Source organism: Hippocampus comes, unplaced genomic scaffold (assembly GCF_001891065.2).
Source record: "Hippocampus comes isolate QL1 unplaced genomic scaffold, H_comes_QL1_v1.1 scaffold261, whole genome shotgun sequence".
NCBI lineage: Eukaryota > Metazoa > Chordata > Actinopteri > Syngnathiformes > Syngnathidae > Hippocampus > Hippocampus comes.
This window is the reverse complement of record NW_017805824.1, coordinates 5,529,837-5,595,155: the sequence shown is the minus strand read 5'-3', so window position 1 is coordinate 5,595,155 and position 65,319 is coordinate 5,529,837. Positions and strand designations below refer to the sequence as shown.

The 65,319-nt window shown below is 41.0% G+C and overlaps 5 protein-coding genes across 5 annotated transcripts; 1 reads left to right on the top strand and 4 right to left on the bottom strand.

Annotated features, from left to right (window-relative positions):
- Window positions 1-16,499: 16,499 nt before the first annotated feature.
- Window positions 16,500-33,502, bottom strand: LOC109525735 (zinc finger protein 236-like). Its single transcript, XM_019886476.1, has 9 exons — window positions 33,008-33,502; window positions 32,037-32,240; window positions 30,335-31,243; window positions 28,549-28,683; window positions 25,477-26,479; window positions 23,525-23,730; window positions 21,411-22,474; window positions 19,524-19,767; window positions 16,500-18,266 (listed from the first exon to the last, which is right to left on the bottom strand). Exons 1-9 carry the CDS (start codon window positions 33,090-33,092, stop codon window positions 16,939-16,941), a joined length of 5,178 nt encoding a protein of 1,725 aa, XP_019742035.1. The 5' UTR covers window positions 33,093-33,502; the 3' UTR covers window positions 16,500-16,938.
- A 5,203-nt stretch (window positions 33,503-38,705) lies between these two features.
- Window positions 38,706-42,336, top strand: LOC109525807 (zinc finger protein 37 homolog). Its single transcript, XM_019886589.1, has 2 exons — window positions 38,706-39,162; window positions 41,139-42,336. The coding sequence occupies exons 1-2, from the start codon at window positions 38,970-38,972 to the stop codon at window positions 42,041-42,043; spliced, it is 1,098 nt and encodes a 365-aa protein (XP_019742148.1). The 5' UTR covers window positions 38,706-38,969; the 3' UTR covers window positions 42,044-42,336.
- A 2,660-nt stretch (window positions 42,337-44,996) lies between these two features.
- LOC109525810 (gastrula zinc finger protein XlCGF8.2DB-like) lies at window positions 44,997-47,115 on the bottom strand. Its single transcript, XM_019886592.1, has 2 exons — window positions 46,884-47,115; window positions 44,997-46,046 (listed from the first exon to the last, which is right to left on the bottom strand). The coding sequence occupies exons 1-2, from the start codon at window positions 46,999-47,001 to the stop codon at window positions 45,160-45,162; spliced, it is 1,005 nt and encodes a 334-aa protein (XP_019742151.1). The 5' UTR covers window positions 47,002-47,115; the 3' UTR covers window positions 44,997-45,159.
- Window positions 47,116-48,498: 1,383 nt separating this feature from the next.
- LOC109525809 (gastrula zinc finger protein XlCGF8.2DB-like) lies at window positions 48,499-50,851 on the bottom strand. Its single transcript, XM_019886591.1, has 2 exons — window positions 50,298-50,851; window positions 48,499-49,993 (listed from the first exon to the last, which is right to left on the bottom strand). Exons 1-2 carry the CDS (start codon window positions 50,401-50,403, stop codon window positions 49,074-49,076), a joined length of 1,026 nt encoding a protein of 341 aa, XP_019742150.1. The 5' UTR covers window positions 50,404-50,851; the 3' UTR covers window positions 48,499-49,073.
- Window positions 50,852-51,731: 880 nt separating this feature from the next.
- LOC109525734 (zinc finger protein Xfin-like) lies at window positions 51,732-64,304 on the bottom strand. Its single transcript, XM_019886475.1, has 9 exons — window positions 63,126-64,304; window positions 61,445-62,313; window positions 60,291-60,564; window positions 57,909-58,643; window positions 57,331-57,392; window positions 56,267-56,576; window positions 55,011-55,825; window positions 53,287-53,521; window positions 51,732-52,845 (listed from the first exon to the last, which is right to left on the bottom strand). The coding sequence occupies exons 1-9, from the start codon at window positions 63,250-63,252 to the stop codon at window positions 51,899-51,901; spliced, it is 4,374 nt and encodes a 1,457-aa protein (XP_019742034.1). The 5' UTR covers window positions 63,253-64,304; the 3' UTR covers window positions 51,732-51,898.
- Window positions 64,305-65,319: the final 1,015 nt, after the last annotated feature.

The following is a 65,319-nucleotide window of genomic DNA, read 5'->3' as shown; positions in this document are numbered from 1 at the left end:
AGTTTTTGTCGTCGGGTGGTGAACAGTTCTCAGTATGCCGCTTGATGGTGTTGAACTCGAGCCTGTTGTGTTGGAGTACTGGTGCGAGGGTGGACGATAAGTTTGTCATGTCTTAAGTAGGCAGTTTCCCCTCTGTCACGTGCAGCTTTTAATTTTGGGAGGAGCTCTTTTCTTTTTTGTCGTACGGTATCTGTAAAGTCTTCGTTGATGTAGATGTTGGAGCCTTTTAAGTATTTTGCTTTTTGTAGGATCCTTGTTCTGTCCTTGTATTTTTGAAATTTCACCAGAACTGGCCTTGGTCGAGGTCTTCCAGGTTCATGTCTTCCTGTGCGGTGAGCTCTCTCCACCTCAATTTGTCCCTGTAACAGCAGCTTTTCCTTGAGGATTTTTTGAACTTTTTCCTCTGTTTCAGTCCACGTTTCTCCCGGTGTTTCCTCAATTCCATCAATTACCAAGTTGTTTCTTCTTGACTGTCCTTCCAAGTAGTCCATCTTGTCTGTTAATGCTAGCATGCCGTCGCATATTTTGTAGATTTCTGCTTGCATGTCTTTGGAATGGCCAGTTTTGCCGATTAGATTTTTTTTCATGTCGTCTACCTCTTTTTGGGTAAAGTTGATGCTGGTTTTTATTTCTTGGACTTCCCTGGTAAAAGTGTCAAGTCGTGAGTTTGTTGAGTCGATTATCATCTTGACAAATCCTTTGAAATTTTCCTGTTGTTGTTGCAAGAGCGCAGTAAAAAGCTCTTTTTGTTGCTGGAGTAATTCGTTTACTTGAGTGAGGGTCAGGAAGTCCTCATCCTGCTTTGTGTCTTGCTTCTGTTTGGGTGGCATTTTGTCGGGTCTCGTTGCTAGCCGGTTGTATGCTAGTTGGTGACGTGTCCAGTGGTCTTGCTGCTGGGTGTTGCTGACGTGGCAAGTGGGTTTGCCGGCTCCCTCACGCTCGCTGGCGTTCGGCTGATTGGTCTCTGGTGGTGGGTTTCAGCTGCGTAGCGTCTGTTCGCAGTTAGCTTCCGTGCTAACGTCCGCAGTTAGCTTCCGTGCTTAGTTGTGCATTTAGTTTATTAGTTATGCAGCTTGAATAATAAAAATGTAAATGCAATGTTTAGGCAGGGAGGTGTTATCAGCAAATTTTGTGCCGCACAGGCTGAGTTTGATTCTCAGAAATTTAGTATTGTTATACCCGCTCTGTCAACAGCTCAGCCGGCTGGAGTACCAGAGATTCTGAAGAAATCACTGCACAGTTGCTCAGTGAGGGGCGGAGAAGATGCTAATGATGGTATTTTCATGAAAAGAATAGTGTCTGTTTGTTTTTTTGTTTTGTCTTTTTCTTGCTTGTACCACCTACGCCTGTGACCAAGTGTTCAGACACCGAGACATACATGTGTTTCTTGGTGGCAGCTCAACAATTTCTAATATCAAGACATCCGTCCATCCATTTTTTTACACCACTTATTCTCATTGTTGTCACAGGTGAAATCCAACCTATTCCAGCAGCTTTGGCGAGAGACTGGGTACACCCTGGACTGGTCGCCAGCCAATCACAGAGCACATACAGACAAACAACAAGTCCGTAATGTACCTGATTTGCATGTTTCTGGGGTTTGGGAAGAAGACGCAGTTCCTGGTGAAAACCCACACAAGCACAGGGCGCCATGCCATCTGCACACCAGAAGGAGTGTGGGGTTGACGTTACAAGTTTGAACTCCCAACCATGGAACAGTGAGAACCACTTGGTCCCTGTGCCACCAATACAAAGAAATTCATTCATTCATCTTCCGAACCGCTTTATCCTCACTAATGTCGCGGGGGGTGCTGGAGTCTATCCCAGCTGTCTTCGGGCAGTAGGCGGGGGACACCCCGAATTGGTTGCCAGCCACTCGCAGGGCATCCAAAGAAATTATGAAGGAAAAAAAAATCTTGCTTCCTGATTTTAAAGAACGTGAAGTAACATTTGAAAAGTGAATTTAATATCTTCGTGTCGACACTGCCTTTTGTTAGGCAAACCCTAAAACATCAAATTTCTAATATCAAGACATCCATCCATTATCTGAGCCGCTTTTCTTCACGAGGGTCGAGGGGCGTGCTGGAGCCTATCCCAGCTGTCTTTGGGCAGTAGGCGGGGGACAGCCTGAACTGGTTGCCAGCCAATCGCAACAACCACACCGAGGGACAATTAAGAGTGTTCCATTAATCTGCCATACATATTTTTGGAATATGGGAGGAAACTGGAGTACCCGGAGAAAACCCACGCAGCCACGGGAAGAACTCCACACAGGAAGGCTGGAGCCGGAATGGAACCCTGCACTGTGAAGTGGACGTGCTTACCAGTCCATCACCCTAAAACATGCACAGGTTGCTACAATATTTAATTTTTGGCCAACTCACTATGGTGGCGATTAACTGATATATTGCAATTGTGTGGAACCAGCTACCGGTAACAAAAAAAAAAAAATCGTACCTAAAGTCGCAGTTTCCTTTTTAATGTATGATTGTTTTATAACTGTATTTGAGTGTAAAGTGTATAAGGATGTATGAATTACCCCATGGTAACACAGATGCCAAACTTAAGGCCCTGGGGCCAGATCCGGCCCGCCACATCAACTTTTGTGGCCCGTGAAAGGAAATCAAATGTGTGACAACTTGCTAAAATCTTCAGCAAAATTTCAAATTGTCATGTCTCATAAACAGTCACAAATGATTTTTTTGCAAGATCTTTTTGTTTTACAGTAACTTAAAAAAGATATCTGATTTCCTAACTACTAATCCATCAATTTGTTGTTTATATGTAATAATACAATGGTTTCATGGACCTCTGGGGGAAGCCATAATAACTACAAAGTGGCCGCGTCAAAAATAAGTCAGAGTGTTCTATCACATAAAAAATGAAAAACAAACAGGATTTTTTTATAGCTATACTTTTCTCCCGTGTATTGATTTTCTTCAATTCCACGCTTTCTATGATCCTCATGATTGTTCATTTTTGTTCATTTTTCTGATCACTCCTCCTCTTGTGTCTCTTTGTTCACCAAGCCTTTTCGAATGAGGGGGTGGGAACCCTCATGGCATGAATCATTAAAAGATGTGAAGAGGAAAATAGATCACTGCAGATGCACCTGCAAAAATAACAGTGAGCAGGGGAAGGAGAAAGAGTGGGATAGTGGAGAGGGGGAGGGACGAGAAAGCATGGCTTTTCTTCCTCTCACAAGAGAAAGAAGGGCTCTGACTTGCTTTTAACAGTAGGGATTTTTTTTTTGTCATATACCGCAGAGAAGGAATGGCCTACCATACTGTTGTTTTATTTGACTCCTGATTGGATTTTTTTTCAACAATAGGTTGCCATGCATAATCATGGGCAGATTCCATTGTCATTCACACTGACAAGTCTTATCTCTATACAACACATGAAAGCTACCACTATGTGTGAGTATATAATGGGATTGTTGCAGGAGTAAATGCGATTTTCTTTTTTTGCACAAATCGTAACCTTGAAGAGCAGTGCTTTGCATCTCTCTCTGCCTATCCTCTCTGCTGCACATGAAACAATCAGGCCCGCTATGTGGGTATTGTCAAGTGTGCTTCGGAAAACAAAGCGCACTGCTAACTCGGGCACATATCTCAGATGCATATTCCAAAATAACCTGTTGAATGATCTAAATTCCATTTTCTGAAGTTTTACAGTTGCATATTTGCAGTCTACAATGAGAAAGCTTCAATGGAATAGTGCGGCTCAATCTTTTTATGGGAATACGTGATAAATAGCTTTCCAAGTAAACCTTTTGGGAACAGATGTTATATTAGCTGTCATTAGGCCACCTTTGCCTCCAAGTCTAATGAGGAGAAATTTGTGTTCAGTAATTATTTTCCCCCCACCTCAGTGGTGCATCAGATAATTGTTTTATACTTTATATGAATTCTGTATTAGATTTAGCTGTCATTAACGGCCGGCTGTAGTGACACCATTTCATGTTGAAGAATTTCAACATTGGGCATTAGTGCAATGACCTTATATTTACTGCGATAATTAAAAAAAAAAAAAAAACCTCTGGCAAAACATTGGGCAGTTTACACCATCAGTGCGGAAGATGTTCATCATGTGAAGACGTGGACTCCAAATTCGTCTGCTGAAACTGTATTTCACTTTTGAATGTAAAAATGGTCATTACTTCACTATTACAGATAGTTCAGTGCAGTCCAGGTACTATTATTATGTAGTCTCCTATACAATATATGAACATTCATGAAAGTGCTTGAATTGAAGCAGCTGTAGTATTCTTGAAACCTTCAGATCAATCAGAGTGATCAGTTGTCACAGACAGTCAACGTCATTTTGCGCACCGCGATCAATGCCCCATTCATTCAAATCATGTCTAAAAAGCACAATGACTCGTGACACATTTCTAAATGTTGCTTTTTACTGAGGTGTCTTTTTTGTTTGTATTATGAGTATGTTTGCAAGACTGGTACATGTGTGCATTTTAGTTCTTGAACAAACAGAAAGAGATCGGAATCATAACAGCCTTGGAGCCCCCTGGAAGAGTTGGAAGAAATAGCTGGGGAGAGGGAAGTCTGGGCTACTCGGCAAAAGCTGCTGACCCCATGACCGAACCTCGATAAGTGGTAGAAAATGGATGGATGAAAGGATGGATAGATGGATCAGAGGAAGCCGGACTACCTGGAGCAAAGCCCATGTAAACACCCGGTAAAGAAACTCCCTTCAGGAGGACCCTTAACTGAGATTTAAACCCAGGGGGCTCTTCACTGTGAGGCAAATATGCTAACCACTATTACACCATTTTGTTTCTTGAACTTCTTCTGAGTAGTAAGAAAACCTTTTAAGAAAAGGTATGCACACTCAGCAAAAGTTCCCAAGTAACAAAAAAAGTCTAATGTGCGATAACCCAATGAGAAGCAAGCCGTAGAAAGTGCCTTATCAGATGATGTCACCAGTTCGGAAAAGTATTTTAAGTCATGAATATACAGTGCATTGGCCCTGTGCTTTGTCTCTATAGGGTGGTGACAAGGTTACAGTTCGGATCAAGACTGATAAAATTTCAGTGGGCTACGTCCTGCATACGCTCCACTTTTTGCTGACTGCTTCATCAGATAAAGCCTTTTAAGTATGAGGCATACAGTGCATGTCAGCATCTTTTCGATCTTTTGCTTGTTTCCTTTGAATGAGGCCGAACACTTTCTATAGTAAGAATCAAAACAAAGGGGTGGCTGATTAAATGCAATGTTACTGCATTTGCATCCCTTTTACTTCTTTTAGACAACTTTTTTGCTCCTACGCATCACCTATGAATGCATCGGCCAGTGTTGTGTTTGCTGCTTTGTTTTCTTCCCCGTAATCACTTCCGTCCATGTCGATGGCAGCCATGGTGCTGGGTGTTTTATATTTTCTTTTATGACAGCTCCGTGTCACCTGGGGCAAACTAATTCTTATGCAGAAGACTTGTTGCCACCTTAATTAACCATTTTCTTTTGTACCGGTTTAGTCCGTGTCACGCTTACTCCAGTCTTATCACGGGAAAATGTGTCTGAGGTCTTTTAGCTGGATCTCGTCTCCCTCTTGGTAGTTATGATCTTGTCACAAGAGAGCTGTACACATATCGATTGTAGTAAAAGTGGCCTCTTGTCTCAAACATGCCGCTGAACCAGCAGCACATATCACTGCTCTCTATTGATCGCATTTCCTGCTCCACACAACCTTTCAATGCTTGTTTATTCAGAGTCTCTAGTGTGTTGACAGAGGACAGCAGTAACTGTTCGGACACACTTGATGAGCATGTAAAACCGAATTGCGAGAGCCCACAAGTCCCTCAGGTGAATCAATGCTATTCATTCATTAAGGAATTATCAGGGAGGGATTATAAACATGATTCAAACATTTTTGTGCGAATACTATTTAATGGAAAAAGCAATGTGTTGGTGCATCACAGTATATTTATTGATTGATTGATTGACTGTCTGACTGATTGCGGTTGGCCCGGTGGTAGAGTGGTTAGTGCGTCGACCTCACAGTGCAGAGGTACCAGGTTCAATCCCAGCTCCGGCCTTCCTGTGTGGAGTTTGCATGTTCGCCCCGTGGCTGTGTGGGTTTGCATCTCAGTGAACCAGTGACATTTGGATGTATTTAAATGACATATCGCCCTCAATTATGTACCCACTCCCCTCAATACCAATGTCAGACCGGTCCGATATGCGGTTGACATGTTGTCCGAGTTTTTCTCGGACAAAGTTAACGAAATGACTCGGCACACAGGGAAAATTGTCTTCAAGATCGGCGGGAGGGATCTCTGAGAGCGAACGACGGTAGTTGCCCCGATGATCACACACTCCCGCTCCCTTCCCGCCAATTCAGACTTTTATTGTAACATACAAGGAAAACACTGCCCCCGATATTTGCATACCGCACCCCGGTCCGGCCCCTCAGTAGTGATTGGTTACCTGGGTTTAAGCTTTGAACCACCGGTACATTGGCGCCTTTCTGTCTGGTCTACACTGTATCAACATGTTGCAGACTTTGCGGACGACAAATGTCGCCTGGGCGCGACGGGTGTTCTCAAATCGTCTTTTGTTGTTCAACCGCTGTTCCCGAATTATTCATTCCCCCTTTGTGATCGAGTCTAGCCTTCTCTCCTCTGATCGCCCACCTGCATTGACGTGCTAATTGTGGACTTCAACGGCCCTCCGCCCAGGTGGCCAGCACCTTTGTGCACAGGCATTTGGGGGTGCCGGATACGCAGCCAAACATTTAGATGTGCCCAAATTAAATGAAACTTTAAACATGATACAATTTTGCTCATAGATTCCTCTAACACATGTTGTCCAATTTTCCGTCCGAACTGCACCTCTCCTCTGCTCCCCATGGGGATATGAAAAAGGGTCATTATGGGAAGCCCCGAGATGAAAGCTTGCATGGGGCCACAATTTCATCAAGTGTGGCTAGGATGCCAGGTATGCCTGCGAGTGAATATTTAGAAGGACAAACCGTTTTATTTCTATCATCCCTGGAGTTCTGATGAAGAGGAGGAATGGGCTAAAACACTTGATATAAAAAAAAACACAATGTTGATTAAGGTCAGAAAACTGTCACTAATCATTGTGAAAATCCATGTGCACATCTTAATGTATGCCCACATCGATCTCTGAAAATATTGAAATGATCGCAGCAATAAGTAACGTCTTACTGGCATCACTGGAGCATGGTAACACGTACCGTCTGGTCCGCTGACCTGAAGCACAGAGCAGAAGCAAAGGGGTGAAGGAGCTCAGAGAGGTAAGGTAGGGCAAGACCGTTTAAAGATTTGAAAACAAAGACAAAGAGTCATCTTTCAAACAGCTGTGGGATCATATTGACTGTTGACTCTTCATCTTGAAACTATTTATTCTACTGGTTTGTCGGTGAAAGAAATGTATCGATACCTGATACAGACAGACAACCCTCCTTCAAATGTGAACGGTACACTGAATATAAGTTCATGTCACCATCATTGACTATGGCTGATTTGCCATCACTCATTTTGTAACATATCTGTTCTTTTGCAAACATGCATATCTAATCACAAAAACAAGAAATCTGAGCTCATTAAGAGCATTGCAAGGCGAGGAGAGAGAATTGTAGTGGAAATAATGAGAGTAATAAAATAATTTTACTCATAGACACTTGACATATGATGGAAATCTTGTTTTCTGTTGTCAGTTTTCATTCTTTTTCATTTTTGTGTGATGTATAAGAAGTAGTTCAAGAACACCAGTAATTAAAGATTTTACTTTTTTTGCACAAAAATAAACACAATTTGATGCTATATTTGATTTTATTTTTTCTTTCACTACATCCCTCCCTCGTCCAATCGGTTATTCTGAATACTTCATTTACTAGACAGTAGTCGCAGACAAAACACACAAATCTGCTGAGCATTTGGCAATGATGCCGCTGTAGTAGTACTGAAATAAATAGGTAGGGCAGAGATGTCCTATTATTTATTTATGAGTGAATTACAAGAGGTGTCCGTTTTCTCACTTCAGCCCTCGCCCTCCAAAATGTCTGCGCACATCACGTGCACCTCGCTACACACAGATGCTCAAAGGCTTTTTATTCAGACCCTGAAATGAAAAAAACCCTACAGTTGAAATTTGTCATAGGACATTGCAGATGGAAAGAAGGACCCAGTTGCAAGTATTTGCTATTACCTGTAGTTTTAGGGATTTGGGAGGAAAAGGTATTGCTATTCCAAAGCAAGTGGCGAGATAAAGGACAGAGGAGTAAGAATGACCTCATAGCAGCGTCTGGGAAAATCGGTGGTCCCTTGGGAGACCAGCTGAACTCAATTACCAGGCGAATACTGTTGCAAAGGGAAACTGAAAGGATACAGCATCAATCTGTCACACACTGACGGTGGGGAAGGAATCACAGTTGAGAAGGTGCGGAAAGCAATAGAATGATCCAAGTCAATTTGTCTCATTTGTAAAATGGCATGTAGTTGTAAACTACTAATATGGAAAGAAATAATATTTGTAAAGAGGATTATCTGTACAGCAAAGAGGTGCGTGCATCTCTGTTGTGGATACTCAGTCAATATCAACAATAACATATACTATGGATACTCTTCAGAAAATCACCTCCCATGACGCATAAATAGTACGACATCATTAGCACTAATAGTGAGTACACAAAGTTATACTTTTGACGCCACCTGAACAGTATTCCTTCATCACATGTCATAAAAGCAGGAGTAGTTTTGTATGTTGTGTTTATATATATATATATATATATAGAGAGAGAGAGAGAGAGAGAGAGAGAGAGAGAGAGAGAGAGAGAGAGAGAGAGAGAGAGAGAGAGAGAGAGAGAGAGAGAGAGAGATAGATAGATAGATAGATAGATATACTGTATATAAAATGAGAGACAGATGGATGTACTGTATTTTATGAATCCTGTCAGTTGTTACTCAGGTCAAATTCTCTTTAGATTTTGTGACAATTAAGAATGGCAGTTAGAAATTGCATGATGAGTGAATAATCATTTGATGATGAACGATTTGACTTTGTAATGGATATTTCACCGTCCTTTGTCCTCAGCCAAAACGGTACAAGATCAAATCGAAGGGTTACCAATGTCCTTATATGGATTTTGTTCGACTTTGGAGGTGCAACTGTAAACAGGCTCTGCCTGCAGCATCGAATAACAGCAATAATATACAAAGTAATTGATGCAGGGTTTCGAAAGAAATTAAATCCTTCAGACATGAATCAGAAAGTCAAGAATTAGCTTTAGGCCCCAAAGCAAGAAAGGCTGAAAATATTTTGCACCTAAAGAGATCAGTACAGACCTATTGAACACTTGTGACTTGCATCTCATACATCTGCAATGCTCTTAATGAGCTCAGATTTCTTGTTTTTGTGATTAGATATGCATGCATTGCAAAAGAACAGATTTTGTTACAAAATAAGTGACGGCCATAAGCGTCGACTCAGGCTCCTTTTCAAAATGCAATTAATTACTAGATTAGATCTGCAGCGTTCATTTTTGATATGGCAGCACCTACTGTGTCAGCAGGATTACAATTTAGTGTTTATGAGAAGGAGACGGCCGCAGGTGATTGGACATGACTTCCCAGCTGCATCATAAATTCTAACGTTAATGAATTTCCTGAAACTAAAACAGGTGAAAACAGTTGATTGAATTAATGCACATATTCTGTTCAATGGACATTAATTCATAGATATATATATGAGAGAGAGAGAGAGAGAGAGAGAGAGAGAGAGAGAGAGAGAGAGAGAGAGAGAGAGAGAGAGAGAGAAAGAGAGAGGGTGGCGACCCATGCTTGGGATTAAAACAAAAACACAAAAAAAAAAAAAAAACCCATGCAAATAACTGTGACATTAGCTTTGTGCAAGATTTGTGGATGCATTACCATGAAGGGACCTTGCACACCACTACCACACAAAAGTAGGTTACAATTGCTTTCAGGGCTATTATCCAATAATGCTTTGGAATATTTTGCTGCTACCCTGTGTAACAATAGTCAATATCCATTAGGCGCCCTCTCTTCATCCAAAGAGAAAATATTGACATGGCCTGCCCTGCAGTACGAGTTTAGGCCACCCTCTCTCTGAACCCTCTTGTTTTCATTTACATAAACATTTCTGTATCATCTTGAGAACATTAAAGTAATTATCTATTTCTTTCATGCAGCCATTTCATGAATTTGAGAAAATAGTACAGGGACAAGGAATCAAGGATTATTTCAAAATGCACTAAAAACATGAACGTCACTAGCAATCAAGAATGGTTGTTAACGTTTTTCAGAGCACAGGTGAGTGTGGAAGGTACATTAGATCTTCATAAAGTTTGTAATGATTCGTAGGGAGAGCTCAGGATGGAACAGAGAGTAGAGAATGTTTTTGTGAACACAGAGACAATATTAACCTGTTCAGAAAAAAAAACGAACGTTTTTTTGGAAAACCATCAAAACCGATCGGCTCAACGATTTCAGTTGGATGCAAGTTTTTTTTTTTTTGTTTTGTTTTTACCAGTATGTGGTTCAAAATAAATATAATGCAATATAGAAACAAGTGAAAACACACACAGTTATATAGAAATAAATCACTTTTAAAAAACAACTATTTATCGCTCTGGAAGAAGACTACAGCTCCTAATTTAAACGTCTTCCATAATAACATGGAGAAAATCTGACTCAAGTGTTTCTTATTATATCTGTTTTTTTTTTCTCATTCATTAGTTTATTTTAGCCTACCAGTTAAGGGAAACTTGTCTTTTTGAGTTAAAAAAAAATTCTGTCGTGGCTGTCGCTCTCTCTAGCCCCAGTGTATGCCGTGCACGAGGTGACATATTATTGTTGTGTAAAAGAACAGTCTGAATACAGTAAATATATTGACTTGACAGGTATAGTGTGTTGAAATCAAACTAATAAAACTTTTATTTTAAATCTGACTTTGTAGTCCTGGTTGCTAGAAATGTGCGTATCTTCTTGTTGGTGTTAAGAATTTACCATCTTAGGGTCCCAATGAGCTCTATCTTTAATCACCAGTCTTTCAAGTCAAATCATTAGTAGGGATCTGCTCATGTCAGCACTCATGCCTCCCATACCGAGGATATTGCTCTAATGAAGTCCATTCCATGTCTAAATTATTCAAAAGTAATTGCAACTGAATGAGCTTAAGCTCATTTAGGATGCTTTCACACTAGCACCACTGACTTTATCTTACTTGAACTGTAGTTTGCTTTGTCTTTTTAGGGGCACAGTTTCATTTACTAACTACATATACCAAACCTTATGGGTTTTTGATATGCTTGGCTTGTTGAACAGGAACCAACCAGGCATGGACATTCTTTATTCCATCCATCCATGCATTATGTGAACCGCTTTATCCTACTCGGCACGCGGGCGTGCCGGAGGCAGGGTACTCTCTGAACTGGTTGCCAGCCAATCACAGCGGTCACACAGACAAACAACCATTCTTGCTCGCAATCACACCTCGGGATAATTTAGAGCAGTCAATCAACCTACGATGCGTGTTTCTGGAATGTGGGACGAAACCTGAGTTCCTGGAGGAAACCGTTGCAGGAACAGGAAGGCCTCGGCCAGATTGGAACTCACGACCTCTACAATGTGAGGCGGACGTGCTAACCATTCTCTACCGTGCCCCCGGACAGTCTTTATATGTTGATTAAATGATTTTAACCACAGAAGTTAAATCAAAGGTGATATGGATTGGACCCAATGTTGGTAATTTCGTAACTGAGCACAAGCAGATCTACAAGAGGGAGGGCTCCGCTGCAATGGCAGTTGAATTGGGGAATTGTCACACTACAATCTCAATATGGCGGAAGCACATCTACGTTGTGAAATGGGCACTTGGAGACCACCAGTCCGCCATCCCCACCCAGCTCATTGCATTCATGTGCCCTTGCCATAGCTGTGACGGACAGTGGAATGATTTAAAAATATATCATAATTAGAGGTGGAGGTGTCAAATCCACATCCAGAAAGTTAAAAACCCTAGTAGAGTTTCGCTTGAGCCAAAGGTGATTCAACTTAACCAGCAGGTATGGGAGCACATTTATCTGCTGGTTGAGAAGCCCCACCTGTGGCTAAAGCCAATCTGGGGCAGCGGTTTTACTTTCTGGACCTAGACATCTTTTGACACCTCTGATAATAATGATGATATTAATAATCATCATCAGAATAATGTGTTCAATTAATTGATTCTACAATCTACAATGATTCGGAGGGTTTGATGCCCGCTGTTCACATGCCCAATGAAATTCACCAAAATCATGTTAAACCAGTATTTGCACGTGGTCTGAGTGGGCTTCATTTTATACCAACTTTCTGCCACCAAATTGATGCCACCTCATTGCGCCAATATGCCCAACTAGGCAGAGACTGGTCTGCCAATTTGGCAAAGTGGCAGGAAGCCTTGTGCTGATATTTGGGGAAAAAAAAAAAAGGATACGCCAGCATCTTTACCAAGACACGGGTGCACTGCCTACAAAAATAGGGTCCTATATCAAGGCTTTTTGTTTAAGGAGCATTGTTGCGAATCAATGACTTCATTTGAGGAGCAATTTACTCATTTTGTGGAGCAAGGTTGTGCAGTTTAATCCCAAAGACAATCAAAAAAATCCGGGGGCCGGGGGGTTGAATGCAGGGCCTCAGCTGTCTAATATTTCAGCATTCAAGTATTGCACAGAATAATTGTGGATGCAGGAATAGCTGTTACGATTTCATGACTGTCCATGTTTTATGTTACGTGTATTGTTACATTATTTTTGTCATTTCATGTTAACTGTTCTGTAAAGCGCTATGTTCCAGCTACAACTGTTGTGAACGCGTCTACGTCAGAAAAGGCACGCTGCTATGCGCTTTTGGGGCTGCACAAATTCTCCCATTGACTTAGGAGTATCAGTTACGCATCTTCATGAAATGTAATAACTCTGGTTGGAGTGGCATTTAAATGAAGACACCCCCTGTCAAATCTGGCGGCTTTGAAGCGCCTTTCCTTTTGCGGGCTCAGGAGTCTGTACAGTACTACGTTCTAGCGCCACTTGATGGCGAAACAACATATTGCATGTTTTGATTCAATGAACCGCTTCAGTGGTCCGCTGTGTGACAGCTGCGTGACCGAGCGGCTTCTGACTCATGCTGTGGTGGCTTGGAGTTTGTCTGGAGGCCCAGCTCACAACAACTGCACAGCCACCTGATGTGAAATCCGGTTATCTTGTACTGCTTTTTGTATTAGCACTCTACTGCAAGTCATGTTTGCAGTGGGTGAAAATGTCTCAACATCATCTGCACCCATCTTTTGGCTATTTCCCTTCACCACATAACATGCTTTGTATTTGTCACATCCTCCTTCTATGTCTTAGCGACTGCATCTCATCATCCATCGCATCGGATCATTGCCTTGCGTTGGACGAGGTTATGGCATCACTGCACGTTAAGGGCATGTTAGACATGAAACTATAAAAAATCATTACAGACTTATTCAGGGATATATGCTGGTTTCTTTCTCTTAGGGGAAGGATACCGTGAACACCAAATAGCAAAGCTATTTTTGACATAACCAATAAGTAGTCCCTCCTCACACTTGGGAGTCTAGTTTCTTTTTGCCCCGTTTATAAGGAAAACACTTTGAAACAAACTTCTGCATCTGAGAGAGATAAGGCAATTTCCCTGTTAGTATTTGGGAGTTAGTCTGTTTGGTTCATTGTTCTCACAACAGGTGCTGCCTGGACTGCAGAGGTCCATAACGTCTTTGGTAAACCAGGCTCAATTAGCATGCTTCTCACCATGTCAAATAGCACGTCGGTTGCTTTCAGCATTTTGATTTGGCTAATATGGTGCTGATGTCTCATGTTTGATGTTATTTTTAGTTCACAAACAGTGGTAGTTTTTACGCAGAAACTTTGCTCCGTTTTCAGATCTGTTACCAGAATAATCATCGATAAATGACATTGTAAAGTGATGTCCGCCAGTTGACAAGGGCTCAATTGGTCCCACTACGTCTGCATGGGCCATGTCCGGTGCAGTTTTGTCCCTCGCATCAGGTTCCCTACTTTGTGAAGAAATGTCCACTGAGTGTCCAGGTCACACCGTAATGTCCCTTCATCCCTTTTACCCTTGATCAGCATGCCATCTTCAACTCTTGCAATCTTTGAATAGCATCATAATTGCAGTGACCCATGATCACATGGTACGTTTTTGCATACAGCGTCACATTGTGCCGTGTCTGTTGTTGCCCATAAGGCACACCTCCTCGTCCCCCTTTGTTCTACTACTCTGTTGCATCTTGTGCCGTCAGCCGATCCCACGCAGGGTGTCTCGTCCTGGAAACTGTCGTCAAACGCTTTGAACTTCCTCACATCAGTTATGATGTCGACCATCAGACCTGTTTCTTTGATGATGCGCCCCATATTGTTGTCAACCTTGTGTAATCCTTGTCATCTGAACCTTTGCTTGCGTTTTCCGACTAAGTTGTATGCCGCTTTTGCACAAACTGCATCACTGCTTATGTTGACACTCTCTCACATTGTGTCCTTGTCATCCACATCTAAAGGACACCACGTCCGCACTTTCTGTTTGCTTACTTGGACTTGCGCCTTCATGACATTGTCCTCAGAGGCTATCTTTTCTGTGTCTTTCTGGCACCATAGTTTTGTCTTGAAGTCAGTAACGCTAATTGCCACATCACTCAGTTAGACAGTGAATGGTTGGAAAGATTCAGGCAATCCCTTTAACACCTTTGACACAAGCAATCCGTCGCTCAATGTCTCAGCGGCTTTTCGGAGTGCCATGATTGCCGTCTAAAATAATGGGTGACAATTCTCATTGTTAGACTCCTGGAGCTATGTCAGCGCCGTGTAGAGGATGACAATGAGTGGCTTGCCTGTGCCCTCATAGTAGTTCCTCAATATTTGCAGTGTCTTTCATCTCACATCAGCCACCTCTCGCATCACCAACAAACCATTGTCATCCAAAATTGTACCACCTCCGCATATGGTTCCACATTTTTTGCTTCGATGCCGGCTGTTTCATCATGCTCGTCATCTACTTCATTTTCAGCAAGGTTGTACAAAATAATGTCTTTGAGCCCTTGTCATCTGACCCCAAAACTTGGTCTTCCACAGTTCACATTTTTTTCTCATCCCCGTCAAAAAGGACTCTACTCCAGCGGCTCCTCGTCTCAGTCGGCCGCTAACTCATTGCACTCGCCATTGGCTTCCTCGCAGTTATACTCGCCAGAATCACAGTGCGTTGCGGCTTCTTTCTGATGGGGAGCCAAACCCTCAAATTTGTTTCATGTGCTTTTGCAGCACCGCCGTGAGGCGTGTCCCTTATTTCCAGATCTGAAAGGTGGCAACCCTATCTCTGACAGTGTTTAAGACATAAGAACTTTGATGTAACAAACATACAGTGTGTGCGATACAAGGGCAACACATAATTTGAGAGCACATAGCTTAACACCGTGCTATTGGAAAATACGGAATAGCCAACTAGTGGAGGATTTATTTCAAATAAAGCCTCAGAGTTTTTTCCATCCCTTGTTACCGCTTTAAATGTGGTCAAATGCACAAGCATTCTTTTGGAACCATGATGTGATCTTTTGTCACCATCAAGTGGACAGTCACAAGGGATTCTGAAATTTACAACAGCCGAATAATAAGAAGAAACTGACATTATTGCTCAACTTATTTTTTAAATACTATTTACATAATGTTGCCATACATGATGGAGTTCAGCGTCAACTGCCTCCAATGCTCCAATTGTCCTGGTCGGTCGATGCCGACTTTCAGCAACAGCCTCGCTTGGCTCATTGCCACCTCGTCTCCCCTTCAGGCGGGAGAGTGAGGGCCTGTATGCCTGCTTGTTTCTCACTCTCAAGCCCGTCATCCTTTCCTGCCGTGTCCTCTTTCTGAAAACAAGTGCCGTTCTTTCTGTGCAGCTCTCAACTTGCTTTTCTTCAGCTCTCTGAACACTGTCACCTGGTTGCCTCATTGTTATTCATCTTAATGGTGGAGAAATAGGAAATGCCTTTTTTTCCCTTCATTTTGAACGATAGCTAAAAAGCCAGAGAGAGACAGATAATATTTCAGCAACACAATCTACAAAAAAACGGGTATTTTTTTATAGGCTATTGTTGCCGGCTTGCTTGGTTGTGTTGTGCTCAGGTGAATTGACTTCAAATAGAGTGGCCACCATGGATCACAGTGAGGATTGATCTCCAAATGATGATAATATGGCACATTGGCGACATTACCAAAAACTGGACATCCCTCTAAAAAGGATGAAAAGATGAGAAAATTGTTGACTGACTGACAGCAACATTGAAGGAGCTGCGGGGATTGTCTGGCAAAGTACTGGGTGTTTAGTACATGTGACAATTATCTCCCATCTTGATATGCCTGGGCTATTTGATAGGGTGGCAAGGAACCCTCATCTAACAAAAAGGGTGGACACTTGAAAGCTCCCAAAATGCTTGTCGGGAATAATACTTTATTGATCCAGGAGGTAATTTTGGTGTCCACTAGAAGCAATCATAAACATACAGAGTAGTATTAAAGCAAGCAAACATACAGTTATGACGCACATTAATTGGCCATAGGCAAGTGTTAAAAAAATAATTTGTAATTTTTAGAATGCAATATCAAGCAAGTACAATTTAAATGTAGTTGTAAAAGTAACAACAAAAAGATCTGCATCATGTATTTGCTTAATGTGCAATAAGGTTATTGGACCGCAAGGTGCAATGACAATTATTGTTCTGACTTGAGTAAAATTGTAATTGATTTGAGGCTTTGTAATGACCTGATGTGACACATTAAATTTGATTGTATTGTATTGATAGTGATTTCTCAGTTTACTGCAACCCTTAAAACTTCCTGAACTTGTCAGAAGGTTTCCTTGCAGTTCATTTAAAGTCCTGCAGCATCATTGATTTCTGTTTTATTTGCCAAAGTGCACTTGTGTTTCTTAATCTCATACTTATCATAAAATCTTTTATCGCACACACTGCAACTGAATGGTTTCTCACCCGTATGTCTTTTAGAGTGTCTTGTCATGGTGCCTCTTTGAGAGAATCTTTGACCACACACCGAGCAGGAAAACTCTTTTTCCCCAGTGTGTGTTCTCATGTGTTTAAGCAACCCCGAGCGGTCAGTGAAACTTAAGTCGCAGACTGAACATGCAAAAGGTTTCTCTCCGGTGTGTGTTCTTGTGTGCGTTGTTAAATTCCCCTTTAAAGAGAATGTTTTGCCACAAATTGAGCAGGCAAAAGGTTTCTCACCAGTATGTGTTCTTTTGTGTTGAAGCAACCCTGAATGATCAATGAAACTTAAATTGCAGATCGAGCAAACAAAAGGCTTCTCTCCGGTATGGGTTCTTGTGTGTGTTATTAAGCTTCCCTTTATAGTGAATCTTTTCCCACACAGTGAACAGGCAAAAGGTTTCTCCCCCGTGTGTTTTCTTGAGTGGCGAACTAATCCTGATCGAATACTGAAACTTATGTTGCATACTGAGCAAGCATAAGGTTTCTCTCCTGTGTGTATTCTCATGTGTTTGACCAAGGATGAACGAAGACTGAAAGTCACGTTGCAGACTGAGCAGAGGTAAGGTTTCTCGCCGGTATGAATCCTTGTGTGTGTTGTCAGTTGGCCCTTCTGAGTGAATCTTTTACCACAGACTGAGCAGGTGTATCGTTTCTCCCCAGTGTGTGTTCTCATGTGATTAACCAAGGAAGAACGGACACTGAAGCTTAAGTTGCAGACTGAGCACGAATAGGGTTTCTCTCCAGTGTGTGTTCTCATGTGTACTTTCAAAGTATACTTGGCATCAAAACTTTTCCCACACTGAGAGCATTCCCAACGTTTGCCGTCAGTGTGACATGTAACATCCCCTTTTGCGCGTTCATCATCAGAGTCAGGTGAATGTGACGTTGTGTTGTCACTATCTGATTGGGGAGCTAAGATGTCTGCTTGTGATCCTTTACGGTGGTCTCCATCACCTTCATCTTCATCATCACCTTCAACCTTCACAATGACACAATTGAAGGGCAACATGGTGACATCTTCCTCCTCCTCTTCTCCTTTAATGTCGGGGGGCATCTCATTCTCATTTTCGTAAATGCATGGGGGCTCTGGGTTCTCCTCTTCCTCTTTAATGCAGCGGGGCACTCGCTCCTCTTCCTCGTGAAAGTAAGAGGGGTCTTGCACCTGCTGCTCAGCAGGAAGATCTTCACAGATGACTGCAAGACACATATTGTGAAGATGTCAAGAAGAGCAGGCACCATTATGAAATTCAAACAGGGTTTCTACGGGACCGTATTTAACTAATGAAGAGTTGGGGGACTTGAGTCACATGATTTGACTCAGTCCAATTTAAGTTTAGTTGCCAATTTTTGAATTTAGGACTTGCTTGGTTAAAACTTAGAACTCGACTTAAGGTTCCTACTTGCTTGACCCAATTAATGACTAGACTCAATTTATTACTTGAATCTGTTTTTTTTTTTTTTTTTTTTTTGTTACAAGTCTAGCGTTTACACTAACGTGCAGACAGCCATGGAAAACTTTACCGTGAGTGACCACCTTTGTTTCTTCAGTTTTGTGTTTATTGTAAATGGCGTGTATAAAAAAAAAGTTTTGTTTGTTTGTTTGTTTCTTTCTTTCTTTTTGTCACTCCAAGCTGTTGTTGCATGCAAAACTGGCATGCAAAATTTTTGAGAAAACAACGAACGTCACCTAGCGAAAGGCTATCATACAGTAAAGGCAGACATGCTAATCAAACATAGTACCGATGTTTCGGTGGATTATAAATCTTCAAACAGCATACTGGGAGCAGTTCAGGGTGTTGGATATTCTTCAATGATAACTATTAACGAAGACATGGGAAACAACAGTGTTTATGTGAAGCACTCTCCAGAATCAAGCGAACTGACGGCGATGTTTGTGGCTCACAACCATAGCAGCAGTTTCGCTCCCGGTTAAAACGAGACCAGTCTCTTCGTCGATCGCTTTTCTTTAGGGTGGGCGTCAAATTGCTGTTTTGTAATGATTTTGGGGAGTCTAGAGATTTTACGCCCTTTGCCTCCGACTATTACAGCCAACAATGACACACGTACAAGAAGTGACATATTGCAAATGACGCTCTGTTAGTGGGGGTTCCCTTTAAATATGTACGCCGGAAATGCATTGCGGGAGATGCAGAAACGCCGAACCCCTCTATAGTCCCTCCTCACTGCTCTGTTGTTCGCCTAATCTCTTCGAAATGGTCTCTGGTAGAAGGCGTAACATGTGAACAGGGCAGTGAGGACCGAGGTAACAATAAAGAAGTGAGATTTGGTCAATATACTGTAATCCTAAACATCAGAATGACCACATAAGTGGTCACACGTGTTCCCGCACGTTCAACTTTGTGAATGAATAATCATTTACAAAAAATAAAAAAGTGGAATGTTGTTAAAAAGACAAAGTATTAATTAAACATTTAAAAGAAGTGAACAAACCTGTTCCGTGGAACACAGCATGAGGCTTCTTGAAAACAACGTCCGATAGTTGACGTTGCTGCTCGTCCTCTTCTTTTGTTCGACAAAGTGCTTCGTCGTAGTCATCGTTCACTCTTTTTGCACACATTTTGACACAATAATAAAACACTTGGCACTGACTCTTGATCTCTGCGTAGCGATGCGCTGCGAACAAACGCGTCTCTTTGTTCGCAGCTAGCAAACAAGGCTTTTGTGAGAAGTACACTCAGACCACTTTATACGGATTTGACGATTCACTAAATTTTGTTTTACTTCGCTAAAGTAGTGATGGGGCATTCTGTGTCAACCTTTAAGCCTATTCTGTTTGAATGTGAGAAGTATTATTAAGTGAAGCTCGTGCGGAAACACCAAACGTATGCGGAAGTAGAACTGTAGCCGAAGTTGGACGGCAACGCTACTTGGACAAACAATGCGTCAACTCACGAAATAAACAATTTGACGTATCTTTGAGTGCGTGTTCCACACTTTAGTCTCCACGTAAACACTTTGAGATTAACAAAGAAGAATAACTTTAATTTTGCTTTTTAATTCGTATGTCAATTATGCCTAACTGATCTCAAATTACTGTGCCTTGTAATGTTACTGCTTTATCTCTTTTTTTTGTCTAGTTTTGTGTTTCTTCTTGTATTGTATTGCATTGTTTATAAATTTTGTGACACGCTAATGGTGTGTTTGTAAATGTTTAGGAATCAAAGTTGCAATAAAGATGCTTTTGGAATGTATTAGCGAATGGGCAATTCCAAAATCAATGAAAAACATCTTCCAAAATCAAAGAAAAACATCAGTTAGCCTTCACAAAAACAATTAATAGCTGTTCTGTTTAGACTTTATTATTAGCTATTCTGCAGGTAAAGTCCGCAAGCTAGAGAGACCTACAGTATGTCAGCATACACTCGTCAATGACGTCAGTAAGGAAGAGTGGAGTCGTATTCGTTTGAAACAGTGCTGTTCCTGTGTTGGAAATGAAGCTCATTTTCATCTCTCCTTAACCTGAATATATAATCCAACAAAGGTGAAGGAGGCATAGGGGTTAGGATATTTGACTTTCCAAAAAGGCCCCAGTCATGGGCAAATGTGGTCCAGGGGCCACATTCGGCCCTCCCACAATCTCTGTGGCACTTCCTGTCAGCACTTATTTTTGAAACCATGTTCACACCACGACTTAGCAGACAGATGCTAACGATCACCACACATTAACACGTACATTCAAGAACGTCACATAAAACACTCATAACAAAACATTGTGGTGAAAAGAGACAATAGCGTGCCTACTCCTAACTATGTGTTTGCATGGACATGAATTAGACTGAGCCGACATTTTGGCAAATGACGCATACTATCACGCAAACTCATGGTTGCACGCTACCCTCGGATGCCCTGAAAAAAACAGAATTTCTATTGTAAATTAGTTCATTGATAGGACACATTCCCATATTTTGTTACAACCATTTATTGTGGAAAACGGATAGAGTGTCAGTCTTTTTTTAATGTCTTCTTTTCACCAATGCATTTTAATGGGCACCCATTATACGTGGCTTTTCACTGTTCCTGAGCTGTCCCGGTGCCGATTCACTGAACCCGGTCTGAGATGAAAGCAAATTGGTTAGGATGCTCAGGAAGAAGCTGGGAAGCAGCAGGGCTCAAGCCTGCTACAGGGAGCATCTTTTTTGCTGCCAGTGCACTGTACAAAGACATTCACACCACAGACCCTGATCACCGTGTAGTGTTTTGTTTTTAAATTCAGGATCATGTATACACTCATCCATCATTGCCACAAGCAATCAAACTAGATGTGTTTGTTAATTAGTCAAAGTTTCTTCACAGTTTGCTTAAAATCTTGCAGCTTTATTGATTGCTGCTCTTTGCCCCAGCACACTTGTGTCTTTTAACATGATACTTGACATAGAATTTTTTGTCACATACACTGCAACTGAACGGTCTCTCACCAGTATGTATTCTTGTGTGTGAAATTAAATTCTGCTTTTGAGAAAATCTTTGGCCACACACTAAGCAGCAAAATGGTCTCTCACCAGTATGTGTTCTTGTGTGTTGAATCAATCCTGTACGATACCTAAAGCTTATGTTACAGACTGAGCAGGTGAAAGGTTTCTCTCCAGTGTGCGTTCTTGTATGTGATCTTAAATTTCCCTTGACAGAAAATCTCTTACCACAAACTGAGCAGACAAAAGGCTTCTCTCCAGTGTGTGTTCTTGTGTGTGTTCCTAAACTTGAACGATTCCCGAAACTTAAGTTGCAGACGGAACATGTAAAAGGTTTATCTCCTGTGTGTGTTCTTGTGTGCTTAATTAAACTTCCCCTTTGTGTGAATCTCTTACCACAAACTGAGCAGACAAAAGGTCTCTCCCCACTGTGTGTTCTTGTGTGTTCAACCAATCCTGATCTATGAGTGAAACTTAAGTTGCAGACTGAGCAGGAAAAAGGTTTCTCTCCTGTGTGTGTTCTCAAGTGCCGGTTCAGATTATGCCCGGCAGCAAAGGTTTTCCCACAATGAGAGCACTTCAACCGTTTGCTGTCAGTGTGATATGTCATATCACCTTTCGAGCGTTCATTGTCAGTGTCAGAAGTAAAAGAGGTTGTGTCGTCACTGTCTGATAGTGGCGCTATGAGGCTGTCTGTCTGTGATCCACCACACTGGTTTCCATCACCTTCTGTTGGCATGTGTTGACTTGAGCTGCTGCATGGAGGCTCTTGCACAGCTCCTCCATTTTGCTCACTTGGGCCTTTGTCTTCATCCTCTTCAGTATTCACAGGGACGATAGCAAATGGCATATTGGTGACATTATCCTCCTCTTCCTCTTTAACATACCGGTGGTGGTGCGTTGGCTCCCCTTCATCTTTAATGTGGGAGAACTGTGGCTCCTGGTGCTTGAGGCGAAGATCTTCACTGATGTCTGTAGGACACAAGAAGACAAACAGATGGTTTGGTAAAGTCCAGCTTTTTCCATCAAGACACATTATGATGTGGATTATTATTTAGACGTGTTTTAGACAGGTTTAGGGACAATGACCTGAACATGAAGTATTATGAAACTCAAGAATTCTGAATCCTCGTCTTTCTCTGACTCTGGCACCAGTCCATTTTTGCAGATTTTCTGGAGCTTTTTGGGGTCGCATTTCACACATAAATTGTTTACAGGAGCTTTAGGTCAGGTTTAATAACCATAAATTAAAGAGAGAGATATAATATGCGGAATTAATCATCAGACTGAACATTGCCTAATATTCAGGCCAACAGTGTAGCTTAAGTCGACAAAACAGACAGAATCTAAGAATAACCACGCACTCGTGAGGATATAGCGGTTCAGATCATTTATGGATGGCTATTTAGTCTGTATTATTTTAGTGTCCCGTTTATTTATTTGAGCAGTGTTTACAACTAAAGTTCATCATTATTTCAAATAATAATTATATCATGCTTTTTAGTGTATTATTGTGTGTGCTTCTGAGAAGTGTGCTCCCGCGCATGTGTATTTTATTACACACATGCGTGTATTTTATTATCGCTCACTCAGGTCTTCATCCTCCCTCCACCTCTCTATACCCTCTGCGTGTCTCAGTACAATGGGGTGCAGAGCCTTCAGCCGCTCTGCCCCCAAACTCTGGAACTCACTTCCACCCAATATTCGTAACATTGATTCTCTTCCCACATTCAAAACCCAGCTCAAAACCCACCTATTCAGACTTGCTTATTCCACTTAAATTTATCTCTTTTTATTTATAATTTTATCTGTGGTTTTATTGTTTGCTCTTGCCTGTAAAGTGTCCTTGAGTGTTGTGAAAGGCGCTTACAAATAAAATGTATTATTATTATTCTTATTATTATTAAAATTGGCCCCCGTCTTCCCCAGTTCCAAAGTCCTATCTGTGCCCATGACCAGCAGGACCATTGTTAAAAAATAAACAACTTAACTGACAGAAAGAAGTGACAAGGACAAACATACCTGCTCTGTGTAATTCATCTTGGGGCTTCTTGAAAACAGAGTCCAATATTTGACGTTGTCGCTCGTTCTCCTGTTTTGTTCGTGAAAGTTCCTCCTCATACTCTGCTATTGTTCCTTGAAACACTGTAATTACTTCCTCAACAGCCGCATTTAGTCGCTGGTTCAGCAGGGCTCTCAGCATTTCTACTTTACACATTTTCACAGTGCTTTACCCTCGCGCTTGCGTTCAGCTTCGCGACGTGTTGATCACTTCTGCGTCGCTTTGTTAGCAACTAGCAAGCTAAGCTATCTCCAGAAGCTTCAGCGTGCCCCAAAAAGATGAGTTTATGATGTCGGCGGTGATTGTGTTTTTAGTCTAGTCAAATAGTGAAGTGACGTACTGTTCCGAGACTTCACTACGTTCAGTTGTAATCCAGAAAGATATATTCAGTGAAACAACAGGTCAAGCCATGTAACGTTTTTGAGATATGTGACGACACTTTCACAAATCACTTCGCCCACTGAGGCCAAATCTCATTTGTCAAAAGTGGACCCTCTCGGTCTTAGACACGTTTACCAGTGATCCCATTGAAGAGGGCAACGAAAGTGCGACGTACTGTATGCGATACAGATGGAGAAATGAGACGGCCGTCCTCGAGTCGTCATTTCATGGCGACGACAATTAATGATGACGTAACGTCATTGACAGTGTTATTCACATTACACCTTAAATTCGTTTCAGGTGAAATTAAATCAAACTCACATTTGATCAACACTTTTAATCTTCAAAACTCCGATCATGAATGGATACATATGTATGCACAGCTACAAATACAAACTTAATTTTAATCTGTACGACTGTATAGTATTTCATGTTTTCGGGGGTCTCAAATTCAACGTGTGTGTCTGCTGGAGATAGACTGGATGTGACTGGGCCAAGTATTCCAGTGTTTAAGCACCGCCAAAGATGAGCTATCGAGACACATCAATGGTTTACATTCTACAGTACAGTACTGTATATGAATTACCTAATGTGCATAATACTGTGAAACCAGCCTCCAAAATTCTAAGTCTTTCTTTACTACACTGTAACTATTTATTGTTAGCTACTTAGCTGACGTGTAAAAGTCGTGCAAAGGGCAGGGCCCAGGAGGCTGTGGCCTGGGCCTCCACCTGTGGGAGTGGGGTGAGGAAGAACATGCAAACTCCACCAACTGTATGCTGGTGTTGGGTTGTTATGCCAACACAAAGGGATTGTTTTGACGACCGGTACTCAATGTGTTAGTGAGGGTACACATAGCTTTAATGACTCACATTGTACTTAACATGGTCTTACTGTGTAGTACGTAGTACAGTACATAGCTCGAAAAATTCAAACATAGCCTTGATACAGCACACACAGACAACAATGGTATTAAAAAATAATAGCTTAGATTTGCGAAGAGCCTTTCAAGGGACCCAGGGATGGTAAAACAATAAATTGTCGTCTGTAAAGTAGAAGTGTGTCTCACCCAGCACAATTTTTTCTTTTTATTATTTTGCTTTGCTCCTGAAATGCAAACAACTGAGGACAAACCTTCCAAAATTTTATTTAACCTTTTTGCAACAGAGATGTAAACATTTTTTCCATTTTCATATGTAACCAATACGATTCATATTGAATAACATTCTTGATAACTGACAACTATATGAAATGTAATATAATTCTCGCAACAGTATATCATCGTATATTATATAGACTGTGCTAAACAAAATCAGAATGAAAACAGGCATTTTTTCAGTGTGGGCAGCAGTCAAAAAACAAATATTTGAATGTTCACAGATTCATATAACATCCATCAGGTGAACCAATAATGGGTATGGGTCGGTACTATTTGACTATTTCGCTTTTAATTCACGGACACAAAAACAATTTTACAACCAAGAAAATCTGAAAGTTCCAAGTTCACAATGTATTTTAAGTCCAGCAGCTTCATTTACCACTGATCTTTTCACCAGCACACTTATGTTTCGTAACCAAATACTTTTGAGAAAAGCTTTTATCACACACACTGCAACTGTATGGTTTCTCACCAGTATGTGTTCTCATGTGTTTAACCAAATTTGAACGTTCACTGAAACTTAAGGTGCAGACTGAGCAAGAAAAAGGTTTTTCTCCAGTGTGTGTTCTTGTGTGTATGTTTAAATGAGCCTTACGAGCGAATCGTTTCTCGCAAACTGAGCAGGCAAATGGTTTCTCACCGGTGTGTCTTCTTGCGTGTATGTTTAGATGTGCCTTACGGGCAAATTGTTTACCACAAACTGAACAGTCAAATGGTTTCTCTCCAGTGTGTGTTCTTGTGTGTGTTCTTAAATGTCCCTTTATAGAAAATCTTTTACCACAAAATAAACAGGCAAAAGGTTTCTCTCCAGTGTGTGTTCTCATGTGCTTGCCCAAATTTGAACGTTCACTGAAACTTAAAGAGCAAACTGAGCAGACAAAGGCTTTTTCCCCAGTGTGTGTTCTTGTGTGTGCTATTAAATGTGCCTTCTGAGTGAATATTTTACCACAGAGTGAGCAGGAAAAGGGTTTCTCTCCAGTGTGTATTCTCATGTGTACTTTCAAACCCCACTTTGAACCAAATGTTTTCCCACACTGCGAGCACTTCCATTGTGCATCATCACCTTCAGAATGCTCATCGTCACTGTCCGGCAGTGCCGCTAAAAGCCTGTCTGCTTGTGATCCTCCACAGTGGTCTCTATCGCTTTCTTTATCGTCATCATCTTCACTCTTCACAATGACTGTCAATGGAAAGTTGTTGATATCTTCCTCCTCCTCTTCCTCTTTAATGGTGAGGGGCAATGGCTCCTCTTCTTCCTTAATGTCGGGTAGCTCTAGCTCCTCTTCCTCTTTTGTGTGAGGAGGCTCAAGCTCCTCCCGCTCCATCCTGGAGCCCCACTTCTGCTGCTCAGCATCAAGACCTTCTTCACTGGCATCTGGAGGACAGGAAGACAAACAGAAATGGTTTGTGAAGCTTTGTCCCTTCAAGTCTCATGTCGTGACTTTGATGTTCTGATGTTGTGAGGTAGCATTCTTCGTGTTACAAGTAGCTCTGCTAACGGTCTGCTTTTTTTTTTGTCAATTTGTAATTACCCACCCTTTTATCATTTAATGTTAATTTTGCGTTGTGTAGAACTGTTTTAGAGTGTTTTCATCGCTTTTGCCATGACATTCTTTGGCGGCAAGTTTTGTTGTGCGTTGGCAGCCTGTTTATTACATCTACCAGTACATGTATTGTATATTACTTTCTCCCTTATTTTACACTTCTCACCCTTTTTGCATCCTGCTAGGCCTTTGCACGATTGCAGCACTTTGGCCGTGGCACTTTCTTGAACAGAGAATATTGGCCCCGTTGGAATTTTCACCACTTAGCTACAATGCTACACCTATGGGGAGCTTAGCTGCAGCATGGATCCGCTCAGAATGAATCCCAGCGAAGATAAGGAGAAAGATGAGACCCGGCATATGGCATAAAGTACAGCAATGTGAAGTATGAAACAAGACTAAATGGTACAGGACAGTTGAAGCATTCCTTCTATTGTGTGTTACTAACGGACAAACTTACAGCTGTTACAAAAATACAGTTGTTTGTTTGCATTCATACTCACCTTGTAACTAATATTAATGCCTTCATGCATGCTGTGATCGTGAGATTACAATTTCGGAATCTTGAGGGGAAAATGAAGCTTCATGAAGCACTTGTGATATTTTCTACTCCTCTAGATCAGTGTTTCTTAAATGGGTACATGTAAAGTCACTTTTGGGGGTACGTGAGATTTTTAAATATATTTAAAAAGTAGCCTCATTGCAAAAAAAAAAGCTGTATCACAGCAGTTGCGTCCCTACCACCAAGACAGACAATAATCCTCAGTGAAGCACAAGTATTTTGCGCCTTTTTTTTTTTTTGATACCATATTTTCACGACAATAAGGCACACTTAAAAGTCTTAAATTTTCTCCAAAATGGACGGGGCAGATACTAATTTGGGTCACTTTATTTATGCACTGAGTTCCAAAATCAATGAATGCTATTGTGTGACTTTGATGAAGGGTCTGCTTCAATGGCTGATGTGCCGACACACTCCTTATATACAGGAAAGGCAAACATAACTGAGGACGGCATGTAGACATCAGAATAAATCCAGCAGAAACTGTAGGTGAGGAGGATAGATCAAAGAGATGTCCTAAATAGTTGTAAAGCAAAGATCACAACACCACCTGGAAGGAGAGTAGCCAACTTCGAAGGGACACAGTGAGAACCAAACGGTCAAAGTGTTCATCACCATCATCATTACAAGTTTAGTTTGAGTGAATGCCTAACTCAGTCGACTATTGTGCACCATCCATTGACTGTGAAAGAACACATGTGCGCTAAGAGTTGCCATAATTTCACTGCCACAAAATTTGAATGAGCAGACATGAACAGGTGTCCTCTCAGGCTGGCACAAATTAATCTGGTGGTGATTATGGTAAACCCATATCAATTGGATCCTGAGAAGCAGTTCATGTGATCAAGGTTGAAATACTATGTTGTACCCATTCATGTGACATTAGTGAGGGCCGTGGCTTTCGTCAGAGACTCAGGAAGTGAAGGAAGTACTGCAACATTCAAATCTTACTCGCAGTTTTGAGACTGTGAACTTCCCCTTTAGTCTGTCAGCTAGTTGAGCTGAAACATCCGCACAACATCTTTCTTGAAACCAATTTACCTCTTCTTTGCCACTAGCACTTCACACATTTAAACTACGACCATACAGAAGAAGGCTAAAATCATCTTTCCACCATTACCCGTTTTCAAAAAATTTTGCTCTACTTTGGTCATGTGACTCAGGAACGCTTGTTAACTTGTGGTGCGATTATCGCTCAGGGTTTTGCCACGCCGAAGGTGGCCGGGTGTTCAACTTAAGAAATGGGGATTAAGGAGTAAACACAGTAATTTTGTTAATAATTGTACTTACTACATGGCCTGTACTAACTAAACACAAGAGAATCAAAAGTGAACAAACCTGCATAATGAAGCAGGACTTGCGGCTTCTTGAATTCAGCGTCCAGTAGTTGTGGTTGTCGCTCGTTCTCTTCTTCGGCTCGAGAAAGCTCCTCGTAATTTTCTTTCACATTTTTTGCACACATTTCACAGGATAATTACAACACTTTGCACGCACTTTTGATGTCTTCTGAGATGTGTTGATAAGTTGTTCGCAGCGAACAAGCTACGGTAAAATAAGCTAAGCTATGTCCCAAGATGCGTGAACGTGCACCAAAGAGGACTGTTTCTGGACACGAAGATTTTATTAAAGTTGTTTTACACCGGTTAAGTACTAATGGGACACACTGTGTGTAAACTTCAGTCCGTTCACAGCTAATTCAGGGAAGAAGCGCGTTTGTAGTAAGTGCGTGCGGTTGAGCAAAACGTAAACGGAAGTAGAAGCGGAAATCAAACGGAAACTCTACTTGGACAAACTTCGTGCCACTGTCACGCACATGGGAGTCTGTTTAAAGAAGCTATGACTTGTGTTGACGACAAACGTCGTGTGAGAACCATGACTGGAAGGAAAATGCTTCAAAATAAACCCGCCCTTTTATTAACCCTGAAGTAGGTTCCTCACTCTCTCTCTCTGAATGTTCATCTTTTTGTAAAAAAATAAAATAAAATAAAATAAAAAAAATAGAAGGTTCAATAAGTATTGAGCCTTACACAGTCGGGTCTATGCATGTAAAAGTTTAGAGAAGGTCATATTAACCTGTGAATATGATTGGTAAAGTGCATTTAATTACATTCACGCATCCAATTACAGTTACGCATCCACTAACGACATCAGTTTCCTCTGTAAATCGACCATCTAAAATGGGGAAGAAGAAAGTTTTGTTGGCTTAGGTCACATGTGTCAAAAGTTAAGGCCTGGGGGCCAGATCTGGCCTGCCACATCATTTTAGGTGGCCTGTGAAATCAAATCAACCATGTCAACTTCCATGATTCTTGCTAAAGTCTGAACCAAAATTTCAAATTGTCATATGGATCTGGCCTGCCACATCATTTTAGGTGGCCCGTGAAATCAAATCAACCATGTCAACTTCCATGATTCTTGCTAAAGTCTGAACCAAAATTTCAAATTGTCATATGTAAGCCAAAATAACAATGTTTAAACAAGGCATTATCCTTGACGTCGGATTTCAAAACTAGTTATCCATCAATTTGCTGTTTGCTGTGCATGTAACATATGGAGGTGGTTAAACATTCATATGGTTTCACAAAATTCAGTCATAACGACCCTCCAAGGGCAACCGTAACTACAATGTGGCTCGTGACAAAAATGAATTTGAAAAAAAAAGACTCAGAAATACTCTTATTTGCTCATTACTATGACCATCCTATTCCCTCTTGTTGCCTCAAATTTAGTTATATACCTACGTGTTTTCTCGAAAACACCCACTTTCGTGACACGTTATTTTTGTACCTTTTATTTCATGAAGGAGGGAGTGTCAGTCATCTCGCGTAGGACTAGCATTGTAGCAGTGTAGTCTAGCTATAATATTAACATTATGACCTCTTATCTACATCCACATTGATTTATGAATGTGAATTCTTCTTCATATCCAGATTATTAAATTAGCACATTAGAAACATTGTTATAATAGAGGTTAAGTTTGACCATTTAACAATGACTGATGGGAATGAAAAATGATCAATTCTGACTTGAGTAAATCCATTTACTTGTATTTTATTCGGAGCACAAATAAATTCTTCCATCTTACCAGAACCACTCAAATGTGGGTGACCTGAGCTTGGCAATCAAAGTTTCTTCACAGTTTCATTGCTGCTGCTCTTCTCACCAGCACACGTGTGTTTGTTCATTTGATATTTGTAAGTGAATTGTTTATCACACACACTGCAATGAAATGGTTTCTCACCAGTGTGACTTCTAATGTGTGTTGTCAAATTGCTACTTTGAGTGAATTTTTTGCCACAAAGTGAGCAAGAAAAGGGTTTCTCCCCAGTGTGTGTTTTCATGTGTTGAGCCAATGCTGAACGTACACTGAAACTTAAGTTGCAGTCTGAACAGGCAAAAGGTTTCTCTCCGGTGTGTGTTCTTGTGTGTGTTATTAAATTGCAACGCTTACTGAAACTTAAGGGGCAGAATGAACAGGCAAAGCGTTTCCCCCCAGTGTGTATATTTAAATCTGCCTTCTGACTGAATCTTTTACCACAGTCTGAGCACCTGTAAGGTTTCTCTCCGGTGTGTGTTCTTGTGTGTCTTTTCAACGATGACTTGTTGAAAAAGGTTTTGTCACACTGAGAACATTTCACGCGTTTGTTGTCAGTGTGACATGTCATATCACCTTTGGAGTGTTCATCATCAGTATCAGAAGAGTGTGACATCATGTCGTCACAATCTGATAGTGGCGCTAAGAAGACACCTGCTTTTGATCCTGCACAGTGGATTCCATCACCTTCTGTTGTCATCGGTTGACTTGAACTGCTGCTTGGCGGCTCCCTCCCTTTGTTCTCCTCACTCTGACCTTCATCTTCATCATCTTTAATCTCCACAGGTACAACAGTCAATGACAACTTGGCGATATCTTCTTCCTGTTCTTCTTCTTTAATGAGGTGAAGCTTAGGTTCCTCTTCATCTTTCATTTGTTGGGGCTCCGGCTGCTGTCGCCCCACCCTGAAAGTCCAGTCCTGCTGCTCAAGATGAAGATCTTCATCGACGATTGCAAGACACAACAAGACAAACACAAAGGGTATGGAAAAGTCAAGCTTTGCGCTATATTATTACATACATACATACATACATACATACATACATAACATACATACATGCATACATACATACATACATATACATTTGTTGAACCGCTTTATCCTCACAAAGGTCGCAGGACATGCTGGAGCCTATCCCAGCTGTCTTCGGGCAGTAGGCGAGGGATGCCCTGAACCGGTTGCCAGCCAATCGTAGGGCACACACAGACGAAGAACCATCCGTGCTCACACTTACACCTAGGGACAATTTAGAGTGTTCAATCAGCCTGCCATGCATGTTTTTGGAATGTGGGAGGAAACCGTAGTACCCAGAGAAAACCCACAAAGGCACGGGGAGAACATGCAAACTCCACACAGGAAGGCCGGAGCTGGGATCAAACCCAATACATTTGCACTGTGAGGTCGACGCACTAACCACTCGACCACTGGGCCGCCCGCTAGATATATACTTTTCAGTTTCATTATTTGGCCTTTCCCCCTTTTCAAAGGTCTTCAAATATGTTAGGTTTTTAATTATTTTTCAGGCTTGAAAAGATTTGTTTTTTGCCCCATGTCACGTGACTGAGACGATGATTTGAGAGAGGCACAAGCAGATGTGCCTGGTTTCCAACATAAAACTTCTATCAGACTCTGATAAACAATCAAATATTTTTGTTCTGTGTCTGCACGGCCCAGTGCCAACTATGGACTTGACACATGCTCTATCAGAACCCCATCGGATTAAACAATCACCTGCTTCGCCTTTATCTTCACTCTTTCCAGTGACAACAGTCAAGGGATGCTTGGTGATATCAGTCTCCTCCTCATCCTCCTCCTGTTTAATGGCGACAGTCTTTGGCACCTTTTCTACTGTCAAGTGAGGTGGCTGTGGCTTCTGCTGCTCCACCCTGAAGCTCCACTCCTGCTGCTCAGGACGAAGATATTTTTTACTGATGTCTGAAAGGTAAACGAAGACAAATAAACATGGTTTTGCAAAGTCAAGCTTTGCTCAGTCAAATTTCATGTTGTGACATTGATGTGCGTTACTGTTTATACATGTTTGGGGATATATTTATAAGAATATACAGCGTTCTGAGACACAAGAATTGAAGTTACTTTCACGCTTCAGAACTTCAGTCATGGGAAGTACACAACCAATGTTCAGGATGTCAGCTCTAATAGTGTCTGGTCCGCAGACCTGAGGCAGGTGCGTAGGGGCAGAGGAGCTCAGAGAGATAAGTTGGGGCTAGGCCATTTAAAGATTTGAAAACAAATAATAGGATCTTAAAAAGAACTCTAAAATGTACAGGGAGCCAGTGAACGGATAACAGAGTAGGAGTGATGTGCTTCCTCTTCCGATTGATGACTCCACAAAGTAAAGTGCATTACAGTAATCCAGCCGGGATGTGACGAGCGACCAGACCGGGTGTTCCCCTCCTCTTGCCCAAAAGTCACCTGAAAAGTGTCCCGCTCACCCGTATGGATAATTGCCATACAAAATGTACGGACGGCTTAAGAGTTCAGGGAGAACCTCCACCAAAACCTCCAAAGTGGTCTTCAAACAAGGTCATATGATGCGATGTTCGATTTGGCGAATGGGGAATCAATTAAACTAATCAACACAGCAATGTTGGAAAATATCTTTTTAAGTAGATATGCTGTGACGATCTACTTTTTCCTAAATAAAGTATACCTATATAAGCGAAAGGAAGAAATGAACAAACCTGGATTGCGTGTCACGTCTTGGGGCTTCTTGAAAAAAGCGTTCAGTTCCCCGTCTTGCTCTGCTTTCACCCTTTTTGCGCACATTTCACCAGGTCAAAACGCTTCACTCTCGCTTGATCTCCGCTGAGTACAGTACAACGTTGCTATCAAACGCGACTCTGTGTTAGCACACAGCAGGCTAAGCGTCCTAAGACGCTTCAACGTGCACCAAAACAAGATTATATAGGCTCGCAGACGTATTACTTTATTTCGTAGTACTACTACTGTGTCGACGCTTGAGTTCGTTCAATGCAAATTTAGGATTATTATTATATTATTTAATGAAGCACGTGTGGTTACATAAAACATACACGGAAGCGGAAGCAGATGTTTTACGGCAAAGCACTTGGACAAACATCTATTCAACGCCTTTCCATACGAAAATTCCCCAAGTCAGCTGAGATAACTTCCAACTTTCCGATGACTCTCAAAAGGATCGATCGTCAATAAATATGTGGTACACGCACACACACGCACGCGCGCACGCACGCACACACACACACACACACACACACACACACACACACACACACACACACACACACACACACACACACACGCTGCCGCAGAAGCACTGCATACCTGGCTCATTCATGTCAGAGCTGAACGAATCAACAGGTAGGACCATTAAACAGGATGTATTTACCGCCGCTGTGATACTGATACTGTACGCGCTTTTCTACGAAACAAAAACATGTAGCTTCTCCTCCCTGATAACAAAATCCACATATTACCAGTATTAATGTTAGAACACCAGTTTAAATTGTAACAGAACATGTGTTGATAGAATTCAATTTGTTACAAAAATATATCAATAATAGACTTAGTGATAAATTAATTACTACGATTTACATTTTATTCAGGATCACAAATGCTCTCATTTTTTTTTTCCATTTTACCATAATCATTCAAACACTCTAATCTTGTTAGACAGACAATGCTTGCAAGGTTTACTTTTTGCTGCTTCATTTGCTGCTTCTTCTCACCAGCCCACTTGTCTTTGTTCATCTGATACAAGAAAATTGTTCATGACACACACACACATTGCAACTAAATGATTTCTCATCATGTGTCTTCTACTGTGTCTTGTCAAATTGCGACTCACAGAGAAATTTTTCCCACACACCGAGCAGGAACAGTATCTCTTGCCAGTGTGTGTTCTCATGTGCAAAAGCATTCCTGAGTGATCACTCAAACCAAACTGAAGCTGCAGAGAGAGCAGGCATAAGGTTTCTCTCTGGTTGGGGTTCTTAAATGCACTATCTGAGTGAATCTTTGATGACAAATTAAGAAGGCAAAAGGTTTTATTTCCAGTGTGTGTTATCAAGTGTGTTTATGGTTTTTCCAATTGTCCCTTCTGAGTGAACTGCTTACTGCACACCGAAAAGAAAAGTCTCAGTGTGTGCTCTTGTGTATATGTTCAAATCTCCCTTATTAGTGAATCTTTTACAGCAATCTGAGCACCTGAAAGGTTTCTCCCCAGTATGATTTCTCAAGTGTACATTCAAAACCTACTTTTAACTGAATGTTTTCTCACACTACGAGCATTTCCAGCAATTTATGTCTGTGAAATGTCATATCACCTTTAGAGTGTTTATCATTTGTATCAGAAGAGTGTGACGTTATGTCAGCACTATCAGAAGGTGGAAACAAGAGGTTGTCTGCTTGGGACCCTGCACAGTAGTCTCCATTACCTTCTTCTTCTTCATCATCATCTTCACTCCTTACAATGACACCAATGAATGGAAACTTGCTGTTATCAGCCGCCTGCTTTTCCTCTTCAATTTTCGGGGGGCTTTGGCTCCTGCTGCTCCACAATGGAGTTCCAGTTCTGGTGCTCAGGTTGAAGGTCTTCTTCATCTACGTTGTGGAGGGGATTTGTCCATGTCCTTATGGCCCTCCTTGGACACAGGTTCTTTTATTTCTCTATAAGGTGGAATAAAGACCCAACACCATGCCATCTTTTCTGCAGTTTATCACAACACAATACGAATCGATTCGGGCTTCTGAAAGTTTCAGATTTCGTTAGGAAGCGCCGGAACAATCCAGTCACAAGTATATATAGAGACAATATGATAATGAGAGGCGGGCAGTTACGTCTTCATGCAAATCCCGGAAACAAAGAAATTAACATGCCATCTGACCCGGTATAGCTGGAAAAAGTTGGAAGTGGTGGAGTGAGACCAGATCACCACTACCCTCTATTGTCTTCGGTCTGAGCTTTGATGGGATGGCAGCAACACAGATACTTGAGATAACAGTCCCTCTTTTGATGTTAAACGTGACCTCTAGAGGGTTCCTAAAAATGGTAGAGGTGAAGGGGGCACTGAAGATGATTGCAATCACAGTAAGTAGGAAATACCTTCAACAGCATACTACATTCTTTCTTTCAAGTGTTTGAACAGATCCAGCAACAGAGAGGGGCTAGAAAATCACAGAAAGGAATAAATTCCTGAACATCTACACCAGGGGTCCCAACACACACACACACACACACACACACACACACGCTGCCGCAGAAGCACTGCATACCTGGCTCATTCATGTCAGAGCTGAACGAATCAACAGGTAGGACCATTAAACAGGATGTATTTACCGCCGCTGTGATACTGATACTGTACGCGCTTTTCTACGAAACAAAAACATGTAGCTTCTCCTCCCTGATAACAAAATCCACATATTACCAGTATTAATGTTAGAACACCAGTTTAAATTGTAACAGAACATGTGTTGATAGAATTCAATTTGTTACAAAAATATATCAATAATAGACTTAGTGATAAATTAATTACTACGATTTACATTTTATTCAGGATCACAAATGCTCTCATTTTTTTTTTCCATTTTACCATAATCATTCAAACACTCTAATCTTGTTAGACAGACAATGCTTGCAAGGTTTACTTTTTGCTGCTTCATTTGCTGCTTCTTCTCACCAGCCCACTTGTCTTTGTTCATCTGATACAAGAAAATTGTTCATGACACACACACACATTGCAACTAAATGATTTCTCATCATGTGTCTTCTACTGTGTCTTGTCAAATTGCGACTCACAGAGAAATTTTTCCCACACACCGAGCAGGAACAGTATCTCTTGCCAGTGTGTGTTCTCATGTGCAAAAGCATTCCTGAGTGATCACTCAAACCAAACTGAAGCTGCAGAGAGAGCAGGCATAAGGTTTCTCTCTGGTTGGGGTTCTTAAATGCACTATCTGAGTGAATCTTTGATGACAAATTAAGAAGGCAAAAGGTTTTATTTCCAGTGTGTGTTATCAAGTGTGTTTATGGTTTTTCCAATTGTCCCTTCTGAGTGAACTGCTTACTGCACACCGAAAAGAAAAGTCTCAGTGTGTGCTCTTGTGTATATGTTCAAATCTCCCTTATTAGTGAATCTTTTACAGCAATCTGAGCACCTGAAAGGTTTCTCCCCAGTATGATTTCTCAAGTGTACATTCAAAACCTACTTTTAACTGAATGTTTTCTCACACTACGAGCATTTCCAGCAATTTATGTCTGTGAAATGTCATATCACCTTTAGAGTGTTTATCATTTGTATCAGAAGAGTGTGACGTTATGTCAGCACTATCAGAAGGTGGAAACAAGAGGTTGTCTGCTTGGGACCCTGCACAGTAGTCTCCATTACCTTCTTCTTCTTCATCATCATCTTCACTCCTTACAATGACACCAATGAATGGAAACTTGCTGTTATCAGCCGCCTGCTTTTCCTCTTCAATTTTCGGGGGGCTTTGGCTCCTGCTGCTCCACAATGGAGTTCCAGTTCTGGTGCTCAGGTTGAAGGTCTTCTTCATCTACGTTGTGGAGGGGATTTGTCCATGTCCTTATGGCCCTCCTTGGACACAGGTTCTTTTATTTCTCTATAAGGTGGAATAAAGACCCAACACCATGCCATCTTTTCTGCAGTTTATCACAACACAATACGAATCGATTCGGGCTTCTGAAAGTTTCAGATTTCGTTAGGAAGCGCCGGAACAATCCAGTCACAAGTATATATAGAGACAATATGATAATGAGAGGCGGGCAGTTACGTCTTCATGCAAATCCCGGAAACAAAGAAATTAACATGCCATCTGACCCGGTATAGCTGGAAAAAGTTGGAAGTGGTGGAGTGAGACCAGATCACCACTACCCTCTATTGTCTTCGGTCTGAGCTTTGATGGGATGGCAGCAACACAGATACTTGAGATAACAGTCCCTCTTTTGATGTTAAACGTGACCTCTAGAGGGTTCCTAAAAATGGTAGAGGTGAAGGGGGCACTGAAGATGATTGCAATCACAGTAAGTAGGAAATACCTTCAACAGCATACTACATTCTTTCTTTCAAGTGTTTGAACAGATCCAGCAACAGAGAGGGGCTAGAAAATCACAGAAAGGAATAAATTCCTGAACATCTACACCAGGGGTCCCCAACCGCCGGTCCGCGGACCGGTACCGGTTCGCAGGGCATTTGGTGCCGGGCCGCACAGAAAGAAATTGCCTTAATTCCGTTTTATTTATTTCGGAATACGAAAGATGTTTTATTTTGAAAAATATACCCGATGCTCCGTTACATCTGTCTGTGTCACGCTTGACACATGTCAAGCCACGCTTCCCCGTCACGTGACCGATTATGCTAAAAACAAAACGCCGGAGCTCACAAAATGAGTAAAAAAACTGCTGGAGATCGCAGATGACAGCGGCCTTAAAAGTACGTTTGAGACTTAAGTCCAACTTTATTGTCAAATGCACTGTATGTGCAACATACACTTAGCTTGTAGCCAACGTGTGCACATTTTGAGCATGACGTCTCTGATCCACTCGTGAAAGGACACTTTGATTCTCTCTTCTTTCATCTCAAACTGCTTTAAACAACAAAGCGTGTGAGGGAAGAGTGGTTAGGATTGCACGACTGTCCATGTTTTATATTATGTGTTGTGTTTATTATTTTACTTTATGTTAACTGTTTTGTTAAGCGCTTTGTTACAGCTGCAGCTGTAGTGAAAGCGCTATATAAATCAGGATGTATTGTATTGTATTGTACATACAGCACAGATGAAATTTCTTCCCTCTCAACCAGACAACAAGACAACAAGAGGAGCCGCTGTGGGTGCCTGTGCCGCCATGAAAAGACCAGTTAACATAAAATGACAAAATAATACAACACAACACATAAGACACAGACAGTCGCACAATCTTAACCACTTTTCCTGCATACACTTTGTTGTTTGAAGCAGGTATAGATGAAAAAGGATCGAATCAAAGTGTCCTTTACACCAGTGGATCAAAGACATCATGCTGAAAATGTGCACACGTCTGCTACAAGCTCAGTCTAAAATCAACAAGACGCTGTCGTGTCCATTATCAAAAAGAGATTGGCATTGTTTAACCTCTTCAAATATTTCCTATATCGGTGAATGAGTCAAGAAACGTTGAGATAATATTTGTAAAAGTAATAGTAGTAGTTGTCGAAGAATCAGAACAATAGCTATCGCGTCCCCCCCCCCACATGATTAAGTTTGAACAAGTGGTCTTGCCGTATCACCTGTGGTAGCAGTTGAGCAGAGCCACCGCTAGCGCCAAACACAACTTTGAACTCACGTGGTCTGGTCTCGTAACTTCAACCTGAACTTTCAGATTCAGATTCAGATTCAGAAAACGGTCTTCGAATTATTGTCCTACAGGTTTAACTTCTAACGATGACTTCATTTCAAAATGCATGTCATTGTGTTGGTTGCCGGTTGTTCGTTCCTTGTGTCATTTAATCGAGGAAAAACATCCTAATTGCCTTAATTGTTGCGGAATAAGATCGTCACTGCTTGCCGGCGTTGCTTTTAGCTTGTTCGCAGCTAACAAACAAAGGCGGAATTTAAGCAGCATCTACAGAACTCAAGTGAGTGTAAAGAGTTGTTGCGTATCCTGTGAAAATGTGCAAAGTACAACAAATGTTGAGAGCGTTGCTGAATCAGCGACTGAGTGCCGCCGTCGAAGAAGTTGTTGGAGTGTTTGAAAGAACTATAGCAGAATACGAAGAGCAACTTTGTCGAACGAAGGAGGAAAACGAGCGACAACGTCAACTATTGGACGCCGTTTTCAAGACGCAAGGTGGACATAAAAGAGGTTTGTGCAAGTCTTTTAACAATGATGTCGAAAACAGTGCAATTTTCCAAACCGGGAAAGACCGAGGAGTATTTCGACAATGTGGGAGATTATGTAAAAAGAGCCAATTAAACCTCTGATAAGGACACTTTCGATTCATTTTGGAATGAAGCACTATCGGGACTTAGGCGGCTTTATTTGGCCATTGCACCGTTGAAGAAAACTGCGCCGCCTCAGGCAAGTTGGATGATGATTGAAATGTTACACGATAGATAGTCATACCTTGGTTAACAAACGACCCTACACACACACACACACACACACACACACACACACACACACACGCGCACACACAATATTCGTTTACAAACTAAACCGGTGACCACGTGTCTTGGCATCAACGTGGAACAGAGTTGTGCTTTCTCTTACACAGCATAATCAGCGTTACCTCTGTACGTCACGTGTTTAAACAAAGAGCGAAAACACGAGGTCTTTTATGTTTGCCTTTCTTATCTGGCCATACATTTTAGTGTGGCAAAATCTACAAGTCTTTACTAATCTTAAAAAGAAAGCAGTAAAAGTGAAACCCTGCAGTCAATGGGGAAAAAACAGCAAGTAATTGACAACACTCAAAACGTTTTGTAATTGCCTACAGTAAAGTTTAAGCTATAAAGAGAACCCAAACCGTGATCACAAAATATAGTTTCTTATTCACCTTATGATCATTACATTTCGGGAAAACAATGCATCCAAAGTGCATGTTGTGTACATACAGCGCCAACGCTCATTTAACTTCTTTCACCTATAGTTTAAACGTAGCTCCTCCGCAACATGCAAAGCTTCTCTCTCAGCTGAGATGTTTAGTTGTTAGTTTGTGGCAAGAAAAGATGAAAAAGTAGAACCACTTTTCTCTCAGGCAAGGCTTTGGTGCGCTTTTGAACAAGCATCATCACATGCACTACACGTGCTTTTCAGCCAATAGCAAATGTGTTAAGATTAATCAGGGAACATTCTTTTTCAACAAACCCATAAAAACAAGGTAAACATAACTTCGTTCTGGGGCTGAAAAGGTCATATTTCATTTAGTTTGAATATGAAAATGTACTACTCAGAATCTTGGAGCAATTTTTTTTAAGTTGAGGTTTATCTGTAAAATTGTACTATGTGGCTGGATGGATGCATGGCTTGAGGAGCCGACAATGAGAAGAAAGGAGTGTCAGCGCAGAGCGCCGATGCATACGTTGAACTGGGAGTCAGGGCTTGGAATTGAAGCAGATTACGTGGGACAGGAGATGTAAGCCAATCTCTTTTCGTCAATGGACGCTACAGCTTCGTGTTTGCTTTCAAAACACAGCTTGTAGCAGACGTGGGGACATTTTCAGCATGACGTCCCTGATCCGCTGGTGAAATGACACTTTGAACCTCTCCTCTTTCATCTATAACTGCTTCAAACAACAAAGTGTATGCAGGAAAAGTGGTTAGGACTGCACGACTGTCTGTGTCTTATGTGTTGTGTTATTTTGTTATTTTAACTTCAAGCTGGCACCACGAGAGTGGCTGCCTTTACAGCAGCTCCTATGTTTTGTTCTTCTACTTCTTCCTTTCATAACTTTGCTGCTGTGAATTGGGAATTTCTCCATTGTGAGACTAATAAAGGTTATCTTATCCTGCTATTTGCAGGTTATAGGGTATTGGCAAATAATTGACACACCTGCTAAAAAGGTGTATAATTACCTTATAGAATGATGCAACAAGATGGTCGCAAAGGACTATTTTATCTAGATGAAGCTCCTGAACGCTCTTCAAATTGTGTCCTCCTTGGCAGAGAGCAATGCAGTATTCAACACAGTACACAAGTTCAACAAATAATGCAAGCAAGTTTCCCACTAAAGTCTGGACATTTTGCAAATGCCAAACTGCAATAGGTGTAATGCGACTTGACTGAACAAAGCTTGACTTTTCTAAACCATGTATGCTCGTCCTCTTTTGTACTACAGATGTCAGTGAAGATGATCCTGTGAAGCAGGAGTGGCGCTCCGGAGTGGAGCAGCAGGATCTGGCGCACCCCCACATTAAAAAGGAAAAGGTGGAAGAGCAGGAGTGGCGCTCCGGGGTGGAGCAGCAGGATCCAGCGCGTCCTAACATTAAAGAGGAAGAGGTGGAAGAGCAGCTTCAAAGGCCGGAGTTGCTTGAGGATCACGTCATAAAGATTGAAAATTGTCAAAGTGAGGAGAACAGAGGGACGGAGCCTCCGAGCAGTAACTCAGGTCGGCATGTGACAACGCAAGGTGATGGCGATCACTGCGGAGGACCACAAGCAGACGGCCGCTTTGCTCCTCTATCTGTCAGCGATGGCATGACCTCACATTTGCCGGATATTGATAATAAACAGTGGAAAGTTGATGTGAGATGTCACACTGACGACAGATGCTGGAAATGCTCTCAGTGTGACAAAGTCTTCTTTAACCAGACCCATTTAAATAGGCACATGGGATGGCACACAGGAGAGAGACCGTTCATGTGCTCAGATTGCGGTCAAGCATTCTTCAAGGAACCACACTTGACAACGCACAGGAGGACGCACACTGGAGAGAAACCTTTTTCCTGCTCAGTCTGCAGTAAAAGCTTCAGCGTTCGTTTCGGTTTAACTCAACACATGAGGACACACAATCAGGAGAAACCCTTCAGGTGCTCAGTGTGCGATAAGAGATTCGCTTATCCAGTATCCTTGATGAGGCATGCCAGCACGCACACTGGAGAGAATACACACTCCTGCTCAGTCTGCCACGCAAGTTTTCGCCTTCGGTCGTCACTCATGATCCACATGAGGATACACACTGGAGAGAAGCTGTTTTCCTGCCCGGTATGCAAGAAAACTTTCTGTGCCGGTACATGCCTTTGACGTCTACGGTGTGATGTTTATAATCAAAGTTGACAGGAAAAAGTGGATACAGTGTTCCGCAACATATTTTAGATTCATTACCAGTGCTGCCACAAATTACTACTTTGCTACAGAAGCCAACTAGTCACGATAATAATTGCGATTACTGAACTAATTGAATCATATATGAATCGTATAAATTCACCCTTCTCAGGCATTCAGGCATCAATATTTTTTATGTATAAGGGAAATCAGAGGAGTGCAATTGGGAAAAGGCACTGTGCTCAAGAAAATTGCAATAAACACTTTTTTTTAAACCTTTGCTTATCCAAATAGTTTTGCTTTGCTTCACGTGTGTCTAATTTAGACGGATTTGATCTACAAAATCAAAATGAGGTCTGCACCTGAAATGGGGAGGAGGAATATTTGTTTTAGCATTCCAATGTGGTATACAGTGTTGTAATGAACTCTGGATTTTGTGTGCCACATCGAGTTCTGTTACTTTGAATGCTCCTGTTTCCAGGTTTTTGAATGCATCACCGTACGCCCTGGATATTCGTGTTTCTCTCAACACAAGTTTACCTATTCGTGATTTTTTTTTTTTTTTTTTTGTGGAATTTATCCCAAGCCGTTGGCCTAAAAATTCACAGATCAGTCGCTTGCGTGCAGCCCAGAGCAACGCATTGTTCCGGGAGTCTTGTACGGCGACTGGTAATGAATGGTATGCTCGCTCTTTGTCACAGACCGTAACCACAGTGCAGCGAGCATTTGTTATTCTGCATTAGCTGAAGTTCTCAAGGTTGGCAACATAACTTTATCTGCACGTTATTGCACATAACTTTGCGCTGTGGATTTACGTTAAGGTTTTTTGTGTGTCGCCACTTTCACCGCTGTATTTGTTTGGCTCATGCTGGTAACGCACTTCTCTTGTGACTAACAGCGACACCAAAACACATAAATGAATGGGACGTCGTATTGCTTTTTCAACTGGGGCTTTACTCCATCCCACTTCAGGAGCAAACAATTTGTTATTATTCGCTTATGTGAATAGCCAGCCATCTGAGTTTGCCCCAAGACGTTATGTTTCAGCTGACACAGGACTCGTCCGCTAACTAGCTTGTACTAGCTAGCAATCTTGCTCGTGAATTCAAAACATTAGCGGCTTGCAATTTAGGATTATTTAATGACATTTTAAAGTCAATATAAAACTCATGTCAGTATGATTTTAAAGGTACAGCGACTTACCACTCCCAAAGTGATCGCACCACACACGGGCCCAAACCACGAATTGGCAGGGAAGATCATAGTCAACTACACTTGGCTGTGTTTTGGACATTTCTTGGGTCTCTGGGCCCTGGTGTATATATTTTTTCAGAATCCACAAACATCAAATTCAATTTTTAAAAAACGTCAAAATACTGACCAAGACATGAAGACAGCATGAGTAGACACAGTTAATTGATCAACCTAAATTGCCCATAGATGTGATTGTGAGTGTGAAAAGTCAAGCTTTGGTCACTCAAGGCACATTTTATAATAAAGCTTCTAAATGTGATTGATAGATTGTAAAGGAGGACAAACAGAAATTCCAGCAGGATAGCTTAAACTTTTCATTCCCCCCCCCCCCCAAATGAATAAATCGTTACCCTTTTCAATAAAGAGAAATCCATTCCTTTTATGGAATGTAATTAAGACTGCAGAGTACAGTTTGAAGAACACCTTTAAATTCGCCCCCCCCACCGATTAAGTAATGTGTACTGTTTCTCTCCCCGTAGCTCACACCGTTCTCTCTACCCCCCGCAGTGCACAGCAGCTGCAGTCAGTCTTTTTTTAGTGGACGTTCACTTGTCTTGCTTTATAGGACAAACAGTTGTACTTTCGACTTTCTTAGGCTCACACTGAGGACTAATTTACAGCAAAAAAGTGTAGTCTGTGAATTTAAGCAACATTTTTTTTGAAAATTTTGATTGTAAACTAATCTGAGATTAAGCCGAGGTTCCGTTTTAATTTTCCACTTACGCTTGAGTAGTGGAAGGTCTGAATCAACACTCAAAGCTCAATACGTTCCTCCCATATATATATATATATATATATATATATATATAAAATCATTATTAAAAGAACTATTTACCCAAAAAAAAAAACAGTTCAAGGCATGCTGGGTACTCCTTCAAACTTTAAAAGTCTTACATATCAGTTTGCATTTTGGGCCTCATTAAAACTCAAAGAATAAAAAACTATCACAGATGTTTACATTTTTCCAATAATTAAACAGTGGAGACCATTCAATAAAGCTTCACAGGACTGCTTACGCCACCTACACATGGGCTCTTGGGAAGTCGAGATGAGATCGGTTCAATTTAAACCTCAGCAGTGACCTAGCACCGAGTCTTGGCTGGCTACTCTTGACTGCTAAACACATTGTAGTTTTGCGCCTAAATCAGCAATCTCTGGCTCCATGGCGGAGAATAAAATACACTTTTTACAAGTATCGTTGTTACGATGGGATTACGAGGCATAATCAAAAGAGGGCAAGATGGAGAAGCCATGCTCATTGCTCAGTAATCTAACGTTATCGTGAAAGACCGGAATGAAGTACTTGGGTGCCTGAGCACAATTTTCAAAGAAGTCTTGCTGGAACCGCGTTAAAGCGGAGTGTATCCATCTTTGAACCATAAAATACCAGTAGCAGGCAATTTAATAAGTTCTGAAGAGAAAATGAAACTAAGTAATGCTCCACGCATATCTTAACAGGTAATGAATGTTACGGCATCCCGTACGTCAGCCATCAGAGTAGCCTAGAAGATTAAAAGTATATTCATTTAGAGGATAAACGATTCAGAAAAATATATTGAATACACATAAAATTATTTGAATGTGATTTGTTTTCACGGTACAGTCCTGAGTTTAACTCTTGAAATTGACACAATATTCTCAAAATTAAAGTGAGAAAAAGGTAACATGTCATAGTGTGGTGTATATATTTTTTTTATGAGAAAAAATCAGCTCAACAATGTTTGAAGAACACTGCCATAGCAGATAGACACCCTATTAAAAAAAGGTCGTGAAACGTCTGTCTTCAATTCAGTGTGCAAATGCCACTAGTACATGAAACATCACACATACAGTACTTGTCGTTAAGAATTCTCACTAGCATGTTTTTTCATGTGCTGAACCAAACCTGAGCGAACTCTAAAGCCTGCTTGGCAGATTGAACAAGAATGAGGTTTTTCTCCTGTGTGCATTCTTGTGTGGGCGACAAAATTTCCCTTGAGGGAGAAGCTTTTTCTGCAGAATAAGCAAGAAAATGGTTTCTCCCCAGTGTGCGTTCTCATATGTCGCGCCAATGCTGAACTATCGTTAAAACTGGTGCTGCAGACCGAACAGGAAAAAGGTTTTTCTCCGGTGTGTGTTCTCGTATGTGTAATAAAATTTCCCTTTTGGGTGAAACCTTTACCACAAACAGAGCACATGAATTGTTTCTCACCAGTATGCGTTTTTTGGTGTTGAATCAGTGCTGAACCATCACTAAAACTTTTGTCGCAGGCGGCACAGGAAAACGGTTTCTCGCCAGTGTGCGTTCTCATATGTGTTCTTAAATTTCCCTTCTGAGAGAATTTTCTGCCACACATGGAGCATGCAAAGGGTTTCTCTCCGGTGTGTGTCATCATGTGTCGTTTCAAGATTTTCTTGTTACTAAAAGTTTTAGAACAGTGAGAGCATTTCAAGCATTTGTTGTCTGTGTGAAGTGTCAGATCACATTTCAAGTGTTCATCATCAGTGTTAGGCGAATCTGACATTTTGTCTTTGCGATCTGAGAGTGGTGCTAAGAGGCGGCTGTCTGCTTGGAATCCGACACAGTGGTCTTCATCACTTTCTTTTTCTTCATCATCATCATTATTATCATCATTATTTTTCACAATGACACGATTAAATGGCAGTTGGGTGATATCAGTCTCATCCTCCTCTTCTTTTACATGAGGAGACTGCTGCTGTTCAGGATGAAAATCTTCATCACTCACATCTGCAGGACACAAGAAAACAAACAGATGGATTAGAAAAGACAAACTTGGCTCACACGTCACATGATCCTTTGCATGATGTCACCAGAGAAGAGTAGCTACAGAGCCCCAGACATGACATGGGGATTTTTTTGATGTTGTTTTGTAGCCACAATAGAGAATATAATGCCCACATATAATACCAAAATGTGGCCACAGAATTTTAATTTAACATCATGAACAATTTGCGTGATATAATGCATTATGTCCTTAAACTTGCAGCTCTATTGGAAAAGCAACCTAGCTCTAAGTAGGCATTGTAATAATTATTCCTTGCAATGCTAGGCTTTTCAGAATGTCTTTGAGTATAATAATCAAAGTATATTGACATCATGTTTCAGATCTATTTCCATTATTTAACTTTTGTCCCTATCAAGATGACCCATCTGGGACGGAGGGCGGTGCCCACGCGCCCTTCACGGACGAGCTGCCACTGATCGATTCTCAGACTTAAAATATCAACGTGTGATTGTCGTCATTTCAGACACAGAATTGTAGCGCCTCAAAGGAAAGGGTTACGAGTATCTATTAGAAGACGCACAGGGACAACACAAAAATCACAGCGACCAGAAAAGAAAATTAATAATTAATAATGCGGCTGAGACTGCCTTTCTTTTACTTTTTGACCTTATTTTTAAAAGGCTTCCAACGTTTGAGCCAACATGTACATTGTAACATATCACGACCACAGTTCAGCAGCTTTAATAAAAATAAAGCCGTCCTCATGAACCGGTCAACTCTTATTAATATTGGTCCCACCCAAAGCTTCCAAAAAAGTGCTCGTAAACACTGTACATTACCTGCTCTGTGTACCTCAATTTGAGGGGTCTTACAAACAGCTTCCAGTAATTTACGCTGTCGCTTGCTTGCTCGACAAAGTTCATCTTCATACTTTTCTTTCACACTTTTTGCACACATTATCAAAAGGAGAAAAAAATCACAACACTTGACACTGTCACGAGATCTCTGCTTAGCAACCTGCTGCTAACAAACGTCTTTCTTTGTCCGCAGCCAGCAAGCTCAACCAAGCTAACTGGAGGCTCTACCGAGTGACCGAAAACGCGAGTATCGTGATACAAATAATTAATTCGATTAGCGTTCACAAGACAGAAATGTGAACTCAATCGAGAAAATACACGGGTGTCAACATAATAATCCGGAAGTTTGGGTTGGACCATTTTTACTTCCGGTGGCGAATGCCTCCCTGAACAGCGCCTGCTTCCAATTGTCCCACTTCAGAAAATAAAGAATGTGCCGACCTCGCTATTTTTGCAGCGTACGATTAAATACACAGTCTCTTTGTTCGACGTGTGATTACAAACAACACGGAGCCTCCCAACAAGCCACAGTGCGCACGCGTAGATCGGTGACCCAGTTTGGGAAAATATGTACGGGACGTCTCAGGAAACAAAATATATCACAGCAGTGATGTCTTAATCATCAACAATAAAAACAAAAGTAGGTAATTTGTTGACAATTAAACGCGGTGGCAAGATTATTCATACTTGTGCGAAAAGACTTTTGTAATTTAGGAAGAAGTAAAACAACTACAAAATACAGATCTGAAAAGTTAAAACTATTCATATCGTTTTGAATTTGAGTGTTTAGCCATGAGTTTGTTAATTAGAAAGCAGCTCGTCGTAAATTTAGCATGAGGGGATGCCACAATTTGATTAAGGATGTTGCCCCTTGAATCGTATTGACTCACACGTCGCTGATGATGTTGTGGTGCACTTGCCGGACCTCTGTTCGCGCAGCGTGGGGTCAGTTCCCACTCAGTGTACATGTGAGTGTAAATGGCCGTTTGTGTCTATATGTGCGACTGACTGGCGACAACATCAGAGTGTAGTCTGCCTCCCGCCTAAAGTCAGCTACGATTGGTTACAGCAGTTCCCCCTGAACCTGTTCATTGTTGAAAATAGATGTATCACATAGTAATATTATGATAGCAATAGAAATAAAGCACCCTTATCAATGTCACCACGGGAAAAATATAAAGTTAAATGTAATAATTAATACATTTCTCTTGATTGTTCCTTCGCACAACATTGTTCGACAAAATGTTATAATTTGTTGACATAAACCCACTGGGTCATATTGGCTCATGTTTTCACAAGTCAAATTGGCTACTGTGAAAAAGACTCATTAAAACAAAGGGTCGACTTTTACACAGGATTTTTTACTGTATATATGTATGTATGTATGTGTATATATATGTATACATACATACATATACACATATATACACACATATATATGGTGGCTGGATAGCTCAGTTGGTAAGGCATCGGTTTGGCGTACGGGAGAACGGGGGTCTTCTAGATCTTTTTTTTTTTTAAGAGGGTAAAATTTTCCCACATTTACTCATAATAGTAAAGGTTACTTTCTTATATATATATATATATATATATATAATCTAGTTGTATTCTTTTATTAATGTGTATTAGTGTTTGTACTGACAAGAAGAACATCAGTGGACACACTATCAAAACAACACAGTGCCACTGCTTTGCAAACATTGTGAAGTGACTAACGAAAAATGCGGCAGTGGCTAATACAAATTGCAGTTTGGTTACAACTGAACCACAATAAAAATTACCAAAAAAATATATGAAGTAGTCACATTTTATTTGGAGTTTTTGGGCAACATGAATTGATATGGCATGCTGGACCTTGGCATTTGTGCTTTAGAGCCAGCGTACTTCTGGTTAATGACCGTGATGTGGAAATGAAGTGAACAAACGTGAGTCAGCATGTGTAATGAATCACGTTGTGGAAAATTAAATGTCAAAGGAATAATCCATTCGCCGAATGATGTTTTATTCCGTAAGGGTTAGTTTGGGGGAAAGAAATTAATTGAGGACTATAAAGCTAAATCACACATATGTTAGGGCAAAACAAAAGAAATAAATAAATGCATACACTGGCTTCAATGTCGTGAAATGTTTACAAACAACACCCCTGGTACTTTTTAATCAAACATATTTTAGCTAAACATTCTCACGAGAGTGTTTTTTCATGTGGTGAATGAATGACGTATGGTAACTAAAACTTGTGCTACAGACTGAACATGAAAAAGGTTTTTCTCCACTGTGTGATCTCAGGTGTTCTCTCAAAGTCGCTTTTTGAGAGAATCTTTGACCACAAACTGAGCAGGTGAATGGTTTCTCCCCAGTGTGTGTTCTCATGTGTTGAACCAGACCTGAACGGACTCGAAAACTTGTGTTGCACACCGAGCAGGAAAAAGGCTTCTCTCCAGTGTGTGTTCTTGTGTGTGCGACAAAGTTTCCCTTTATGGAGAAGCTTTTCCCACAGAATAAGCAGGAAAATGGTTTCTCCCCAGTGTGCGTTCTCATGTGTCGCGCCAATGCTGAACTATCATTAAAACCGGTGCTGCAGACAGAGCAGGAATGCGGTTTTTCGCCAGTGTGTGTTCTCGTGTGTGTCGTCAGGCTTCCTTTCTGCGTGAAACCTTTACCGCAAAGCGAGCACATGAAAGGTTTCTCTCCTGTGTGACATCTCATGTGTCTTTCCAATGTTGACTTGTTGAGGAAAGTCTTATCACACTGTGAACATGTCAAGTGTTTGTTCTCAGCGGGACATGCCATATCACCTTGAGAGTGTTCATTGTCAGTGTCAAGAGAGTGAGACGATGTGTCATCACTATCTGTTAACGCAGCTACAAAGCTGTCCGCTTGGGATCCTCTCTTCTCACTTTGACTGTGATGAAGCTGGGAAGAATGAGGCTCGTCTTCATCATCCTCACTCTTCACAATGACGCGCATCACTGGAAACTTGCTGACATCGGCTTCCTCTTGTTCCTCTTTAACACGGGGGAGTGCTGGCTTCTCCGCTTCCACCTTCGAGTTCAACTTCGCAAACTGCTCATAATTGAGATCTTCTCTGACTTCTGCAGGACACAAGAAGGCAAACGCACATGGTTTGGTAAAGTCAAGCTTTGCTTTGTCAACCCACATTATTGTGGTGTAGCTTCCAATGTCGAAAACAACTCAAAATTAGGAGACCATACATGAATAATTGCTAAATAATAATGATAATTGAAAAACGAAAAAAATGAAGCCGTGTGTATGTATACAGTATATCATTCTCATGAGAGTTCACTTCCACCAACTAGCAAATGTCAAACTATTTGGAAATGTTGTAATTGATTTTAAAAAAAGCTACGTTACTCGACAAGTGAGAATTGCAGAAACCTGCTCTGTGCGTCACGAAAACAGCATCCGGCAGTTGAGATTGTTGCTCGTTTTCCTCTTTCGTTCGAGAAAGTTCCTCCTCGTACTCTATCGTTCTTTCACACATTTTACACACTCTAACCACAACACTTTAATTTCACACTCGATCTCTGCGGTGTGTTGCTTGCAATCTGTCGCTTTGATATTAACTAACAAGCTAAGCTAACGCGACAACTGCATATAGTGAAGACAAGTCCATTCTGAGCCGATATATTTAATTCATGATCACTCCGTCATACGACAGAAACGTGAACCAAAGAAATGTCGGATGCAGTACTTGAGAACAGGACGTACAATTTGACTGTTTACGACTCGCAAACTTCCGCATTTTACTTCTTCGTTGGTCTTGTAGGAAACTCGCACGCGTCGGTAGAGCGACTCTGCTCTCTACCGGATAAAAAGCAGAGGTGTGGATCTGATGATTAGGAGAAAGGTGTATCCAGGAGATTATCAGGCTAAAGGGCAGGGTTCAAATTGTTTGACAATGGTGTCGGTAGGAAGAGAAATGGAGTAGGGGTTATCTTTGACATCTATGATGCAAGGATGTAAAGTCTTCCTTTTTTTAATCAATGAAGAAAACCCAGCCCGATCTGTAGAGGAGGAGGTAGACTGTATATATTTCTCCAAGGGCTCCAGCTGTAGAAAACCAGTGGTTTTGTCAACATTTTAAATAACTTTGCTCATGTTTTTATTTGTTCCATATTAGATGTGTAGGGGACACCCACACCGACCATTTTAAACCATATTTCAACCTTGTACTGCTGTCCTGTAAATGTGAAAAATTGGACATCCGGGAAGATGTCTAAAAAAACCCCAAAACAACCCAAAAAAAAAAAACATCCTCATGAACTTCCATTCTATATCCACCAACAATTGTATTTATTTTTTTACAGTGGACCATGATGAAGAAAAGATGTTAGTTTCAAAGACGGCTTGTGTTCTATGGTGCAAGCTAACTTGGCTCATCAGCCAACAAGCAGATATTTAACTTTGCCATAGAAGTAAATTAAATGCATGAAAAGAGAATGAATTTTTAAAAAATCAAAATTCTAACCACTCACTTTAAGAAAAATCAATAATTTCATTTTCCCATGTTTATATCAAAAAATAGTATCTTCCAACTTCTACCGAAGTCATTTTCTGGCAAGTTACTTAAACATTGACTGAAGTGTTGCTTTCAGCTACATTATACATGACTGCCCTCAAAGGCCATTATAGGGTGAAAATGAAACGTAAAAGATTTCAGTCCGAGAATGTGCTATGTAACCTCCAGCCAATCAGAGCCCAAGAATGAAAATCAATCCAGAATGCTTTAATGTTCATTGTTTTAAAAACATGTTGACTTTAATTTTTTAAACTTTAATTAATTATATATATAATAAAAACAATTAAATATATATAATTTAATTAATTTAACATTTCACTCTATTTATAGGGGTTCAATACTGAACAGGTTTTCATGACAGAAAAAATTGATTTTTTTCACAATTAACTTTTTTTATTTTTGGGTCATTTTGAAGTGTGTGAAGGCATTGTGGTATGTACAAAAAGAACCAAAGTATTTAAAGTCCTGCAGCTTCATCGGTCCTACTACTACTCTTCTCACCAGCACACTTGTGTTTAGTAAGCTGGTAATTATATAAGAATCTTTCATGACAGACGCCACAAGCGAACATTTTCTCGCCTGTGTGAATTTTCATGTGTCGTGTGAGTTGTGTCTTTGCAGGGAACCTTTTAGCACAAACTGAGCAGGGAAAGGGTTTTTCTCCAGTGTGCACTTTCAAGTGGGTCACCAGTGTGGAGCGATGAGTAAAGTTTGTGTTGCACATGGAGCAAGTAAAAGGTTTCTCTCCGGTGTGTCTTCTTGAGTGCCTCATCATTGCTGAGCTATCACTAAATGTTTTGCTGCACACTGAGCAGCTGAATGGTTTTTCTCCGGTGTGCGTTCTTATGTGTTTCTTCAAACTGCCCTTCTGGGAGAATCTTCCGCCACAAATTGAGCAGATGAATGGTTTTTCTCCCGTGTGTGTTCTGGTATGCGTGATCAAATGCTCATTTCGAGAAAATCCTTTACCGCAAACCAAGCAAACAAAGGGTTTTTCTCTAGCGTGACATTGTGTGTCACTGTCAACTAAAGTTTTTCCACAATCAGAACATCTCACATGTCTCTTGTCTGTCAAATCACCTTTTGAGTGTTCATCATCATCAGTATCAGGAGAGTGTGATGGGTCATCACTATTTGACAGTGGCGTGAAGACGCTGTCTGCTTGGGATGCTCTGCTCTCACTTTGATTGTGATGAAGGTGTGAGGAGCGAGATTCGTCTTCATCACCCTCGCTCTTCACGATGACGCGACACACGGGCAGCTCCAGCTCTCCTCGCTCAACTCCCTCCTGACTGTTCCACACTTCCTCCCTTTCCTCTTTAACGCGGTGGGGATCTAGCTCTTTCTGTTCCACGCTGAAGGACCATTCCTGTTGCGCAGGGGCAACATCTTTATCACTGAAGCCTACAGGACACAAGAGGACAAACACACATGGTTGAAAAAAAAATCTAACTTCACAAATACTGTGTGTAGAACCTACAAATATAAATAATATGTGATACAGTAAACCAATGCTATTTGAAGCTTATAGGGACCAAGCTGTTCTGCCAATAGCATAAATCTCAGAGTAAGTAAGTTGGTTGTTCCGTGTTGGGGTCCGATTTGTGAACCGTCATTATAATGTTCAAGTAAACAATAACTGAAATTTTGCCATCATACTGCAGATTGCCCTTGATTCAATCGATTTATCTCTGCCTAACAGATCAATGAATGTCAAAGCGGTCCTTGCTTCCTTCGATTTTTCTTGTATGTGAACTTCGGAAGAAATTGTCTGGACACCCTTTGATCCACACAGATGGAGAAATAAAACGATGCTAAAATAGTGAGCTGAATACGTGAACAAACCGTATTTGTCTAACACAACTTGAGGGTTCTTGAGAACAGCGTCCAGGAGTTTACGTTGTCGCTCGTTTTCCTCTTTTGTCCGAGAAAGTTCCTCCTCGTACTCTGCAATCGTCCTTTCAAACACGACAAATATTTCCTCCACAGCTGCACTTAGTCGTTGATTCAGCAACGCTCTCAGCATTTCGACTTTACACATTTTCACACGATAAACTCGACCGTGTTGCAAAGATCGTAGCTAGCAAGCTAATCTAACTTGCACAGAGATTGCCACGAAGAAGGAGCGACGTTTTCATCTTTTATATGGCACAATTAGGAGCAAAGGCAACAATAAAGAGTATGGATTTAATGAGCTCAGAGACTCGGTGCCTTGTTTTCCTTTCCGTTCTCTCTCGTGTTTCCAGTTCCGCTCTGCAGAAGAGACATACAGTACTAAGTGCATTACTGCCGCCCGCAGGTGTGTAGGTGTCAATACATGCTTGACCTTAATTCTTTCAAAACTCATATTGCTGGATAAAGATTCATTCAATGTGAAGGGAAATAATTTTCAGAAGGTCAAGTCCTACCTAATTTCTATTTTAACATTTATTTTGGATTGTTTCTTAAGTATCAGTCCAATACATTGACAGTGAATTTGAGGGGTTTGAGGCTGTTGGTTCAATGAATAGCAAAATAAATAAAATTATGTAATAATCCACTTTGTGTGTTATCCATCCATCCATCCTTTATCCTCACAAGGGCGTGCTTGTCTTCGGGCAGCAGGGACACCCTGAACTGGTTGCTAGCCAATTGCAGGTCACACACAGACGAACAACCATCTGCACTCACACCTAGGGACAATTTAGAGTGTTCAATCAGCCTGCCATGCATGTTTTTGGAATGTGGGAGGAAGCCGGGGTACCTAGGGAAAACCCACGCAGGCACAGGGAGAACATGCAAACTCCACGCAGGAAGGCCAGAGCCAGGATCGAACCCACAACCTCTGCACTGGGAGGTTGACGTGCTAAGCACTAGACCACCGGGCCACCCTATGTGTGTTCGCCGCCATACTCTATCAGCGTTTTAATCTCGTATGTGTGTTTGTCCTGTTCAAGACAGGGCTGAGTATATCGTCTTTTTCTTTTGAACAGTTTTCACTCAAACGGCAGCGGAACTTGCAGAGTAAGTCAAAGCATCACCGTACTGTAAATAAATTTCACTTTTGGAATTGAACTGAAAGTTTTCCACAATATTGCAGTTTATTGAGATGCACTTACACTGTGTATGCCGTTGATTAAAAGACACAACAGACTGTTTTAAAAGTACCTCTGCAGCAGTATCCAGTGCATCATGGGCTTAAAAATGAGCGGCAAGGGCTTATCCAAAGACATGACGCAATCTCACATGATTTTCTTTTTCCACGTTTAAGCACCAACAGCTCATATTATATCATTTTATGAATGCTCGCATGATGAACATTTTTTTTTAAAACAGTATTTTGTGAGCTGTACAATAGGAGTGGCTTAGAACATAGGTGAACATGTTTAAAGCATTTAAGCCATTGAGTGGTGAAGACCTATGAAAAACATTGTGGAGATGAAAACGACACATAAAACAATGTAAGATAAAGCATAGTGTTGAGTGATACATGGTAGCAAACAGTAAATAAGTTTTCTTCTGAAATAAATTTAAAAATGAAAACATATGCTTTAAAAAAAACAAATTTTAATCATTCATATATAATGTCACAAACACTGAACTCTGTCATGCTTGTGCCTTCTTGTCACGTGCTTGAGCATCACTGAACGAACACTGAAGCGTGCGCCGCAGACCAGGCATGGAAACGGCTTCTCTCCGGTATGCGTTCTTGAGTGTATCTTCAAATACCCCTTTTGGGAGAAGGATTTTAAACAGACGGGGCAGCTAAAAACGTCATTCTGATTGTGTGTTCTTGTGTGTCTCAATAAATTTCCCTTTTGGGAGAAGTTTTCGCCACACACCAGGCATGAATAAGGCTTCTCTCCAGTGTGTGTCCTCATGTGATTATCCAACGCCGAGCGAACAGTAAAACCTGTGCCACAGACAGAGCAGGTATATGGTTTCTCACCTGTGTGTGACCTTGTGTGTCTAATTAAATGTCCCTTTCGAGAGAATCCTTTCCCGCAATACAAACAGCTGAAAGGTTTCTCGCCGGTGTGGCTAATCATGTGTTTTGTCAAAAGAGACTTGTAGACAAACGTTTTTTCACAATGAGAACATTTCCAGCACATGTTGTCAGTGTGACCTGTCATGTCCCCTTTTGAGTGTTCATCATCAGAGTCAGGAGAGTGTGATGTCGTGTTGTCACTAGCGGACACTGGAGTTAAGCGGTTGTCTGCTTGGGATCCACTACAGTGGTCTCCACAGCCTTCTTTTTCTTTGTCATCATCGTCGTCGTCGTCAGTCTTCACAGGAACACAAATCACTGGAATCCCCGTGACATCAGCCTCCTCTTCTTCCTCTTTAATGGAAACAGACTCTTCCTCTCTCGTTTTGGGGGGTTCTGGCTCTTCTTCACTGACACCTGCGAGACACAAGAACACAAACATCTTCGATGAGGAATTGAGCTGCCAGAATCTGTGACCAGTGGGAGTATGATTGCTATTATGATAGGAAGTAATGACGTACAAATTATTTGTTACTCTCTTTAAGTAGGGGGCAGATAGATGTACTTTACGTAAGTATTTGATGACGACTTTACTTCAATTTTCCAACCCTGTGAAACGTGGAAAAAAAGAAGTTGTCAAGATTAAGCTCTAGATTGGCTGATTGAAACCTTGGATACTCAGAAGGCAGCAAAAACTCGGACAGAAGCGACAAGGAGGACTTGAACCAGGGAGATTCGGAAAAGCAAGAAAATCAAATGGAAATACTGTACCTATAAATACAAACACACACGGAACCGACAGTGTATGTGTGTGTCAGCCACATATGAACTAAATCCAAATGATGTCAGGGAACAAACCTGCACTACGTTGTTCATCCTGAGGCTTGAAAACAGCGTCTAGCAGTTGACGTTGTCGCTCGTTCTCCTCTTTTGTCCGAGAAAGTTCCTCCTCATATCCTGCTATAGTTCTTTCAAAGACAACCAACACTTCTTCGACAGCTGCACTTAGGCGCTGATTCAGCAACACTCTCAGCATGTCGACTTTACACATTTTCACACGATGATCACAACACGTTACACTCACACTTAATCTCTGTTTAGAAATGTGTTGAAACGAACGCCTCACTAAGTTTGTTTGCAAGCTAGCCAGCTGAGACAGACAGGGAAGCTACAGAGACGAGTTTATCCGAATACTAATGATGTTTATTATTTTATAAGAAAGAAAAATCCACGCAGAGAATGAGGCAAAACGACGACTAAAGTTATTCGTTTAGGTTTCCTTGTATTCATCTCCGTTCGTCTCGCAGTCGCCTTTCAGCTAGCCATTGTCACGTGACTGGCGACGCGCGACGCAATTTACGTCTTTGCCGTGCGTAAGAAACGCAGCTTTGTTTAACGTGAATTTTAAAAAATGAGAGAAGCATTTTAACCTGTTAGACATTTGAATATATATCGGATTGTCTAAAACAACCACTCCTCTTTAATTACGAATCAATGGATAAATAAAATACAAAAAAAAAATCAGATAGAAAAGCATTTCAGATCGTTGCTTTATATGTCAATTGAAATGGAGCCATGAAATGAGCGAGATTGGAAAAACGACAACATTCTTCACAAAAAATGGTTATTATACTTATTATTATTATTATTGAGAGGCAACGCCGTGCATCACGGACATATAGTATATGAATAGACTCAATGAGCATGTCGCGGCTGAAGCCAGTGGGCAGCCATCTTACGTTGCCACAGTTTCGAACAACTTTTTTTTCTCTTAAAATATTGTTATAAGTGCGTGCTTTACGCTACAACTCTTTTGTGAAGAAATGAGAGCCTCTCAAAGACCAAATTTCACTGTTTGCATCAACTATTCAGAGAATATTACCTCGAGATCGTGAATCGTGAGAACCAGAAGTTAGGTTTACCTTTCGCTGTGATTCTTTCCTGATGGGCTTTGCTTTAATTTCATTGTTGATGGCTCTGACAACTTGATGCATACATATATTTAAGTTACACACAGAGATATACCGGTACTACATTATAAGAGAATTATTTAAATTGCATTCTTAGCGATGAAATGTATTTGTAGCGCTTCTAATTGGTACAACCATATGCCATACATGGTGGCATTGTTTGCCATAAAGACAGAAAACAACAAGATTACGGAGAAACCACTGTATTCAAGACTGCATGCAAACATAGTCACGATTGTCTCAATTTGGTGTAACATAACCTGTCTTTCAAGTAAATACATCTGTTCCTTGGCTCTGTATTTCGGGACCTGGACCAGAACCTTGCTCTCAATGCAGAGCACAGCTTAATGTGATAATTGTTCACTGATTATGTATGGATGTGTGTGAGATGTGTGTGTGTGTGTGTGTGTGTGTGTGTGTGTACACACACACACACACACACACACACACACATCACACACACACACACACACACACACACACACACACACACACACACACACACACACACGGAAAAGGTGAACAGCTTCATGGCCCTGCCTCTTTCATCATAGATGTTGAAGGTGGTGACGTTACAAAAGCTTTTCTGCGAGTGTGTCTTCTCATGTGTTGACCAAGTCCGGAATGACAACTAAAACTTGCATTGCATACTGAGCAGTGGTATGGTTTCTCCCCGGTGTGCGTTCGTGCATGTATATTCAAAGTTCCTTTAATTGAAAATCTTTTCCCGCACACTGAGCAGCTAAATGGTTTCTCTCCCGTGTGGATCCTTGTGTGTCGGACAAGAGAGTCCTTCAGGTTAAAACATTTGCCACAAATCATGCATGTGAAGGGTTTCTCTCCTGTGTGGACCCTCATGTGTCTGTTTAAATTTGACTTGTCATAAAATAGTTTGTCACACTGGGAACATTTCACATGTTTGTTGTCATTGTGACATACCAGATCACCTTTGGAATGTTCATCATCAGTGTAAGGAGAGTGTGACATCATGTCATCACAATCTGAAAGTGGCGCAAGGAGGCTTTCTACTTGTGATCCTTTGCCGTGGTCTCCATCACCTTTTGTAGACATGACTTGACTTGAACTGCTGCTCAGGTTCTCATCCTGTTTGTTCAGCTCACTTTGCCCTTTATCTTCATTATTTTCACTCTTCACAGTGATTTGAATCACTGCCGACTTAGTGATATCAGCCTCCTCCTCTTCTTCTTTAATGTGTAGGGGCTCTAGTTCCTTGATCACGTCAACGCCTTCTCCTGTTCCTGTATCTGCAAACGGCATCAAAGTGAATCAGAAAAAAAATGCATCACGAGTGACATATAAGAGATGATATTGAACAGAATTGTTTTTAGTTTGCTCTTTAAGGTTAGGTGGATGCTGATATACACTAATACGGACACAGCTCTGCCTTGACTCGAAAAAAAATGTGAGTACGTGATTTCTCCTTGAAAAATGTTTAGAAATGCCCATGTTAATAATTTAAACAGTAAATATACTGTCAACTATCATCCCCAAATTATACATTCAAATAATGAATTTGATGCCATTTATTCTCTTTGTTCTCATTCACATCCTCTTCCAACTGTAATTTTTTCAAATATTTCAGTCCAAGGTGGGTTTGAACTAATCGCCTGGCATGCGGCAGGCCTTGCGTTCTTGAAAAACAACAGCGCAAGGAACAAAGATAACACTAATACAATAATTTATCTTCATCCCTTGTATTACTGTTTAACTTCATTCCTTGTGTTGTTCATTGGACAGAACTTTGCATTTTATAATATTAATTAAATGTTTGGATGATTCATACTTTATTCATTGTAAAATATTGTAATTTTATTTTTACTCCACCCTCTGGCTCAATTGTTTTAAAATCATGACGTTTAGTTGTTAGTCAAATTTTGTACATGGAAAATAATTGTTAAATTGAATTGCTTTTTAAATTTTAAAATAAATTAACTTTTTTTGCCACAAGCCACAGAACAAAAATATAGAAATCTGGTACCATTGAGTACTGGTATCAATTCTCAGGCACCAAGAATTGGAACCGAACCAATTCAAATGTGAAAGGTACCCATCCCTAAAATCAGGTTGGCTTAAAGTGTTGTCAACTGTCGCCATGTTGTTCAAAGTATGTCCACTCGCTAACAGAATTTATTCAGAAGTTTCAACATACTCACACAGGAAAAAAAGCATGAAAATAACTTCCCTTGGGTCACCTATTTTTTAAATCCATCCATTCCAACACTTGTTGCCTAAATATAAGCCATACTAAACTATGATGATTTTACACCCAGGAATAGTGCCCAGCCACATATAGACAAACAAGCAGTCAAACATATATTCACATTTATGGCAATATTGATCTTCAATCAAGCTAATATCCATATTTTTGGAATGCGGCAGGAAGCCAGAGTACCCACAGAAAATCGTTGCAACTTTAAGGGAAAGAAAGGAGAACAACACAGGAAGGAAGAGATTTTAGCAAGGAACATTTCAACTGAAAGACCCACATGCCACTAGTACACCTGTTTTTGCTTTCAACCAGTGGCACCTTTAAATTTTATCAGCATCTACGAGTGGAACCACTTGGTGTTCCGGCCTTGTGTTTCCCAACTTTTAATGGGCCAAGGCGCATATTTCACATGAGAAAGATCTCAGTTCACCCCACCTGTCGTTTTTTTCTGTCGTATGGCTTCTCTGCGTCAATGAAAAAGTGCTTACCCTGATTTAGCTCTACGTTTTTAAATAAAGGTTGAGGAATTGAATTCTCACCATACATAAACATACCTTCCCGTTATGGCGAACAGTTTATTAGGCATGCGCAGTATCGCTTAGCTTCATTCTACCGAAGGCCCGAGGTGAGGCCTTCAGAGCATTAATATAAAGGTGGCTGTAATCAAAACAAAGGCACCGACCTTCTCTGTGCAATTCATCTTGAGTCTTCTTGAAAACGGTTTCCAGTAGTTGACGTTGTCGCTCGTTCTCCTCCTTTGTCCGAGAAAGTTCCTCCTCGTACTCTGCTATCGTTCTTTCAAACACTCCAAATATTTCTTCCACGGCCGCACTGAGTCGCTGACTCAGCAACGCTCTCAGCATTTCAACTTTACACATTTTCACAGAAACACACTTTATGTCTTCTGCGCAAAGTATGTCCCTTCCTTCCGCGTCTTCTTTGTTCGCAACTCGTTGCTAGCATGCTAAGCTAGCTCGAGATGCACGAATCCGACTCTAATTTTTAGGCACTAAGTATGAACGACGTTAACGTAGAAATGATATGGGAAGAGAATGATGCGAGAAAGAGAAGAATGTGCACATAAACTTGGGAATAGAGTCTCATTCGCTTCGCTTTCCTTTTTGCTCCGCCTATAGGCATAGTCATGACGTCATTGTTGCTTTCTCACAATACAAAGGTGGAGGGTTCGATTCCGGTCTCTGGCCTTCCTGTGTGGAGGTTTCATGTCCTCTCCTTGTCTGCATACTCCGGTTTCCTCCCACATTCCAAAATCATGCATGGCACGTTAATTGAAAACTCAGAATCGTCCCGAAGTGCGATGTGAGTGTGGATGGTAGTTTGTCTGTGTACCCTGCAATTAGCTGGCAACCAGTTGTTCAGGGTGGTCACAACTTTAATGATCATAGCAACAGGTACATGAATAGCAGAGCTCAATCAAGAATGTTCATGAACAAGAAATCAACATTTATTAAATACTTTGTCATGAATTCAACCGGGTCCCACATTTCAGACCTATGCCTTCAGTGGGGAATAAAGTAACCTCATCCCCTTCTTAACACCACCAGACTGTGGGCAGATCATAATGATTGCACACTACTGGAAGCTGGGCAGTCAAAGACACTCACTAGAGAATGGAGAAAATATACTGTTGTCAAGAAATGAACATATTTTCACCAAAGTTGTAAATGTAGGTCAGTGCCACTGATGGTATTGAGGCCATCAGAGAGAGCCTACCTGGTCCTGACTTCCCACCATTATAATTTATTCATGGTCACGTATCCGTTCGATCACACCCTCTCAAACTTCAACACAGTTTATCTAAGTTCTGCAGATTCATTTACTGCTGTATTTGTCAACAACACACTTGTGTTTCTTAACCTGATACTTTTGAGGGAATCTTTTATCACACACGCTGCAAGTGAATGGTTTCTCACCAGTGTGCATTCTTATGTGTCTTGTCAAAGCGCGTCTCTGAGAGAAACATTTACTACAAACCGAGCAGGAAAATGGTTTTTCTCCAGTGTGTTCTCTCATGTGTTTAGCCAAACTTGAACGTTCACTGAAACTTAAGGTGCAGACTGAGCAGCCAAAGGATTTCTCTCCCGTGTGTATTCTTGTGTGTCTGTTCAAATGTGCTTTGCGAGGAAACGCTTTCCCGCAAAAAGGGCAGGCAAAAGGTTTCTCCTCGGTGTGTGTTTTCATGTGATTTGTTAAATTAATCTTTTGACTTACTCGAAGACCACACACTGAGCAGGAAAAAGGTTTCTCTCCAGTGTGTGTTCTTGCATGTCTATTCAAGTGTGCCTTACTCGCAAATCTTTTACCACAATCCGAACAGCTGAAAGGTTTCTCGCCAGTGTGGAGCATCATGTGTCTTCTCAGATTTTTTTTCGCAGAGAAGGATTTGTCACACAGAGAGCATTCCCACTGTTTGTCATCAGTTTGACATGTCATATCAGCTTTTGAGTGTTCATCATCAGAGTCAGACATTTTGTTGTCACTGTCTGTTACAGGAGCTAAGAGGCTGTCTGCTTGTGATCCTGCACATTGGTCTCCATCACCTTCCTCTTCATCATCATCATCATCATCATCACCTTCAACCTTCACAATGACACAAGTGAATGGCAACTTGCTGACATCAGCCTCCTCCTCTTCCTCTTTAATGTGAGGGTGCTCTGGTTCAGGATGAAAATCTTCACTGACAACTGCAAGACACAAGAAGACAAACATGTGGTTTGGCAAAGTCACACACTGCTTAGGGAAGTCTAAATGTTGTGACTTTGATGTTGTGTCTTATTGTTTAGACAGACACCACCTAATTTATAGTACAATCATTCGGACATACGGACTGTCATCTTAGCTAAAATGTTTGTTTACAATACTTCAAGCCCTATTCTGTCAAATTCCTGCCGCGCCATCCCCACAACATCAGTTGGGGAACATACTGTAGATTAACTGCATATTTTTAAATTTTAGAGCTGCTAACAAAGGATTATTTTTTAAAAAGCAATTAATCTTTCAATTACTTATTTGATTAATTGATGCATCAGATGAAAAAAAACGTTATATTCAAATTTCCATCCATTTATTATAAAATAACAGGACATTATTTTGAATTCACACTGCAGAAAATGCACAAACATAACGTACATTATGATTCAGTTCATGGTTTGGTCTGTTGCATGTGCAGTGTTCAAGAAAGAGGAGAGGACGCTAGCTACACTGTACACAGGCTGGTCCTACAGTTGGCTGCAGGCTGCAAAGTACGATCTGCGGGTGATGTGTGATCGGCAATGATAGGCAGGCATCGATCGACATATGCCGATCATGTACTTTCCTACAGAAGTCGGCCAATCACGGTTGGTGGCCGACTGTAAATGTTTGTCAGTAATTATTATCAAAGACACAAAGTTAACAGTGGGGAATGGTTAATTTTGTCCTATACGTACGTCACTCTCGGGTGTCCTGTTGACTTAGTTCATAAATGTTGACTTTCGGTACAAGTGAACAAACCTACCTGCCCTGTGTGAGTCATCCTGAGGCTTGTTGAAACCAGCGTCAAGTAGTTGCCGTTGTGGCTTTTTCTCGTCTTTTGTTTCAGAAAGTTCCTTCCCGTATTCCTCTTTCACACTTTTTGCACACATTTTCAGACGACCATCACAATCAATTGATATTCACACTTGATTTCTGCATCTCAACGTGTCACGAACAAACGCGTCTTTTTGTGAGTGACTAGCAGGCTAAGCTAAGGTAACTGGAGAATTCGCTTTAACGTACACCAACGCGTGTTTATCCGGACACGAATATTTAATAAAGGCTGCAGTACTGATGGGACGTCATGTGTCGAGGCTTAAGTACGTTGAGTACAAATTCGGGAAAATTATTTCGTGAAGCGGATTTGGGTGATACACGGAAGTAAAACTGTAAAGGAAGCTATACGGCAACCCCACTTGGACAAATTAAACAGCAGCGTCCCATCAAATGAAGTCACTCTAAAAACAACAAACAAACAAAACAAAAAAAAAGACTCCGTTACCATCAGAGCGCTGATGGTCTATGCTATGAGGTCCTCTTGTGGCCGAAAAATCTTACCAAAATGACGGCTGCAGCAGAAATGCCTTGTGACGCGATGACCTAGTAAGGTCAATATAAGGATCGTAACAAAAATACTTTGCAATAAAGAATCAACTAAAACGGACTTTTTTTGTCAGGAACTCAGCCAAACGTAACAAAATGTGTCAACGTGGCGTGTTAAAAAATGAAAACTAACCACTCTGTTGAGCTTTTACAAAGTCCTTTATTATAATAGCATTTGTTCAATATGCCGGGTCCAAATTTTGGTATGGTTAATTATTATTTCTCAATTAATGTACTTTTCTTTGTACAAATAAACCAAGCATTCATTCAAACTCCTGCACATGGTGAGGATCATGTCATTTGCTGGTGTGGGTCGATTGACTGAACAAATCCACAGTCAACGCAGCTGTCTACCAAGAAATTTTAGAGCACTTAATGTTTACGTCTGCTGGCAAGCTTTTTGGAGACAGTTTTATTTTCCAGAAGGATTTGACACCTGCCCAAAGCCAACACTATCAATACATGTACCAATGGTCAAGAAATAACAGTACTTGATTGTCCAGCAAACTCTCCTGACTTGAAACCTGTTGAAAATGTTTGGGGTATTGTCAAGAGGAAGATGAAAGAACAGAAACCTTGATATGAAGACTATTCTGAATGCTAGTAAAGCAACTTGGATTCTGATAACACTGTCAAAGGCTGACCGCCTCCATGCCATGCCACCTCGATGCTGTCATTTATGCAAAAGGAGGACCAACAAAGTACTGACGGCATAGTACTTGAATATACTTGACAGAAGGCCAATATTTCTGTGTTTAAAATGCTTTCTTGTTTGTCACATGAAAAAAATTCTCATTGTGTCTTTCTGCCATAATCATCAAAATCGTAACAAATAAAGGCTTGAAATATTTCACTTTGTGTGTGGTGAACTAATACAACATACAAATTTCACTTTTTGAAATAAATTATTCAAACAAACTGACTTTCCTCGTGCTATTCAAAAATTTTTGGCACACCGAATTGGTGTAAAGTGGGCCTGACCAGTAAAGTTGGAACACAAAAAATATAACGAACAAAAAGGTGGTGTTTTCCTCCACTGTTATACTGCAAAGCAATCCTGAGCAAACTCGTTACATTTTGATCAACTATTCTTTCGCAAATAATAAAGAACAACATCAGACTTCTCCATTTTTTGATTGACTTGAATGAAGCAAACATGCATGTTTTGGGAATGTGGAAGGATTTCGGAAACAATACGGTCTCCAAACTGACAAATTCCGGACCAACTCTCATACTTATCTGCACACCGTTCACTTCCTGGTTCTCCACCAGTCATCTGCCTCTTGGGCATTTATTTCATAACATTTCTTAGTTATGAGTGGTGATGTTGTTCCAAAGTCTCTTCAAAGTCCCGCAACTTTATTTCCCTCCAGCACACCTGTGTTTTTTTAGCTTCTCCTTCTGAGAGAATAGCTTCTCACACACGCTGCAACTGAACACTTTTTCCCCAGTGTGAGTTCTCATGTGCCTAACCAATGTTGAGCGGTCAGAAAAACTTTTGTTGCATACGGAGCAGGCAAAAGGTCTCTCTCCAGTGTGTGTTCTCATGTGATTTGTTAAACTACTCTTTTGAG

Coding starts and splice junctions, on each gene's coding strand:
- LOC109525809 (XM_019886591.1), bottom strand. CDS start 50,403: ATGTGTGAAAGAACGATAGAGTACGAGGAGGAACTTTCTCGAACGAAA. Junction 49,994..50,297: donor TTTCGTGACGCACAGAGCAG/GTTTCTGCAATT, acceptor TGTGTCCTGCAG/AAGTCAGAGAAGATCTCAAT.
- LOC109525734 (XM_019886475.1), bottom strand. CDS start 63,252: ATGTGTGCAAAAAGTGTGAAAGAGGAATACGGGAAGGAACTTTCTGAA. Junction 60,565..61,444: donor TTGACAAATACAGCAGTAAA/TGAATCTGCAGA, acceptor TTAGCATGCTAG/CAACGAGTTGCGAACAAAGA. Junction 56,577..57,330: donor GGAAAGAATCACAGCGAAAG/GTAAACCTAACT, acceptor TCGTCTCTGTAG/CTTCCCTGTCTGTCTCAGCT.
- LOC109525807 (XM_019886589.1), top strand. CDS start 38,970: ATGTGCAAAGTACAACAAATGTTGAGAGCGTTGCTGAATCAGCGACTG. Junction 39,163..41,138: donor GCAAGGTGGACATAAAAGAG/GTTTGTGCAAGT, acceptor TTTGTACTACAG/ATGTCAGTGAAGATGATCCT.
- LOC109525810 (XM_019886592.1), bottom strand. CDS start 47,001: ATGTGTGCAAAAAGTGTGAAAGAAAAGTATGAAGATGAACTTTGTCGA. Junction 46,047..46,883: donor AATTGAGGTACACAGAGCAG/GTAATGTACAGT, acceptor TGTGTCCTGCAG/ATGTGAGTGATGAAGATTTT.
- LOC109525735 (XM_019886476.1), bottom strand. CDS start 33,092: ATGTGCGCAAAAAGGGTGAAAGCAGAGCAAGACGGGGAACTGAACGCT. Junction 26,480..28,548: donor AGTCCTGCTTCATTATGCAG/GTTTGTTCACTT, acceptor CCTGTCCTCCAG/ATGCCAGTGAAGAAGGTCTT. Junction 18,267..19,523: donor TGCTGTGTTCCACGGAACAG/GTTTGTTCACTT, acceptor TGTGTCTTGCAG/TCATCTGTGAAGATCTTCCT.